Raw genomic sequence first — 71,007 nt, 5'->3', positions numbered from 1 at the left:
TGCAAGCATGACTAATTTATGATATTTGATTAATGAGGAATGAAGCATATTTTGTTGATAGAAAGGTAGAGGATTTGCTATGTCGCAAACCGAGCATGATATTATATTCTTGAGTACTTCATGTTATTTTTATACATGGGTTAGAAGCATATTATAGAGTATTTTGGCATTTCACATATGTCATATTTCAAAAGTGCATAAAGGGCTAACGTGAGCCCATGTATTACTTTCAAAGTCATAAGCATGTGGTATATCATTCTTTGATGCATTGAGAAATAGTAGAGTTGTTGCATGCATGAGAGATATAACTATGTATTATCTATATTGGTGAGGTTTTGGAGGATACCGTTTGGACTATGTCTTCTCGGGAGATATTTATGGACATTGCGGTCCCAGTATATGTAACGCGGCATATTCTCACGTTACGAGGTTGGAAACTGCCCGCCAGGCTTGGAATCCTGGTAAGGGGTCTGCACACTGAATGTTCGATACCTGATTCCACAGCGCGAGAACCACGAGATTGGTTCCGTAGACGGTATGAGATATTGGGTCGGATTTACGCCGCTCCCAATGGGGCAATTAACGCTTCGGTGAAACCCTGAGCCGTCTACGAGCGAGAAGAAAAGAAAGTGAGTCAATAGAGACTCAAGAGAATAGAAAGTGAGTCAATAGAGACTCAAGAGAAAAGAAAGTGAGTCAATAGAGACTCAAGAGAAAAGAAAGTGAGTCAAGAGATACTCAAGAGAAAAGAAAGCAAGTCATTTATGACTTAAAGAGACCTCCACAGAACATACTCTATTTTTACAACGAGTGTACATGAGTATATATATCTATAGTATTACACGAGATTGCATATGAGTAAGAGTATAGTATTGCACAAGATTGCATATGAGTATGAAGTATAGTATTGCACAAGATTGCATATGAGTATGATGTATAGTATTGCACAAGATTGCATATGAGTATGACTATAGTATTGCACTAGATTGCATATGAGTATGATGTATAGTATTGCACAAAATTGCATATGAGTATGACTATAGTATTGCACTAGATTGCATATGAGTATGATGTATAGTATTGCACAAGATTGCATATGAGTATGACTATAGTATTGCACGAGATTGCATATGAGTATGATCATAGTATTGCACAAGATTGCATGTGATTATAGTGTTGCACAAGATTGCATTTGAGTAGAATATCGTATGTGATTGTATAATGAAAATGTTGATTTAAGATTGTACATCGAGCATGATCGTACAGTTATATTTGAAGCATTGTACATCAAGTTTATGTGATGAGAATTTGAGAGCATGAGAATACCTGTTGGTTAGTTTATTAACATGTTACTACTTGTAAGCATGAGTTGCTAGTTAAGTTTATTGTGAAGGATTCATGTTCAAGTATCTAGATTTGTAAAGTCATATGTTTTGAGGTATGTTTGTTGATATTATAGGTTGCAAGCATCTAGAAAGTATATGATAGATCTAAAGATGTTTATGAGATGAGTTTGTTGTTTACACGAGAAATCAATTGTTTTCAAAGTATATGCTATAATACTTTACAGGGTTGAGTGTGGTTATACTTAGCTCCGTGCTAACGGGTGTTTTCCTATTTGTCTATGTGTTTCTTGCAAAACCCCTTTCAGGTGGACCCAGCAGTGAGAAGTGATCGAGTTAGATTAGTCTCGTAGATTGAGATGTCTAAACTCTTGTTATGATGATGACTTAGTCATTTATGTTTTAAGACTTATGTTGTTTATTGATGATGATGATGTAGAATTTGGGGTGAACTTTTTCCCCTTTATGATATCAGTTTATATTATGGATGTTAGATATTTATTTTGTTTCTAGTTCTACCCCTTAGCCTGTGCAATCACAACGGAATGGTGGTTGTGGCAGTGACATTCCCACTAGTTATCTTAATTGTGGATTAGATTTGTGATTATGAGATAGAAAAGTGGGGTGTTATAATTACCATGGTCCGTGGTAGCCCACTGGTATTCTAGTTCTACCCCTTAGCCTGTGCAATCACTACGGAGTGGTGGTTGTGGCAGTGACATTTCCACTAGTTATCTTAATTGTGGATTAGATTTGTGATTATGAGATAGAAAAGATATAGAAAAGTGGGGTGTTATAATTACCATGGTTCGTGGTAGCCCACTGGTAAGTATACCAGTGTGGGAGATGGAGGGTTGGGTATTGATTCCCTTGGTTAACAATATTTGTTTTGGGAGATGGAGGGTTGGGTATTGATTCCCTTGGTTAACAATATTTGTTTTAAGCTTTAGTTTGATGTGTTATGCTTTGGAAAATTGTTTAAGGTAGGATTTAAACCCCTAATCCCTTGGTAAATAATTAAAATCCCTTCCACTTAAGCAACTTCAACTTTTGAGAAATTATCTTGGTTTATATTATATATTATTTGTGGTTGAAGGATTATTTATGTATAAAAGTATTTTCATAAGAAAATCATAAATATGTTGAGAAGGATTTTGAACTACCAAAAGCTATGATTTTCCAAAAAAACTCTATTTCAAGAATTATATATATGAGTATATATGTTTTGAGGAAATGTTATACTTGATTTTGAGAATATATACATATATAACTATGTATGAGGTGTATATTTGTCTATAAAGATATTTGAAGCTTATGCTATCTTTTCCCTACGAGTACTTAGTTATTAACATCGTATATTTTGGGAAATACTATGTATCCCTAGAAAGATTTTACTAAGAACTTTTGATCTATAAAGTGTATAACCCCATGGACTCCCATCTTAATTTTAGGCTCTGTGAAGCCACTGTTTTATAGGTAGAAATGAGTATAAATGATAGATTGTTGTGTGTTTGAGCTATTAGATGACTTGTTGATGTTGTATGATGTTTTGGAAGTGGAAAATTGCCTGGTTTTGCATTACAGGTGAAGAAGTAGCCACTGGTGCACCTCACAGTGCGCACCAGTCGAAGTCACGGGCCTAGCCAATGGCCCACGAGGGGAGTTGTGGCTAGACGGCCCTAGGCAAGGGTCGTGGCCCTAGGCCGCCGCTGGACGGCTCCAGGCGGCGGGACTCACCTAGCCCCACCGCTAGGACCGTTGCTGGCTACCTGTGCAGTGGCCAGGCCCTTGTGGCTCAGCTACGTGTCGTTTCGGACCAGGTGTCACGGGCCATTGTGGCTCGGTACCTTGGGGCCGTCATGACGCACGTTTGGCCTTTGATTTCGTTGAATTTTGATTAGAAATGAGCATGTTATGGTAGAATTTGTGATGAAATGCTTCACAGTAATGTTATTTGAGTTCACTGCATATGAGATTTTCTTTGTTTTATCCTCCTAGTGCTTTGTGTGTATCGAATAGAGAAGCATGATCATTTTGTGAATGAGAATTGTTAGGGAAGCATGACCAGAATGTGTTTTATGGAAATTATAGTTTCTTATAATTGTGAAAGTATACAAAGTATGATATGTTGCAAACCAAGCATGATTGTGTGTTATTGAGAGTTCACTGTGATATATAGATTTGAAGCATGTTGTACAGTAAATCGCATTCCAAGCATATCATTTTTTATTAGTGCATAAATGACCAACGTGAGCCTAAGTATTATTTTCTAAAATTCATGAGCATGTGGTATGTCATTACCTTGTTGCATTGAGAAGTTGTTGAGTTGTGACATGCATAAGTTTGGTGCATGAGAGATATACATATATTATCTACCTATATATGTGAGGTTTTGGAGGACCCATTGGGACTATGTCCTTTCGGATGATGTTGGCCGGATATTGAGATCTGATGTTTTGTAACGCGGTGTATTCCCACGTTACGAGGTTGGAAACTGCCCGCCAGGCTTGGAATCCTGGTCAGGGAGTGTGCACGCTAAAAGTTCGATACCTGATTCCATAGAGTTGAGCATAGAACCAAGAGAGTGGTTCGGTGGACGAGACGGTAATTAGGTCGGCTAGACGCCGTGCCCAGATAGGTTCGTTCACGATACGGTGAAGTTCCTACCTCGTCCATTTGTAGAGAAAGCAAGTCATGGTGACTCTAAGAAAGCGAGTCATTGCGACTCTAAGAAATGAAAGCAAGTGAGTCATTGTGGCTCTAAGAAACCTCCACGGAAAGTACTCTATTTTACAACGAGAGTATATGTATATTTAAAGTATTTCATTGCATTTGAGTATAGTGTTGCACGAGATTGCATAATGAGAATGTTTGCACTAGATTGCATATCGAGAATGATTACCCGAGTTTGTATATTGAGTTTGGTTGCCTTAGTTGCATACTGAAGTTAATATCTCTTAATTGCATGTTGAGATCTTGATTGCATGAGATTGTTAAGGAGTTGTTCTATACAGTTGAGTTTTGCTATGTTAATTATGTGTAGTATGATTATGTTGGTATGTTGTTTATTGATGAAGCATGCATGTTGATATTATAGGTTGTGAGCATATAGAAAGCTTGTAGTTTATTTTAAAGTTCGTCTATGTGTTTGAATTGCTTAATTTGAGATTGTGAACAAATGTTTTCCAAAGTATATACCGTAGTATTTTACAGGGTTGAGTGTGGTTATACTTAACTTCGTGCTAACGTGTGTTTTCTACTTGTCTACTTGTTGTTTTGCAAAACCTCTTTCAGGTGGGCCCAGCGTTTGAGAGTTGTTCGAGTTAGACTAGTGTAGTTGATCTATTAGTCTAAACTCTTGTTTTATTTTATGATATTATGGATTATGGTTGTAGAGTTATATTATTTTGTTTGGTGATAGACACCGGGGGTACTTTTCCCCAAGTTACTTTGAATTAGTAATTTCGAATGTTAGTTTGACTCGATGATTTAGTTCTATCTTTAGCCTGTGCAATCACCGTGGAAAAGTGGTTATGGCGGTGACATTCCCACTAGTTTATTAATTAAGTTTGATTTTCCGCTGCTTAGTTTATCTTAAATTGGTTTTAGATCTGTAATTAAGTTTAAGAAAAGTGGGGTGTTACATATACTACCGTTACTACTTTTTTACCTTTGATGGCATCAACGGCATCCCGACCAAGAATTAGTAGGCGTTATTCTCTTGGTTTTTATGGCAAACGAGATTATGTGAGACGAATTGTATATGACAATGATGAGGCATGCATTTCACTACTTAGGATGAATAGAGAAGCCTTTTTCAAATTATGTGGAATGCTAGAAAGTATAGGAGGACTTAAACCAACAAAAAACATGCTTGTTGATGAACAAGTAGCAATATTTTTGCATATTCTTGCTCACCATGTTAAAAATCGAGTCATTAGACAAAATTTTAGAAGATCGGGTGAGAACATTAGCCGAAGTTTTCATAAAGCTTTAAATGCACATATGCATTTACAAGGTCCCTTGTTTGCAAAACTCAAGCCTATCCCAAGTAACTCATCGGACAATCGGTGGAAGTGGTTTAAGGTATTTATAACTTTATGTAACTAGATTTTGTATATAATTAGGTGTATTTTTTTTTTGTTTTTAATTAAGTGTTTTTTGTTTGGATGGAATTAGCAACAGAAATGTTCAATGAATGGCAAGCATCTAGGAAACATTAGATTTTATTATGACTTCTAATATTTGTAGTAAAACATTGTTTGATTTGGTATTGTGAACTCTTTGCTATGATGTAATTCATGATTTTATTTGTAACTGTGAACTCTTTGCTAAGATATAATGAATGAATTTAATAACTTTCATGTTTGTTATAGATAACTCTCCTGCTATTTTAATGTCTTTATTAACTTTTTGTTACTGTAAAGAATTATGGCGACTAGTGACACAGGCAGTTCAAAAAACAAGTCACGGAGGTGGACCCATGAAGAAGATGTTGCCTTAGTTTGTTGTATGGTTAACCTCCATAATTTAGGAACAAAGAATGCTGATACTAGATTCAAAGGTGGGTATTTGAATGAGTTGGAGAGGATGCTAAAAGCTAAAATACCGACTTTGGACATAAAAGCTAAACCTCATATTGAGTCAAGGATAAGGACATTGAAAAAAGATTGGACCGTAGTACATGATCTTTTCACTAGTAATAACAGTGGCTTTGGATGGGATGAAGAAAGAAAGATGGTCACGATTGAAGACTATGTGCGGGATTCTTAATTATATAAGTGTAAGTATTTATATTTCATTCTAATTATGTGAAAATTTTAATTTACTTTATACTTATATGAAAACTTCATTTATTTAGACACACAGAGAAGCTGCTCAGTTCAGAAGGAAAAGTTTTCCTTTCTATCATGAATTTAGTTCTATCTATGCAAAAGATCGTGCAACATGGAGGGATGCACAAACTGGAGAAGATATTATTGAAGAAATGACTAATGAGGAAGGCATTGGTGGGATCAATCTAGCTAGTGAAGATGAAGATGTTGGTGATGAAGATATGCCAAATAGTAATATCAGATTTACCCAAGCTCACTCTTCATAAGGTAATATCATTATACTTATATGAATACTTTATTCTAATTATGTGAAAACTTTAATTTACTTTATAACCAATCTCAATCTTCATTAGGTAATAGGGCACGAAGTGAAGCAAATTCAGAATCATTGTCTAGTGGTGCAAGAAGAAAGAGGAAGAATAGTGATAGAGATGAACCAATTACTTCACAATCCTTTCACAGTACTGCAATGATGTTGAATGAAACATTGTTGATGGTTGGTGATAAACTAACTAAGAGCATTGGAACTCAATTAATTCTTCAAGAAAAAGTGCAACAGTTAGACGAAGAGTTAATTCAACTTGATGGATTATCAAACGAAGAATATTTGATGACTTTGATCAAACTTCCTGACCATCCAAATCAGATGCTTGTGTTTTTTAGCCTTCCACCAGATCGAAGATTGGGATGGGTGAGAGCTTTTCTTGCTACACATTGACTTTGTTGGTTGATGTGGATGTTGTACTATTAGTTAGTATCTTATGATGGTTTTTGTAAGTAAGTTTTTGATAAGCTTAACATTTTATTATGCGTGTGGTGTTGTAATATTTGTAATGTTTTTTGAATGTAAGCTTTTAATAAGCTTAACATTTTATTAAGTGTATGTTATTGTAATATTTGTAATATTTTGGATGTAAGCTTTTAATAAACTTAACATTTTATTAAACTTGTTATATTGTAAAATTAGTATTTGAAGATGTTTTGAATTTTACTTTTGAGAAACTTAACATTGTGTTACATTTGGTGTTGAGCTTGTTTAAGTAGGTTGTGTATTTTATTATTATTATTATTATTATTATTATTATTATTATTATTATTATTATTATTATTATTATTATTATTATTATTATTATTATTATTATTATTATTATTATTATTATTATTATTATTATTATTATTATTATTATTATTATTATTATTACTATTAGGACTCTATGTATCTGAGTCTGTTTAGAACTTCTTATCCTTGTCACACTGTGACTCTCTACTTCTTATCCTTGTCACACTGTGACTCTCTATTGTATATATTCACATCATCTGATCTCATTATAATTATGTTCAGTTAATACAATACAATCAGTTCTCATCTGGTATCCGTTAGCTAGGGTTTACAATCATTACAAATCCTATACAATCATTACTGAGCCGTCTCGTTTTGAGTAGATCGTTGGCTAGTTTTGAGCAGGAGTTAGGCTCGGTGTGAAGTTAGCTTTCCTTTCCGGTAAATCTTTTATCTATCACCTTATCTTTCTTTCTTGTCTTACCTTTGTGAACCCTCAATCTATCTCTAAGCCTTGTCTCTCGTTTTGTCAACCGACGGTTTTGGTGTTGAACTTCGTTGTGACCAAACCTATCTATCTCACCACTTTAATTTGAACCCATGTTTCCCCTAACTTTGGTTAGTGGCGAACACTTTTGTTGCTTAAAACCTCGTTTGCAACCCATCTCTTAAGCTTTGTCATCCGTTTTGCAAGCCGACCATTTCCGTTGTGGAACCTTGTTGCGTCCCTTGCTTGTTTTGTTAGTAGGTTCGTTGGTAGTTGTTTGCTCAGTTGTGCGTTTAGTCATTCTCTCTTGTTTGCCGTGGTTGTTAGCTTGTAGTTTGAGTAGTTGGTTTAGTTGCTATGCTTTTATGAAGACGCCGTCCGTCGCAGTTAACCAAAGGTTGGACCAGCTTGAGGCCAGTTCTAGCCGAGGAAGAGCCGACGAAGAGTCTGATGTAGACACCGAGGAGTCTGAGAGCGAGTCGTTCTAGCGCGGTGTTGTGGTAACCCCTGTCCTCCTTTCCTTAGTTTGCTGTTATCTTTCCAGTTGTTGTGACCGCTCGTGAGTTGCTTGTTGTTTGCCTTGTGTGCTTGTTCTTGTTTGTTTAGTTGGGTAGTTAGCTTTGTTGGTTGATGCTTTGAGCTAGTTGTTAGTTCTTGGTTGTTGGTTAGAAGTTAGTAGTCGTGTTCGGTCTAGAGTTTGTTATGCTCAATATACCCCCGTTGGTTTCATTCTTTCAATCTTGGTGTTGATATACCTTCTTGCTGCTTTGATGTCTTGTGAATCCTTTGGGTTTGACCCAAAAGAGATTGTTCTTGACACTCTTGTCACATTATTGTTCCTTTTACCGTTTGTTTTAATTCGTCGTACCCAAGCTTCGGGGACGAAGCTTCTTTGAAGGGGGAGAGGATGTGACACCCCGTAATCCAAATTAAATTAAGGGATTAATTAAGTAATTAATCCTAAGCCAATTGGTAAATTAATTCCTTAAATTCCTGAAAATTCAATAGTCGGGGACTAGTAATTGACTAGTCAACCCAAAGTCAAGGTTGTATCTTAAGCTTTGTGAGTAGTTCCCTTGTTCCCTTACACCTCTTCATTTTAGTAAGGGTATTCATGACATTTCACCTTGTGTTAGTAATGCAAGCTAACCTAGTAGACACTCCTCATTCTTTCTCCTTACACTTTCCAAACTTTAGCTCTACCTTCTCTCTAAAAGTTATATAGCTTTTCTTCCAAGCCAAGTTGAAGCTTTGTCAAATCTTCAAGGGTTGTCTCCAAGATTCTACCTTTCATACATTTGAGCATCTAGGAGGGTAAGATCTATGTTCATCTTGTGTCTTTAGTGTTTTCTAAGGTGTCTTTTCTTAAAGATAGAATCTTTATGATCTTTTGGTGTGTTCTTGAAGTGGGTTTGGAAGGTGAGCCTTATTAGGAGCTTGTGTTGAAAATCCCTGAAGGGATTATGTTGGTACAGGTACGTACCCGTGGGAGGAACAGCGGGTAGGCGTCCACCCGCCGCCCACCCGCGGGGTACATGTGGTCGTGGGTGTGTACCCGCGGGCGGAACCACGGGTGGGGGTCTACCCGTGGGTCCACCCGCGGGGAACATCATGGTTGATGTTCGGGATTTGTTCCCCGTGATTCCTTTGACTCGGTATTTGGTCTTTTGACTTCCCGATGTTCTTTTGTGGAACTATTTGAGTGTCTTCTTGATGTTTCGCATGTCTAGAACTATATGGTAGGATTCCATGTAGGTTTTGGTGTCTTGAATCATGCTAAGTGTTCAACATTGTGATTCGTTAAACCGTGATGAGTCTTGTGTGTTCCTCGGAACTACGTTTGGTTTACCCGTTTGATAAGCATGCTAGTTCGGTGTTTAAATGCTAGCGTGTGTGTTGTTTGTACCTTCTTATTGGTTGATGATAACTTGTGTTATTCATCTTTGTTGTTGGACTGTGATCCATTCCTTGATTGAGTATGGTTTCATATCTTCGTTGTGATCCGTTGATTGATTCCTGTTGAGGTGTGGTGTGTGTGGCTGTACCTGCACTACTATAGAAAACGGTTTTAACGTCGGTTAAAATACCCCATTTAACGTCGGTTATCTTTCGACGTCGACTTTAGAGACGTCGTAAGTAAATGATACGACGTCGGTTAAAAAACCGACGTCGTATGTTTTTTTTTTAAAAAAAATAATTAACATACGGCGTCGGCTTTTAGGTAAAAGCCGACGCCGTATATATTTATTATTTGTTTTAAAAAAAATAATTAACATACGGCATCGGCTTTTAGGTAAAAGCCGACGCCGTATATATTTATTTATTTTTTTAAAAAAAATAATTAACATACGGCGTCGGCTTTTAGGTATAAGCCGACGCCGTATATATTTATTATTTTTTTTAAAAAAAAATAATTAACATACGGCATCGATTTTTTGGTAAAATCCGACGCCGTATATATTTATTATTTAAAAAAAAAAATAATTAACATACGGCGTCGGCTTTTAGGTAAAAGCCGACGCCGTATATATTTATTATTTTTTTAAAAAAATAATTAACATACGACGTCGGCTTTTAACCTAATAGCCGACGTCGTATGTTAATTAATTAAATTTTTAAAAACTATACAACGTCAGCTTTATCCTAAAAGCCGACGTCGTATGTGTTTTTTTTTTAATAGTATATTCGTTTTATGGTTCTACCCAACCTGTATCAATTTTCAAATCCTGCGCAGCTAGCAATTTAACATTCAACATTCAACATCAACTAATTTATTAAACTAATTCAAACTATTAAACATGAAACTAATATAAAGAACACAATTCATTAAGCTAATTCAAGCTACTAAACATAAAACTAATATAAGTACCACAATTCAACAAAACTACTAAACATTAAGCCAATAAACATAAACTAATTTTAAACGTAAAGTATCAACTAAGAAGCGTTTTATTAACCCATTCATCAATAAGAAACTTAGACCATTTGTCTCTAACTTCATCAATCTCTTGTTTGTTGTAGGGCAATCTTCCTTGTCTTTCCAAAGCCTACAAAGTTCAAAAGAAATAAAATTAATAAATAAGCAAGTATTTTTAAACATTTGAAGAAAAAAGATATATTATGAAATTACTTGTCTTATCCATTTCTTTTCTTAGGTTGTTGAAAACAATTTCCAACATGAACTTCATCACATAATAACCACATTCGGTGGTTCCTTTTTGTATAGCACACTACATTGAATTACAATAAAATTAAAATAAATTAATAAAAAAACAATAAGTTTGCATGTTTTACAAAGTGAATGAAGTACTTACCGAACATATAGTCCATTTTGGTGGACGATTTTGTTTCTTTCAACTCATCATTTTGTTGCAGTCATAAGTGAAAAACATTGCCTTTATAGCCTATGTCTAAATCCAGTCGTGGCCTACAAAAAAAATTGAAGTCAACAAATTTAGCTAGAAATACTTCACTGATTTTAATTAAAATAAAAAATTTTCAAAACTGGGTGAGAAAAATTACCACAGAAACCTATGTCATTTTTCCAGTGATGGCCTACAAACAAATTAAATTAAACAAATTTAGATACAAATACTGAAATGATTTAAATTTCAAAAAAGCAAGGGCCAACAGGAAAACAAAGATGCTGATGATGCTAGCAAAGATGAGGAGAAAACTTCGGCAGTGAAAACTGAAAGTAGTGTTAAAGATGGCAGCAAAGGCAAGGTAAATCGGGAAGGTCAACCAGAGGACATTTCTAGCAATGTTAAGGAACCTATGGTGGAGGGAAAAGGTAGCTCTGGTGGCATTGGCAGCAAAAAGAAGAAAGGACAGAGCAATAATGCAACCAAAGGGGGAGCTGAAAATGGTGGCAATAGCGATGGGTCTCCTTTATCTGCTCCCCGAATGGACATACCGAGTGGAATGAAAGATCCCAGCCTGCTGTGCCAGCAAATCCACCCATATCCTCAGGTTTACAATCCAATCCCAGAGTATGGTATGAGTTACAACACGGCGTATCCTAGTACTAGTAACTCTTCATATTATGATCCCGACATGTAAGCTTATCCTTATTCCCATTACTATGCACCACCTCCCCCACCGTCTGATTAAAGGAGGAAATGGTTTTTCTTTTTAGAAAGGCAACTCTCTCCTTGGCTGAGAAAGCCTAAAAACCACCATGAATGAAGCTTTTACCCACTTTTATGTCAGAATGATGTACAAACACACACATATCTATATACACATACACAAACAAGTTCTAGAGAATTCAGTGTTTTTTATTTTTCTCTGTGCCACTTTTGAAGGTTTGCCTTTGGGTCAAAGAAACATCAATCATAGGCTCACAAGTTAACATCAGCATCTTAAATTTTTTAACATGATACATATATACAAAAATAAATTATCAAACTTGTAGTAAACACATTTACCGGATTATTAGAAAGGGTTGGATTGGATTAAAAATCTTTTTACTTAATATCCAAACAAATATACACACACATGACAGCAATAGATATCTTTATCTGATCTGATGCATACATTGCATCTGGACAAAAACTAATTAAATAATAAATATATATATATATATATATATATATATATATATATATATATATATATATTACGTACCAGTGATGAGGCCGAGCAGCTTTGGCGGCGTCCGGCGGAGTCCGTGGGGAGAGCAGGGTGGCGGCGGCATCCCGATCTGTGGCGGCGAGGCGAACGGTGCGGTGAAGATGAAGATCTGTGGAGGAGGCGCGGCTGAAGATGAAGATCTGGTGCGGTGAAGATGAAGATGAAGATGTGGTGCGGTGGCTGAAGATCTGTGGCGGCGAGACACGAGCCCCGTCGGAGGAGGTGGCGCGGTGAAGATGAAGATGAAGATGTGGTGCGGTAGGGCGAAGGCGGTGGCGCGGCGTGGCGGTGTAGCGGTGAGGCGCGGCTGAAATGGGTGTATAAGAAATGCGCGGTGAAGATGAAGATGAAGAAGTATCTCGAATATTAAATAAAGAAACGAACATACGGCGTCGGCTTTTTGTTATAGCCGACGCCGTACATTAATTATATATTTTTATTTTTTTTATATAAAGTATATACGGCGTCGGCTTTTTAAAACGCCGACGCCGTAAGTTAATTATTTTTATTTTTTTTTAGAATAAGTATATACGGCATCGGCTATTTAAAAAGCCGATACCGTAAATAAATTATTATTACTTTTTTTTAAATTGAGTATACGGCGTCGGCTAAGTAACTAGCCGACGCCGTATGTATTATAAATACATTTTGTTTTTTTTATTATTTAAATAGAATACGGCGTCGGCTAATTAACTAGCCGACGCCGTATCTTATTTTAATTTTTTTTTATTTAAATGGCATACAACGTCTCTAACTAATTAACCGACGTCGTATGTTATTTAAATTTTATTTATTTATTTTTAATTGGATTACGACTTCGGCCAATAATGTCGGCCGACGTCGTAAATATTTTACTCTTTTTTTTTTAATTTCGAATATGTACGACATCGGTTATTTGATATAACCGACGTCTTATGTATTTTTAAAAAAATAATAAATAATTTTAAATATTTAACGTCGAATTTTATAAAATCCGACGTTAAAATGGTGACGTTAAAACTGTTTTCTGTAGTAGTGCTGGATTGCACGATTAGTGGTATGGTACACTAGTCACCAAGGTACGGCAGTGGTCCTCGTGGTGGCCATGACGCGATTATGGAGTTTGTGACCTGTGTGTCGGGTTCACGTATTTCTTGGGAGGCGTGTGTCGCCGTGTGTGTGATCGGTACCTTGTGTACTATGAATTGGTGGTCTTGTTGGTGGTTTGTTGGTGGGGGACGACGGTCCCAGGAGGGAAAAGGTTGGACTAAGAAGTACAGGGGTCCTGGAGGTAATGGTTGGAACTAGACATAAGGTTGAGGGTAGCCATAATGTTGGAACCGGGCATAAGGAAGGCATATCAATTCGTGATGGGTGATGTCACGAAGGCTTGTGTAGCCGTTGTTGTGAGTTCTCTTCTTGTGACGTGTGTAGTCACAAAGGCATGTGTTGCCATTGGTTGTGTCCTTATTCTCTTGTGTTATGCATGTCGGGTGTTAATCTACTGTGTAATGGTAAATTATGCCTTGAGCCGTTCTTGTGAGTCGTTATTATATCTTGTGTCTTGGGATGTGTTCCCGTATTGTTGATTGTGAGTGCTTAGAGTCTTGTGTTGACTTCTGCTCTCGGTTTTGGAACTTATATATACATATTCCGTTTCGCAAATGATTTTACAAATGTATATCTTATCTATGTATGATATTTCACATGTATTGGTGGGTTACCAGCATTATTCGCTTACCGGACGTCGTCCCATCTTTTATGTGTTTCTTTCAGGTGATGTTTAGACGTGAGCGCGGTCTAGAGCCTGCTAGTGTAGCTCCCATCTTGTGTTGTTATGGCCTGCGTGCCAAGGATAGATTTTAGTACTTTGGACATGTATGGTTTTTAGCTTATGAATTATGCAGATATTAGCCTATGCGTTCACCTCTGGGTGAGCGTGGCATATCACCCCTTTCGTTTCCAGTTTATATAATCTTTTTTCAGTCTTCCGCTGTGTTTGATGTTTTGTCTAGATATCTGCATGTTTAATGCTTTAATTAGCATGGAAATTAGGGGGTGTTACATCCTACGTGGTAGTAGTTCGGGTGGGCTATACACTTTTCCTGTTTCAAGTTCGTCCCCTTCAGTGTTTCTTTCCGCTCGTGTCTCGGCTTCCACTTGGCACAATCGTCTGGGTCATCCCCATAGCCGTGTTCTTAGCCATATACTTCGGTCTTGTTTAGTTAGTGGATCTCGTGATATTATTCGTTGTAATAATTCTTTATGCAATGCATGTCAATTGGGTAAATCTGCCTGTCCCCCCCCCCCCCCCCTCCCCTCCCGTGTTGCTTCCTCTAGTTCTCATGTGCTAGATCTTATTTACACAGACATTTGGGGCCTGCGCCTATTTTATCTACTTCTGGCTTTCGTTACTTTGTAATCTTTGTGGATGACTATTCCCGTTATACATGGTTGTTTCCTATGAAATTAAAGTCTGACCTTTATGTCATCTTTGATAAATTTCGTACTCTTGTTGAAAGGTCCTTTAATTGCAAAATAAAATCCATTCAGTCTGATTTAGGTGCTGAATACAAAAAAAATCATTCCTCGTTTGTTCAGTTAGGAATTCAACATAGACAATCATGTACCTATTCACGTGAACAGAATGGTCGTGTTGAACGAAAACATCGTCACATTGTTGAAATTGGTCTGGCTCTTCTAGCTCATGCCTCTATTCCTTTGAAATTTTGGGATTTTGCCTTTGAGACTGCTGTTTATTTAATTAACAGAATGCCATCTTCGGTATTAAATAACTCCAGTCCCCATCTCCTATTACATAAATCCCCTCCTTCCTATCTTTTTCTTCGTGTCTTTGGGTGCTTATGCTACCCTCATTTTCGACCATATAATCGTCATAAGATGTCATACAGGTCTTCTCCATGTGTCTTCCTAGGTTATCCTGAGTCCTTTAGGGGGTACAGATGCATGGACTTACATACTAATAAGATTTACACATGCAGGCATGTCAGATTTGATGAAAAAGTTTTCCCCTTTGCTACTAAAACTTCTTTGCAAGATCTATCTACTCCGTTTTCTGGACCTTGGGCAGAATCTGTTCACAGTCACAGCACACATATTCCTGCCATGTCCAATGATGAGCCGCCAGAACTGCCGCTACCAGCTTCATTCGAACCAGCCGTGGATCCCAGACAGGCTGCCTCGTCGGGTGATCCTGTGGAGCCCGTTGCTCGCCGGCGAGGCCGTCCACGTGAGCAGTCCATCAGGCCCAATGTCCGTACTCACTCTATGGCCACTCGCAGCAACACAGATGCTCCTCTTTTTGCTCTAGCAGCTCAGGTGCATCCCACAGAACCCACATGTCACTCTCAAGCTGTCAAATATCCTGAGTGGCGTGAAGCCATAGACCAAGAATTCAATGCTCTCCTGCATAACCACACATGGTCCACCCACTGCAGGTATGAATATTATTGGCTGTAAATGGGTGTTTCGTACGAAAAGAAAGGTTGATGGTGCTATTGAAAGGCATAAAGGCAAGCTGGTTGCGAAAGGTTTTACTCAGGTTCCAGGCCAGGATTTCTTCGACACATTTAGTCCAGTGGTAAAGCCTACGACTGTAAGACTCCTTATATCTCTAGCTTTATCATCTGGGTGGTCTATCAAACAGCTAGATGTTCATAATGCTTTTCTAAATGGTAATCTGGCTGAAACAGTTTATATGAAGCAACTCCCTGGTTATATTGATGCTAACTTCCCGAATCATGTTTGTTTGTTAAAAATATCTTTGTATGGGTTAAAACAAGCTCCCAGAGCCTGGTTTAATCGACTACATACGTTCTTACTGTCAGTTGGCTTTCAAGTATCCAAGACAGATGTCTCTCTGTTCTATTACTCTAAAGACTCTGCTTTGGTTTATCTATTGGTGTACGTGGATGACATTCTTGTAATGGGAAGTGATCACGGTATTATGTCTCAGCTCTTGTCCAAACTATCTGCTACATTCAAAATCAGAGATCTTGGTGAATCGAATTTCTTTCTGGGTATTGAAACAGTTAAGAGTGACAATGGGATTATTTTATCTCAACAACGGTATATGAATGATATTTTAAAACGGGTCGGAATGTCTGAATGCAAACCCCTTTCTACACCTATAGCTGTCTCGAAAACTGTCCCCTCCAATTCAGATCTATATGATGATCCCACACAGTACATGAGTCTAGCTGGAGCACTGCAATATCTCACTGTCACACGACCTGACCTATCCTTTACAGTTAATAAGTTATGTCAACATATGCATGCTCCCACCATGTCACACTAGGAGCAGCTCAAACGAGTACTCAGGTATGTTAAGGGAACAGTTGATCATGGTTTACGCATACGACGGTGCTCATCTAGAGATATTCATGCCTTCTCTGATTTTGATTGGGTTGGTTGTCCTGAGGATCGAAAATCCACGAGTGGTTTTGCTGTTTTCTTGGGGAGTAATCTTATATCCTGAGTTTGCAAGAAACATAGAACTGTTGCCAGGTCATCCACTGAGGCTGAATAAAAAGCTCTTGCAGATGTTTGTGCTGAGGTTCTATGGATTATGTCATTACTGCGTGAGATACAGATTTCGGGTATTTCCATTCCAAAATTATGGTGTGATAATCTAGGAGCTACATATATGAGTGCCAACCCAATCTTTCATGTGCGCCAAGCATGTGGAGATTGATTATCATTTTGTTCGTGATCGAGTAGCTTCGGGCGATATCCAAGTCAACTTCATCTCCACAAAGGATCAACTTGCTGATATCTTCACCAAAGCTCTGCCTGGACCTAGATTTTCTTTCTAAAGGACAAGCTACAGGTTACTAGTATACACTGTGCTTGAGGGGGAGTATTAGGACTCTACGTATCTGAGTCTGTTTAGAACTTCTTATCCTTATCACACTGTGACTCTCTACTTCTTATCTTTGTCACACTGTGACTCTCTATTGTATGTATTCACATCATCTGATCTCATTGTAATTAGGTTCTGTTAATACAATACAATCAGTTCTCATCATTACATAAGGGTATTTCAGTCATTGTATCACTTATTCCCTCTCAATTCCCTGCCTTATTCCTGCATACCAAACACTGTAATTTGAATTCCTACTTTATTCCCACCTACATACCAAACACTATAATTTGAATTTATATTTTATTCGCACCTTATTTTTTTTCCATCGAATTACAATTCTTTTCCCCTAATTCCTTCCTTCCAATGGTACAACCAAACAGCCCGTCAATATAAGTTTTAAGAGTCCTGTATGATATATTGGGTCAAATTTTGAACTTAAGTAGTTGGTTACACGGCGCCGCTCCAAAGCACCAGTCCTGTATAACTGTATCTTGCTCCTCCCAAATGTTTGTACAAGCACACAGTCCATCAATGCCTTCCTTTCCCTCGCAAATCGCAATCTCATTTCCAACTGCAATGGCACTGTCTCAGTCATCATTAAGTGTCACAACCCTTGGGTTTAGGCAGCAAAAACAGAAAGGAAATAGCATAAGGAAATAGATGAAGAAGAAGAATAGAAAACTTTAGATAAAGAGGAATTAGGGTTCTGTAACTTCAAACCAAAAACAACATAAAAAACATCTCCAAAAAACAATAATTTAAAGTTGGGATTCATCCCAAAATATCCTAACAAACTCCGATTTTCTCGCTGGGAACAATCCAGCTCAGGCGTGGTGATACGGCGTCGTCTGTGACCAGCCTTCAACTCCCATCTTCATACGTCGTCGTTTGGATTAGCTGGCCAACCACCTCATTCCAGCCGCTTCATACGACACCGTTTGGATTAGTAATAACCGCCGCGTAACTACTCGTCTTCAAACGGCAACGTTTTGGTCCCTGACTTCCCGTACTTAACATTTTTGCAGCCTTCTCTTCTAATCCGAGACTCCTCCCATTCTCTTCTCCTTCTCCAGCTCTTAGGGCCATGACATTGCCCTCTCCTTCAGTGGATCCTTGTCCCCAAGGATCGAAATTTGGGAACTGCCTTGTGATGTGATGGTAGTTCTCCCATGTAGCTACTTCCTTGGGCAAGTTTGCCCATTGCACTAAATTTCCACTTCTGCCTTATTATTCTTCTTAATTAATCTCTTTCCCAGAGCTGCCAAGGGTTGTGTCAGGACCATCCCATCTTGATCAGTAAGAGGTAAGGTGGCTTGTGAACTCAATCCTTCTCCCACTCTTCTCTTCAATTGTGACACATGAAACACTGGGTGAATGGTAGTTCCAGGGGGTAACTGCAGCTTGTAGGCTACTTTTCCCACCTTGGCTGTGACCATATAGGGTCCATAGAACCTGGCAGTGAGTTTAACATTGGACCTAATGGCTAATGACACTTGCTTGTAGGGTTGTATCTTCAAATATACCCAATCCCCAACTTCAAAGCTTCTTTCACTTCTATTTTTGTCAGCTTGCTGCTTCATTCTTGCCTGAGCCTGCTGTAAATTTTCTTTAAGGATGGCCACCATGGTGGCCCTTTCCTTAAACCACTCATTACCTTCTCCTTCTGTTACCACATCAAAGGTTATAGCTGGGGGTAAATACCCATATAGAGCCTGGAAAGGATAGCATTGTAGAGAAGTGTGGTAGTTAGTGTTGTACCAATGCTCTGCTAGGTGAAGCCACTTACTCCATGCTTTTGGCTTATGAAAAACCATACACCTTAGATAAGTTTCCAGACATCTATTGACTCTTTCTGTTTGACCATCAGATTGAGGATGATAAGTTGTTGACATGCTCAGTTTCACCTGCAGTTGTTTGAATAAGGATTGCCAAAACTTGCTTAGGAAGACTTTGTCTCTATCACTCACAATATCCTGGGGAATTCCATGAAGTTTGTAGATGTTTTCCATGAAAATCTCAGCCACCTTTTCAGCTGTGCAAGGGTGTGAGAGAGCTATGAAGTGTCCATACTTGGTAAATCTATCCACTACCACCATTATTACCTCCTTACCATTTGACATGGGAAGTCCCTCAACAAAGTCCATTGATATACTTTGCCAAGCCTGTTCTGGAATTTTGAGGGGTTGTAAAAGTCCAGGATAGGCCACATTTTCCTCTTTGCACTGCTGACACACCTCACATGTCTTGACTGCTGTTATGACTTCATTCTTCATTCCCCTCCAATAAAACAATTGTTTCAACCTGTGGTATGTTACTTGCTGGCCTGAGTGACCCCCAATAGGAGACTTATGCATCTGAGCTAACAACCTGCTTCTCAAATCTCCTGAAACCCCAACATAAAGTCTTCCCTTGTACTTGATCAAACCCTCAGTAACAGTGAATTTTGATCCTGCTTCTGGTACCACTAACTATTCAGTCAACACCTTGGTAGCTAATTCATCCCCTTCATAGCTTTTGAGCACCTCCTCAATCCATAATGGCCTGACAATGGTAATGGCCATTAGCTCAGCTTGTGCCACATCTCTTTTCCTAGATAAGGCATCAGCCACACAGTTCTCTCTTCCCTTTTTATACTGAATTTCATAGCTGAGCCCAAGCAATTTGGTAAGGCCCTTCTGCTGCATTGCAGTAGTGATCTTCTGCTCTAACAAGAATTGAAGACTCTGATGATCAGTTCTGATAATGAAATGCCCCCCACAAAGATATGGCCTCCATTTATCTATGGCATTAATGATGGATAGATATTCTTTTTCATAAATAGAAAGCCCCAAGTGTTTAGGACCAAACCCCTTACTAAAGTAAGCTACTGGTTTTCCCTCTTGCATCAAGACTGCCCCCATTCCTTTGTGGCAAGCATCAGCTTCTACCACAAACTCCTTACTAAAATCAGGAAGTGACAATACTGGTGCTGAACATAAAGCCTGTTTAAGCTGATCAAAAGCATATTCAGACTCTGAACTCCACTGGAATGCATCTTTCTTTAGCATGTCAGTTAAGGGTCTACTTATGGTGCCATATGACTTGATGAATCTCCTGTAGTACCCTGTTAGACCAAGGAATCCCCTTAACTCCCTGATATTAGCTGGTTTTGGCCAAGCCCTCACAGCAATTAACTTCTCTGGATCAGTCTGCAAGCCTTTTTCAAAGATGATATGTCCCAAATACTCCACTTCTTTTTTAGCAAATGAGCATTTGCTCAACTTAGCCAGCAACTGATTGCACTTCATTATCCTTAGAACTTCCCTCAGATGCTCCCAATGACTTTCAAATGAAGGGCTATAGACAAGGATGTCATCAAAAAAGACAAGGACTGTTTTTCTGATTAAGGGTTGAAACACATGATTCATAAGGGCCTGAAAAGTAACTGGGGCATTTGTCAACCCAAATGGCATGACTTTAAACTCATACGGTCCTTGGTGTGTCCTAAATGTTGTCTTGTATTCTTCCCCTTGTTTCATCCTTACTTGGTGATAGCCAGCTCTTAGATCTAATTTAGAAAACACCTTAGCCTTGGCCAATTCTGAAAACAGATCTTCTATGAGTGGGATAGGAAATTTGTTCTTTATGGTTATGCCATTCAAGGCTCTGTAGTCCACACAAAACCTCCATGAGTTGTCCTTCTTAGGCACTAATAAAACAGGAGAGGCAAAAGGAGAGGTGCTATGTGCAATAATTCCAGCTGTCAGCATTTCCCCTACCATTTTCTCAATGGTGTTCTTTTGTAAAAAAGAATATCTGTAGGGCTTTGAATTTACTGGTTTGGATCCTGGTAGCAAGGGTATCATATGATCAAATGGTCTTTTAGGAGGTAGAGTTTTTGGTTCCTCAAACAACTGCTGGTATTCTTGCAGAATCTCATATAGTTCTGGAGGGTGAGATTCTGCTAGTTCTTTGGTTCTGATCTCTTGGAGTAACCCTTGTAACATATATCCTTGTATTCCTTCTTTCACCCATTTCCTGACCTCTTTCTTGGTAGCTTGCTGTAACACAATGTCCTTAGTCAAGCCTTTTAACAACACTTTTCTTCCTTCCTTGTGGAAGGATATGCCTGGAGGTCTAGTATGCAACTAGATTGATGCAAAGAAGTCAATCCAGTCCATTCCCAAGACTATATCACAACCCCCTAACTTAAGAACTCTCAGATCCTTCTCAAAATCTTCTTTCTGTATCTGCCATCTGAACCCCTTACACACTAGATCACAAACCATCTGTTCCCCATTGGCCATTGTAACCTGTAGTGTCTCAGCCTTGTCAGGAACAATCCTCAGTTGATCAAGCACCCTGGGGTCCACAAAGCTATGTGTGCTCCCACTATCCACCAGTATGGTAACCTGCTGCCTATTAATGATGCCTAGCAACTTAATAGTGTTTAGGCCTTCCCATCCAATCACTGCATTCATAGTAATCTCCACTTCTTCTGTTTCTGGTTCTACTAAGGATTCCACATTCTCATCTTGGTCCCCACTCATTCCCTCTGCATTTTCTTGAAAATCAGCCCCTTCAATGATATTAAAAGTGGGACTTTTACATCTATGACCAGGGTTCCAAGGCTCAAAACATCTGAAACATCTGTTTTGCTCCTTAAGTTGATCTCTGAACTTACTGATTTCAGGTGATCTAGCATTGGAGTGGAGATTGTTTGAGGCTGTAGATCTGGTGATATTCTGGCTGTTTTGGGTTTTTGCTGGTTCATTTTGTCTAGGGTTATAGGTTCTGTTGGGTGGCTGTGTTCATAGGATGGTTTTTGGGTAGGTTGGGAACTGGTCTTCTGTGAATCATTCACCTTCAAACCCTTCTCAAATTGCCTGTCCAACCAAATGGCATCCTCCAAGCTATTAGGCTTAGATGTTCTCACAAAACATCTAAGTTGTTGCTTTAACCTCACCACAAAGCTATCCAGGAAATATTGATCAGTCAAGTAGGGGTAGATCTGCACTAATAAGCCTTTGTACTCCTCAAACTTATCAGAAAAGTCCACTACATTACCCCCACTGTTTAAAATTAGAAAACTCCTCCATTACATCAATATTACTCCCACAGAATCTCTTTACAACTGCATTTGCAAAATTAGGCCATTGAAACCCTTCCCTTAATCCATTTAAGTATGCCTCATACCACATAGCCACCTTGCCAGTTAAGTTTACACATAAAACATGCATGGTTTCATCCCTGGGGATTCTGGCTAACATAAAAAACCTCTCGCACCTAACTACCCACCGTCTTGGATTCTCATAATCAAAAGAGGGAAATTCATGTTTATACCTCATTCCTTGCTCACCCCCTGGGTTGTTTTGGCCAGCTCTTGCCCCAAAGTGTACTCTCCTAGCCAGTCCTTGCCTAGCTGCATTCCCAGGAAATCCATGGTAACCAAAAGGGTGTTCTGGCAAGCCATCATCTCCATCAGAGACTTCTTCCACCTCCACTTGTTCTCCATCAACAGGCTCTTTTCCCGGTCTTCTTCTTAGATCTACACTGCCTTCTCCTGGACTCTGCTGAGGAGGTGGGGGTTGTCCATGGACTGAGGGTTGGTCCATGGAAGGTGGGGGTGGTCTGTTCAACCTTAACAGCTCAATAATCTCGTCTTTCCACTCCACCATGTGAGCTCTAAGCTCCAGGATAGAGTCCTCTATTCTCTGTTGCCCAGCAGTGATCGTTGTATTCTGCTCAAGATTACTTGCTTCCAACCTTGCCTCAAACTCAGCTTGCTTCTCTTGCAAGGCCCTAAATCTTTCTTCATTATTCACCATTGTAGCCCAGCAAAGGAGCTCTGAGACCAGCCTTCAACTCCCATCTTCATACGTCGTCGTTTGGATTAGCTGGCCAACCACCTTATTCCAGCCGCTTCATACGACACCGTTTGAATTAGCAATAACCGCCGCGTAACTGCTCGTCTTCAAACGACAACGTTTTGGTCCGTGACTTCCTATACTTAACATTTTTGCAGCCTTCTCTTCTGATCCGAGACTCCTCCCATTCTCTTCTCCTTCTCCAGCTCTCAGGGCCATGACATTAAGTTCAGTCCCAGTCTGAACCCTAACCCTCACGCACGACTCTTCTTGAATTTCGAGAGGTTTAGAGTTTAGTTATACTTCAACCCACAATCTGTATGCATTTTTATACCGGAAGATGAAGCTTTCCCTTCGGCCGCGCCGGCCCTTATTGAATTTGGGACCCGAAAGGAAGTTCATTTCAATTGTACGCTCCAACTGTACCTTCAAGAATGCAGAGCGTAACCACATTGACGATGACGAAACTTTCATAGGAACCCTAAACGGCATTGTTAGGGGAAGGCAGAGTTGGAATATTGCCCTCAATGATCCCTTCTTTTCGACCCGACTCAAACCCCGTCACATCGAGCGGGTGCTTCTTCATACCCTAGACGACTCCAGGTTAGCTCTGCGCTTCTTCAATTTTCTGGGGCTTCATAAGAACTTTCATCATTCCACTGCGTCGTTTTGCATTCTGGTTCATGCCTTAGTACAGTCCAATCATTTCTGGCCTGCTTGTTCGCTCTTGCAGACCCTTCTTCAAAGAGGATTGAATCCCAGATTAGTTTTTGAGGAATTATTGAATTCGTATAAACGATTTAATTTTGTTTCGAGTTTGGGTTTCGATTTGCTGATTCAGAGCTATGTTCAGAATAGGAAAGTATTGGATGCTGTGTTGATTCTGAGGCTTATGGGAGAATGTAGACTAATGGCTGAGTTTAGGACTTTAGGTGCTGTTTTTGGTGGACTGATTCGAATAAGGCGATACAATATAGCTCTCAGTTTGTTTGATGAGGTAGTGGGTTGGGGTGTCCAGCCTGACTGTTACATGTCCACAGCTGTGGTTAAGAGTTGGTGTGAGCTGAAGGACTTTGACAAAGCTGAGGAAATGGTGAAGTGGGTTGAAAGGAGTGGCTGTGAATTGAATGTCAACATGTATAATGTATTGATTCATGGGCTTTGCAAGGGTGGGAGAGTACAGGAGGCTGTTGAGGTGAAAAATTTGTTGGGTTGCAAGGGGTTGAATGCTGATGTTGTCACATACCAAACTCTGGTTTTGGGGCTCTGTAGAGTGGATCAATTTGGTGTTGCTCGAAAATTGATGGATGAGATGTTGGATTTGGGCTTTATTCCAAGCAATGGTGTTCTGTCTACTGTGGTTGATGGGCTAAGGAGATTTGGGGATATTATGGCTGCATTTTCCTTGGTTGATCAGGTGATGAAGGTTGGGGCAGTGCCAAGTTTAATTGTTTATACTAATTTAATGAACTCGTTGTCTAAAGATGGGAAGTTGGAGGAGGCAGTGTTTCTTTGGGAGAGAATGAGAGTGAATGGGCTGTTACCAAATGGTATAACTTACTCCGTTATCATTGACACTTTGTGCAAAAGTGGGAAATTGAACGCAGCAGTTGATGTCTTCAATGATATGCTTGGTTCTGGGGCGGAACCATCTGTCTATCCCTATAACTCGTTGATCAACGGTTATTGCAAGGCAGGAAAACCTAATGCAGGACACTTTGTGCTCAACAAGATGTTTGATAAAGGAATGACTCCAACTGTTGTGACATATACATCATTGATAGATGGATACTGCAAAGAAGGGGAAGTTCACATGGCATTTAGACTTTATCATGAGATGACAGGCAAAGGAATTTCACCAAATACGTACACCTTCACTGCACTTATCTCCGGTCTTTGCCATGCAAACTTGCTGGATGATGCAAGGGAACTGTTTGATGAGATGGTGAGAGTAAATGTCACTCCAAATGAAGTTACCTATAATGTCATGATTGAAGGATACTGTAAAGGGGGAAACACGACTAAGGCCTTTGAATTGTTCAATGAGATGGTGGAGAGGGGTCTTGTCCCTGATACATACACCTATAGGTCTCTGATAGCTGGTCTTTGCTCTGTAGGTAGAACATCTGAGGCGGAAAAGTTTGTGGATGACCTTCAAAAAGAAAATCATAAACTAAATGAGATGTGCTTCTCTGCCCTTCTTTATGGTCTTTGCAAGGAGGGAAGACTAAAAGATGCATTAAGTGCTAGTAATGAGATGGCAGGAAGAGGAATGAACTTGGACCTCGTATGTTATGGTATACTTATTTATGGAGCTCTAAAACATGATAAGAAACAGGTAATAAATATATTGAAGAAGATGCATGACCATGGTCTGAGGCCTGACAATGTAATATATACCAGTATGGTCGATGCATATGGGAAAGATGGTGATCTTAAAATGGCATTAGGCTGTTGGGATATAATGATGGGTGAAGGGAGCATTCCTAATGTTCTGACATACACAGTGATGATAAATAGTTTGTGTAAGGCTGGGTTAGCTGATAGAGCAGAGATCTTGTGCAAAGAGTTGCTAGCTACTGGTTTGATGCCAAACCAGTTTACTTATGCTTGCTTCCTTGACCACCTAACAAGAGAAGGATACATGGAGAAGGCTATGCAGCTGCATAATGCAATGCTTAAAGGCTTTCTTGCAAATGCTGTCACTTATAATATACTTATTCGCGGCTTCTGTAAATTGGGTGAAATTCATAAAGCTACTGACACATTAGTTGAAATGAGAGATAACGGCATCTCCCCAGATTGTATTAGTTTCTCGACAGTTATTTATGAATTTTGTAGGAGAGGTGATTTGCCTGGAGCAATGAGGATTTGGGATTCCATGATCAGCAGTGGTTTGAAGCCTGATACGGTGGCTTATAATCTTTTGATATATGGTTGTTGCATTGCTGGAGAACTGGACAAAGCTTTTGAATTGCGTAATGACATGGTGAGAAGAGGTCTAAATCCCAACAAGAGAACACAGACTTTACTAGTCCATTGAACTTTTCTAATGAGTTATAAGTCAGGTCCAACAGTGTGCTTCATAGATAATCACTCCTTGGAGTTTGAAATGATCTTCAGTGAAGAGTTTAGATCTGCAGCTGCACACCATTGGTTCAATGCCTTTTCTTTTTTCTCAAAGGACTGTGAACCAAGATTTAAGCATCATCAAATGGTAGATAGTGGACGTTCTTTTCTCTCTATTGCTCATTCAATCTTACTGTGTAATATAGAAATCTCTCAGTATACTATAAAAGTATAGAGGGCTAAGGTGGCAATGTGTTTGGCTTTCTTGGGAATTAGAAAACATTTTTAAAATCATTGTTTGTATCGCAAATTTCAGAACTGTCCCCCACAGCAATTCAGTAGCTTATTCCTTCATCAGTTTAGCAGCATATTCATGTGGGTCATGTCTGCTGGAATGACTTGAAAATACTAATGTGACCCTTTTCTTCTTGTTTCTCATATATATGGAGTAGTACTTTGCAGAGGCTCAAGTCTTGGTTTCTTACTAATTTGACTGTCATCTGTACCAAAAAAAGTAGGGGAAAAAGAGCATGAAAAATAGCCCAACATTATAAACATGTTCTCTTTGGCTCACACCCAAATCCCATCACTCTCTTGTATGTCTGGTGGAGCACCCATTCTGAGGATCTGAGATATACTTGGGGAAAAATAGATCTACGAGTACAAGATAGTTGACTATTACAGAGGGTTGATGTACATGTCATGTGGGAAAAAGTTCTTGCAGCTTGCAGTGATGATATTGAGGAAGTCTATGGTTGAGGTACCACAATGTTCTTATTGATGGTTAACTAAACTTCAATATATTGATTTATCTCTGATTTAAGATTTTATCGTTTTTGTTTTTGTTGTTGTTAATGATCTTTGTTATCAAGGGTTTCTTCGCTCTCCATTATTTTCTATCTTGTTCTCAAAAACTATCCCAGTAAGCTTATTTTGTCTCAGGATGCATAGTGTAGCAATGAGAATTCCCTTTGCTCCAACATACACTGCTCAGGACCTTATATTGTAGAAATGGTGAGAACTTGTGTGGCAATGATTTCGAGAGGTTATTAAAGGAACTCTATGTACTTGTACAAATGAACTTTTGAATGATCCAGCTCTGTTTAGTTGCATTTGTAAATTTGGCCAATGATTCAAAACTCACTTTTATTCTCCAGTTGAATGCACTAATCTCCCGAAAATTAGTTTTGTGATTCAGTGTCGGTTTCTGTCCAATAAATTAGTCTTCTGTCACTGTGCCATTGGGATGACTTGTGCAAAATCTGAGAACACTTGAGAGTAATACTAGGAAATTGAATGCCCCTTTTGTTGTATGAAGAATGTCAGATTCTTCACTTATATTTCAGAACACTGCAAAATCTTGGCTACATTATTATTATTATTATTATTATTATTATTATTATTATTATTATTATTATTATTATTATTATTGTTATTGTTATTGTGTTTGTGTTTGTGTTTGACAGCATTTGCAACTGCAGTGAATCTAAAGAACTTCCCGGCTGCCCCTCCACATGATATCTTTGCTGTCGTTCTATCTGCACTTCTGATTGAAGATCTGCCCTGTGAATTCTACATGCTACAATATATGTATGTTCATACAACCTTTTCCCCCTAAGATGTTTTACTGTTTTTATCATCATACTGTTGGGGACAGGAAAAGTGGGATTCAATCCCTCTAACCAATTGTGTGGAAAGGAATGTAACTTGTAAATTGTAAATGGTAAAATACTTGTACCGGGAATCTAAAACAAAATCTCACTCATCTTATTGTTACAACGAATATATAGTTTTGACTGTTCTTTTTCTCCATACTGCACAGGTAGGTATTCACATCCCGCGAGTTGAGACTAATTCCATCAAGACCCAGTCGGATTTCTTATTTATGCACAAAGGCGGAGATTAGGATGCAACAATAGCCCTTTGATGGGGAAGTTGTGCAACTGGTTTTCTCTTACTGAACTGTTACACCCTTCAACCCAACACCATTGCCATCCACCATTCTCCACACATCCCCTCCAAACCACCATTCCTTCTCCCACATCTCTATACAAATACACTGCCCTCCCATCAATCCCTCCTACACACTTAACATTTCCCCAACTTCCATTCCCTCCCAACAATCTCATTCCCAACTCCAATGGCATTGTCTCAATCACACTCCACTTATCATCTTCCCCAAGCTCCCACACCCATACCCCTCCCCCACCCCCCACAACACTCAGCTGTCCCTTTCTTGCCACCAATAATGCTGCGAATTCAAGCCTGTCACCCATTGGTACACTCAACTGTCTCCATTTTTTAGTCTCAACTTCAAATCCCATTATGCTATAGGCCCTGGCAGAAGTGATCCAGTACAGAACTCCATTACTATGCACACCCTCATTTGCAGTCCACACTGTCAGCCTCACAGCATATTCCATTGGCATTGCTCCAATCACCCTCCACTTGTCGCCACCCGATTCATATATCTCCAACGTTGGAACGTACGATGCTGCTTCCGACATCCCTCCGGCCACGTAGATTCTATAGCTTGAATTGGGGGACTCTATCACCCCAACTGCGGGGTTTGTTCTTGGGGTGTTTAGCATCGGAAGGTGGCGGAGCTGTCTGGTGAAAGGATTGCAGATGGCTAGCTGAAGGGTGGTGCTACTAGCAAGGCGTAGTAGCACAAGACCTCCACCGGTGGAAGCAACGGGGCGAAATGGATACGGGATGAAATCCAGCGGTAATGTGTGCCAGTAGTTATTGAGTGGGTTATGGGCGTAACAGACAAGCTTCTGGAAGCGTGTGGGCAAAGCAATGAACCATGGCAGCTGACTCCGCCGTGCCTCTGGCGGCAGGGGGGCGGCGGCGGCAGAGTTGGCACAGGAGCACCAGTTCTTGCAGACAGACTTGGCCCGGGCAAAAGAATCCGGGGAGAGATAAGAGAAGATGACAGACAGGGGATCAAAAGGAAGGGTGCTCCACATATCACCAGAATTGAGATACCATCAATGGTGGTGGTCTAAGGTTGTTAATTAGCAGCATAGTTTAAGTTTAAGAATTGAGAATACAACGTTGGAGTTGCTTTCTCAAAAAAAAACGTTGGAGTTGCAGTGCAACAGAATATGATTCAATCTCTTGCAGGCTGCAAGTTGACAATAATTGTTGATGGGATGAATTATGAATAATGATTTCTCCTAGGAAAATGTGACCCACATCAGCCGAAATGTAACTTACGTAACATGTGACCCTCAGATTACATTTTCAAATAAGATTCCATTTTTGTTCTGTCTGTTAAACGGTTCTTGGAACTTTGAAGACCCCAAAGGCCAAACAGATGATACAGTACGCCGTTTTCTTCTCCCTCCCAATAAATAAATAAATAAATAAATAAATAAATAAATAAATAAATAAATAAATATATATATATATATATATATATATATATATATATATATATATATATATATATATATATATATATATATATATATATATATATATATATATATGGGAAAATTGCATCTTCAGTCCCTGAGTTATAACCAAGTTTCGATTCAGTCCCTGAGTTATGGCCGTTTTCGAGTTTAGTCCCTCAGTTATGAGCAAATTGGCGAGTTTGGTCCCTAGCGTTAATATTTTGTGAAAACTTAAAAACAATTTAATAATAGAGGGTGAAATAGGAATTTCAAATTATAATCTTCTTTTTTATGTTGAAACTCGTTGCACAACAGTCATTCTTTTCTTCTTATACCTACAATCGAAGGTCTTTTTCATCCCAAGCTCTGAAATCTCCTACTTCCGTTAGATATAAGAAGAAAATAATGACGGTTGCGCAATGGGTTTCAACATAAGAAGGGGATTATAATTTGAAATTTCTATTTTAACCTTCTATTATTAAATTATTTTTAAGCTTTCCGTTAGCTGCCGATAGAATATTAAAGCTAGGGACCAAACTATGCTTGGTGACTGTACAAATCCCTCAATGCGATCAATTGGATCATCAATAATTCTTGGGATATTTTCCAAACAATGAAAAAACTCATTCCCTGTCCTAATTGGTGGAGGTATTGATTTCTCTACCCGTCGTTTGACGAAGGCATCTCGATTCTTCCTCCAAGAGTAATTCATTGAAAGGAATTAACGGTGACAATCAAACCAACATGTTTTATGACCATTTTTCAAATAAAATGATTTAGAATATAATACTGAAGACAATAAGGACATTCTAGTTTTCAGGCTGTCTGCCATCCAGATAACATACCATATGCAGGAAAGTCATTGATGGTCCATATTAACGCAGCTCGCATCATAAAATTTTGTTTCAGTGATACCGTACGCAGGAAAGTCATTGATGTTCCATATTAATGCAGCTCGCATCATAAAATTTTGTTTCAATGATGAATCATAAGTTAAGACACCTGTTTCCCATAACAATTGAAGTTCATCAATTAAAGGCTGCAAATAGACATCAATATTGGCTTTTGAGTTCTTTTTTCAATGAATAATACATGTTAAGAATGTGGATGGTGTAGTCGTACACATTGAAGGTGGGAGATTACACGGAACAACCATAACAGGCCAACAAGAATACGGCTTCGCATTGAAACCAAAAGGAAAAATCCATCAGAACATAAGCCTAATCTCATGCTTCTAGGATTTGCTGCAAAATCAGGAAACCTTATATCAAAGTGCTTCCATGCTTCACCATCTGAAGGATGACACATAATACCAGGTGACAGGATAATAGGGCTGGCACCCGACCCGGATCATAAGTGGGCATCTGACCCGGCGCCATATTTGACCCGGCACCACATGGAGACCCAACGGGCAAAACTCCAACGGACAGAATTCCAACAGGTGTCACCTTTATTGCAATTGAAGCCACCATCGATGCCACCATTGATGAGAGAGAATTAAAGGCTTGGCTCCCCATTTATGTCCCATGTTGTTACCGTTGGCACCTTTGTATAAGTAGATGCTCCCCTCAGCTTGAGGGGACATGTTCAATACTCTGGACAAAGACACACTGTATTTTCTATACTGAAACTAAGGCAATACAACTATCGTTACAATCCGTTATTCTGATATTATTATTACCGGTAACATATTTACCGTCACCAGGTTCGCGGCAATTTTCATAATGCCACCGCATGTGTGAAGCAGAGCTATGTGATGCATACAAATGTTGCAATCTATGGATGAGAGGAAGGTAATGCATTCTTTTGCATGACACCTCTTTTGCACGAGTACATCCATGTGGGCGTGGTTTAAATCTTGGCTCACCACAAAACTTACCGTGCTTGTCATTTATTTCAGACTTACAGTACAACATACAACTATTTACACAACAATAAATATTCTCATGTCAAGACCAAGCTTTATAAGTAATTTTTTTTGCATCATAATACCTGGTAGGTACTCGATTATCGGGACCCATCAAATGGTTAATATACTGAAATATATGATACATTGCTAGTGCGGTATATTAAAAGTTATTTTGATATTCATCATCCTCAATGTATATGACAGCTCTATTACTTCACTAACATTGATAAAGGTTGTCCCGCAGCATTTAACAAATCATATAAGTTTTTAGCACTACTATGTGGCTCTTCATCTTGGCCATTCTCGGCATTTAGTGGAAAAAATGATGGACCAGATACATCAAAAATCATATGTTCATACTAATTATTTTCACTAGGGCCCTCATTCATATGCGGTTGTATTGAAGGGGGAAGCTCATCGTAACACGTCCAAACCCAATAATTCGGTTCAAAATCCTTCTTATACAAATAAACACGAACATCATCTTTAGACTAGTGTACTCTATTATATTCCTGTTGGAATTTTTAGCAAAAATGGCATTTTGAGTGATTATTTTGTGGTACAAATATATGTGGGATCCACTTCCGATTTGGGTCGGGTCAAAGTGGATTCGGGTTCTTCGTAGTGAGACGAAGAATTTGATATAATGTACGCTCAAAATGGGTAATAAGTGAATGAGAAATTGATTCTCAAAGTGAACCTATTTTAGAGAAGCCGAACTCTTAAGCTAAATTGCTAATTAATTTAGCAATTCGTAATTTGGTTATCAAGCTTGATTCGTTATAAGCTTGAAAGATTAAGCTTAAGAGGGGTAATTAAGCTTGAAAGCTTAATTAACTAATGATTTGGGATTTAAGCACAGTTCGTGCTTTTGGAAATAGAGCTCCTTTCGTGTGATGAGCTCCTTTCGTGTAATGAGCTCCTTTCGTGCTCAGCAACATGAGTTGGCACGAGTCAATGCTATATGCATTGATTCGTGCTGCACCGTTTCGGTGCGTGTGAACCACCGGGTGTGATTTTCAGTCCCAATTCGTTAAACCTTCGGGTTTGTACGGACTTCTCGGTCACTCAGATATTTTGAAATGGGTCGTTGTGGTCGGTACGAATTAATCGCGTATTAAGTTCGTGACCGTTGGAATTATTACGATAATAATTACGACCGTTTCAAACGTTATTATCCAATTATTAAATCTTGGATTTATATTGGTTAATGTGCCATGATGATGCTATTAAATCCCTTCTCCTATATAACCTTGTTATGTTGGCAGAATGTTTTTTCACATGATTTTGAAAGTCTCAAAACAATTTATTTTTCTCTCAACTGTCATTCTTGGTTTCAAAGAGAAAATTGTTTGCCAACATAATTCCATAAAACATCGGAGTGCTCAACTTGTGTTCTAGTTCGCCGGGCTTTGGGTTGGAGTGCTCGAACGCCAAAGTCGTAGTCCGTTTTATCCAGGGAGACTGACGCCACAACGATCCTAGCACCCTCGGGAGGTGGCGAATCGGTTTTAAGGAGAGTGTGTGTACACAAAACTCGGGCTTCCTATGCTTCTTCTTGTTTCTTCGCGTTGGGTTGAAACCTCAGGTTAGAAACCCGTATCTTGTTTTTTTTGTTCTTGGTTTCGGACCTAGGGATAGGATTAATCTCGGATAGATTAAATCCTTGTACTAGTTTCGTACTAGTTGTGGTGGGATTAATTTCTGGAAATTAAGTCCCGTGTAACAGTTTCGTACTAGTTGTGGTGGGATTATTTTGATAAAATAAATCCCTATTTGGTTAATATATATATACGTTGTATATATATGTAATTTTGGTTTCGTACCAAAATTGGTTGGAATTAATTTTGTATAAATTAAATTCCATTTTTCGGGACAATTATATATTTTTTATATATATTTTGTGTATCGATTTATTCACCAATATCCAACAATTCCTACACTTACTACATGGACACCTAATCTCCATTGAAACCTCGTAAACATGAAGTGTGTTTGCATAATTTGTAAATTTCTCAACACTCGTTAAAAACTCATTAGTGTACCTCCTTCTTCCTGGTAACCATCGGTTGTACATCCATTTTCGATGTTCAGGTATATTAGCCATGTAAATCAACTGCAAAAGTATATATAATACAAATACAACATATATAAATAATTATATTATCAACATACTAATAAATACACAACATATAAATTAAAATTCAAAATTAAAAAATCATAAATATACAAATAATTCTAAACACACACACATAAATAAATAAATAAATTTTACACACACACACATGCACACACTTAAATAAATAAATTTAAAATGTATTCACAAAAATATATACAAAAAATTAAACCTAGATCTACAAAAAAAAAAAAAAAAATGCCATAAATAGAAATTCTAAAAATATGTATACATACATTAGCTTGATTTCAACACTATAGCTAAAAATCTCCTACAAGCAAAAAAAAAAAAAAAGTACAAAAAGGTTCAAACTAGCTAGATCTAAAAAAAAAAAAAAATGACATAAATAGAAGTTCTAAGTATATCTATACATACCTTGCTTGATTTCTACACTATTGTGAGTGGTTTAGCAAAAAACATCCAGCAAAAATGAAGAAATATGTAGAAAGGGGTAAAAGAAAAAGTATGAAAATTGGACAGAAAGTCTATTGCGCAGGGGTAAATATAAAGGCATTTCTGACCACCACCTGTTGGTGGTCCGAAAAAAAGTCAATTTTTTAAAATAATTAACGCAGGGGCGTTCCGACCACTTCCAAAGAGTGGTTGGCAATTTCCGACAACTTGCCAAGAGAGTGGTCGGAAATTTCCAACCACAAAGGTGGTCGTAATTCTTCCGAACTCGGCTGGAAAAAAATCGTAAAAACTACCGACCACCTTTGCGTGTGGTCGGAAATTTCCGACCACTCTAGCACTTGACGAAAAAAGGAAAAAAATTCACGTTTTGCGACTATATTTTGAGGTAGTCGGAAAATCGCTGATTTCCAGCAGTGTTTTGGTTTCTAAGTTAAATTCTAGTACTCACTTTCTGTCCCTAATGTTTTGTTAGTAAAGGAACGGAAAGTGCAACTCCAATGATAGCTTAAAGACGAATAGTGAGTAAAATCAACACTTAAGGACGAATTCTACAATTATCTTATAATTTAGGACGAAAAGTGTAATTTTTTCTAAAACTAATCTATTTCAGTTGGCAAATTATTGTGTAGACCATGGTCCAAAAACATCGTCGTGAATATTATGAGTAAAAATAATGTACATTATGTATTAGAATAATGTACATTATGTGTTAGAATAATAAAACACATGGGGTAATATAATGTACATTATGTTTTACAATAATGTACATTATGCTTTAGAATAATGTACACTATGTCTTAGAATAATGTACGTTATGAATTATAAAAATGTATGTTGCAACTGGGCGCGCAAAAAATAAAATAAAATTAAACAAAACTACATCGTTTTTGGACCATAGTCTACACAGCTATGTGGACCACGGTCCATGCAATAACTATTGTTGTCGGTAGTAGTGGGTTCAACTCCCGTTAGATGAGTTTGTGAGACAATGGAGGTGTTTGGTAAATGGCTGTTAGCTAATTTGGTTAGTGAGTTTAACTAGTTGATAACATTAGCTGATTGTAGAAAAGTGTTTGGTAAATTAGTTGTTAGCTGTTAGCTGATTACATACAAATGACTTCCTTAAATAAGCTAATTGAAAAAGCTACTTTGAATAACTTTTTGAGTTTTAACATTTTAGAGCAAAAATTATTACAAAAAACTAATTAATTAAACACTCATATTAATTATTTAACAAAGTCATACAACTAATAATGGTCAAATAAATCAAAATTAATTAATAAATTAACTATTTTACCAAACCGGACCTAATTTAGTGCGTACAATAACGATTAAACTCCATTATAGGACAATGTGCCGAACAATACAGGTTCCTTAGCCTTTTTGTCTTTTTTTCAACATATATAAAGTCGTATTATTTAAATTAAGGGTAATTATAAATTTACTTTCAAAAAAAAAATACTCTCATTTTACACTCTCTATAATATGACATGATTTGATTGTTTAATTTAGTAGGGCCCATGATGTTTATTCATTCTTTTTCTTTCTTCCTTCAATCAAATTTAAACATAAATAAGAGTACAAATTGAGAGTATAATTTTAAGAATACATGCATCTAGTATTTTTGTTAAATTAATTCATTCTTCTATCTTTTTTAACGTTTTTTCTAATGAGAGAAACTCATAATCATTGTTTGAAAGTATATATATCAGATAAATCAGTATAATAATTTACAAATCATAGAACAAAGTAATTCAACTTTCTTAATGTGAAAACTATCCAAGTGAAGAAAGTTTGATTCGCTACGTAATTTTCGTGTTATTATAAATTTTCACATCCTTGCTTTCATTGCATAAGGTAATGGGGTTGCCTAAAAGTTTATACAAATTGTAAAATTCTAAGATTAATTTATGTATTTGGTATTCTAATAAATGTTTTTCATTATACATTCCTCTTTCATTGAGATAGATAGATTGATAGTACTATTTTTATTTTGACATGGCGTGGTCTTCTAAGAAACGGATAAAATTTGTATCTCATATCGCATCTCGAATTTATTTTCTTATTATTATTTTGCAGGTTCCTCTTTTCAGGTAATAATTTTTCACATTTTACCAAATAATTAAGATACTCATACTTTTTAATCTTAATTGTATTTTGCATATGTAAAACCTAAATCTATTTGACGAAATTAAGAATGTCAATGATTATACATTTTTCTTTCATTGAGATAGACAGATAGTACATTTTTCTGCCATGGCTTCATCTTCTAAGAAACAAGCAAAATTCGTCTCTCGAATCGCATCTCAAATTTATTTTCTTGTCATTATTTTGCAGGTTCCTCTTTTCAGGTAATGATTTCTCACCCTTTTACCATATAATTAAGATACTCATATTCTTTAATCTTCTTAGTTAATCTTAATTGTATCTTGCATATGTTATACCACTCTCCAATTATGTAAATCTAATCTATTTGATGAAATTAGGGACGCTAATGGGTCAGATAAATCAGATACCCAACTCTCCTTAATAGGAAATCAAAATACTCACTAAACAGTATGCGTATATATATATATATATAATATTTCATATATTATTTATAGCTTGAAATAGTTTCAATGGATTTCTAGTACGTATTTGAATTAACTGTTTTGAAAGTTTGAGGTTTTGATGTTGCAGATTCCGATGCAAAATTGGCACATGCAAAACACCTATAGAAGTCACATTATATCAACTATTTGGCAGTGAAATCCTCCCTGCAGCTATGGTAAAGCCACTTCTCTATCCAGGAGCCATGGCAAAAGCTCTTGTCAACAAGAAGCCCATCCCAAGCTATGACAACTTTCTCCATATCCATAACTTCATCAACTCCAAACAAACCCTTCCAACATTGGGCCTCAATCATCTAGAGGTGCGTCTACTTCTTTAACTCTCGCGCATAACATTTAGTTATCTTGCTACTGACTTAACAGTTAATTATGTCAAACAAAATGTAACTCTCACGCATCATGTTTAGTTATCGACTGACTTAACAGCTGACAAAATGTAACTCTCACACATCACGTTTAGTTATCAGCTGACTTAAGAGCTAATTATGTCGACAGAATGTAACCTTAAAAGTAATTGTGTTTGTGGTGTTTTGTTCGAACCAGATTTTGGCAGGGAGTTACTTGTGTGTTGCTGGGGCAGTCTTGGGTGTGATTAAGAAGTCAGGGAGGCTTAGCCTCTTTGGGTTGCTGCTTATCATTTGGGGTGTCAAGAAACAAGCAATCTTTGGCAAAGATGCTTCAACAAGTGTGTTAATATTCCCAGCAATGTTTGTTGCTTTGGTTTCTGCTTTCTTTTCAATCAGAAAGGATGTGAGAAAGCTCTTCCTCACACTTGGAATCTTTAGTAAAAGAAAGCACAAATACACTTGATCTTACTTTTTTTTAAAAAAAACACTTGATCTTTAAATGTAACATTGTAACTTTAAAACAATTAGTTTGTCCTGCTGCTATTAGCTCAATTTTAATAAACAAATCAATATTCTCATTTGGTATCATACCATTCTACTCCAGTTTACCGAGTACAATCTTATATGTTATTTGATCTACATCAAATACTTTCTACCACTTATCCTCACAGTATCCAGCCGCATCACCAAGGATGACTATATCCGGTATAAATTGACATAGCGCTACTTGGCGCATTAGAATGCATTGTAATTGTTTTTTTTTTTTTTTTTTTGATGATGATGGAAACTTGAAGTCTCTACTCGAAGTTGTATATTGGGTAAAGCTTGCCTTGTGACGATAGTCAGCAAAGAACTACAATGAGGTAAACGTACCTGAATTACACATAGCTGACCGACTCAACCTAAGAAGGCCAATAGGCTGCTCCCATAGAGAGTCAAACTTGGAACCAAGGTTGGGCTAATTTTAGTTGGGTTTGAACACAAGTTGGCCATACTAGGCTGTGGAAACCAAGGGCCCACAAATGATGTCCCAAGTCCAACAATAAAACATGCACACCATGCTGAGAAGCAGTGGTAGTGAAGAACAAGTGACGAAGGATCTTCACAAAGGAACAAAGATTTTTGTCTTCTAGTTACTTGTTACAGAAAGTAGTCCTTTCTGTACCGACTGATTAAACGTGGCAAAGAGATTCCTTTTTACACCAACTCTCCCCCAGTAATGATCTCCTGTAATTGGCTGTTGCATTTTTGGAGCCCACCCCCCACTTGCTTTTCCATAATTTCTTCTTCTGATCTTTATCTTTCATTTTTAAGTGATTATTGTTATTTTGGCTATGGAACCTTCTTGAATCAGTACATACAGATACTGGGTTTTCAGTGTTTTACTTTGTTACTGTGGTGGATTTTCCTTGTTTCTAGTTTTTGCAACAAAGTCTGCAGTTTTTGAGGTGTACCCTCTGCTTCTACTGCCCCACAATTGTGAAATTTAGGGTTTATACTTGGGATTTGAGTTGAAATTTGGGAATCTTGAACGAACACCTCTGGTGTTTGCATCTTCCAAGGAGCATCTTCAAGGAGGTAATTGAAATTGAAATTGGAATTGGTTTTCTTGCACAGAGAAGTTTTATCTGTCATATTTGGGAATTAGGTTTAGTTGTGAGTTTTATATATTTGAGCATGGCAATGTCTTTCCATTCACTGAACTACCCATCACATATGGTGGGTTGCAAGAGTGTTCAAAGGAGTGAGGTTAGAACAAGGAGATGGCAAGTTCTTGCCATGTCCCCTTTTTCAATTATGCCCAAAACTGAACAAAGTGGTAATATAAACAACTCCAGGAAGAGTTTTCCCTCAGATGCAGATTGTAGTGGCGGTGAGGCGTCAGGCGTTTCTCTGCTCACTCAACAAAATGCTGTAGGGATCATTGGAGGAGTGTCTGTGGATTCAACTCTGAATTTTGTTAAGAAGCTTGTGAAATACGGGTTAAAGGATAGGGAAAATGGTTTCCCTTTTGTCCTCTGCTCTGATCCACTGCTGAGCAAGGAGATCTTATCCTATGAAAGGAGTTCACTCCCTTTCCTTACCGGTAGTGGTAGAAGTAGGCAACCTAAGAGGGATCACAGCTCAATCGTGGACAGTTTGAGGCGTAAAAGGATGTTTCTTGAGAGGTCTGGAGCGCAGTGCATTGTTATGCCGTGCCACATTGCACATTCATGGTACGAGGATGTTGCAGATGGATCCTCGGTTTGTTTTCTGCATATGGGTGAGTGTGTAGCCAAGGAGCTCAAGGAAGCTAAACTGAGGCCTCTTGAAGCAGGAAGCCCTCTGCGCATTGGCGTCCTGGCTACCAATACTGATCTCACCGCTGCTTTTTACCAGCAAAAGCTTCAAAGTGAGGTAGCAAGCCCATTATTTGCACTGTTTTAGACTATAATATTGATCACTCAATAATGATGAATACTTCTTTCTCATATGCAGCAACATTTGATCGAGAATTTATAGTAATCGTTGACAAAATTTTGTTTAGTTCTTCTGCTAACTATAATCACTGTTTTTGAACAAGTTATGATCTAGTCTAGGTATAATTGTTGAAGGGTTCCTGAAATTTTTTAGTAATCCTGTAGGGTTTTGAGGTTGTAGTACCAGATAAGGCAACCATAGAACACACAATTATCCCTGCAGTGGAAGCCCTAACCAGAAAGGACATAGAAGGGGCACAAAACCTGTTCAGAATCGCGTTACAGGTGCTCTTGGTGAGAGCTGTCAACACTGTGATAATCGCCTCAGATGACATGTGCGAAGTTTTGCCTCCGGATGATCCCCTGCTCAAGAAATGCATCGACCCACTGGATGCATTGGCACGGTCAACTGTTAAGTACGCGCTGTCTGCTGAAAGATGTAAAGAACCCTAGTGTGCACAGATGATAATAGTTTTGGAGCAATTGTGGAGGGGTATGAGTGGAGTGGGTGTAAAGTAATGTTCTTTATTTCAAATGTAAGATATTGAAACAAACTGTTAATAGCATCAGTCAGTCAAGCCCATAGAGCTAAAGTTGTGTCAGACAAAGTGAACACTTTGTTAATTGTCAAAGATGAGACAGTAAATATACCATGGCTCCTGTCAACAACTCAAGAAGCAAAAACTATTTTCATTTATATGAATTCCCCTTCAAGTATTGCTGTTTAGGTTTATCCCCCAATTATATACAGATTCTATGCAACAAGGAAAACAGCATATGTCAAAACTTGAAGCAGCTTCCTAATGTGAAAAGACAAAAATGCAGTGCAGGCAAAGACATATGTTCCTACTACCTAAAAAATAAAAACAGTGTTTCCATTTGCATACTTAATAATCTCAGTTAGTTACCATCTCCATCTTTGCCTGATGCATCATCATCATCATCTATCCAATCAGCATAGACTTGGCTGACCTTCCTGACATCTGTCCATTTGAACAAGAACTGCTTGCCATGCTGCACAGTCCCAGATTCTGTATTCTTTGATGCAGTATCGACGTCATGGCCTCTTGAAGAGTCCAGTGGATTTGGGTAATCAATATTGCGCAGTTCTATCCAGATTAACAGGCAGTCAGGCACCAAAGGTTCAGAAACTCTTCAACTGAACAAAGATTAAGGCTATTATAACAGAGAATTAAGTGTCAACCCCACCCAAGTTGTAACCACAGGAGTGACTTATTGACCTAATGCACACTCTCCTCGGATAGTGGTTGGGGGTTTCTAGATAGAGGGAACAACTCCAATCCCAACCATGTTGGTCAGGTTGTTAACTTTCGACTCTCACTGGAATCGACTCGCTTATTGACTTAATGCAATCTCCCTCGGATAGTGATTGGAGGTTTACAGGAACAATTCCAACCTCAGTCATATTAGTCAAGCTGTTTGACCTAGCAGCCAAGTTTTGACTCTTGGTAGAAATCCCTATTGATCTAATACAAACTCTTGGATAATATCGGCCAGTTTTTCAATAGCTCCAAAGAAACAAAAACAATTATAAAGATGTTACCAGATACCTGCATTTCCATGAGCATAGGTGCAGGTGGAACCATACCAGCAGCTGCCCATTTTCTCCCACATTAAACAAAGCTTTGTCTTCGCCCAGACCGGATTGGGATTCTGACGCACATTAAGTCTCTTCGATCTGCGTTCATCGTTGTTAGTTGCAATGCATATTGCAGAGCTCTCCCTGAACTCGCTGCACATGCTCGAGTCACCCTGGTTTCCGCTAGCTTCATGGAGAAAACGGCACTTGCTACCGTACGGACATGGCAGACCACCAAGGAAAAACTGACAGAAATTCACCCTTTCGGTTCTCCTCTGACTCATTGCCCAATGGCCTCTCTCGCCTTCAGTTCCCCTGACATTCCCGATAACGTGCGCGTAACGGCATAGTTCACCCTTTGCACATTGGCCCCTGCTAAAGCGACGGCATGCTTCTTGTGCATCGAAACGCATGCCCCCATCCGAAGTATGAACTGGAAGACGATGATGCATTTCAGAGGATCTGGATTTTTGGCGAGACCTAGATTCATCATCATCATCAGGATAATCTCCCATTTCTTCGCCAGACGAAAGTTCAAAATTCTTGACCTAATGATTTCCCGCGCCTGAAACTTCAAATCGCCAGGAGAGGTGAGCACCAAATGTTCGACGAAATGCGCCAGATGACTTGACTTTTACAAAGGGCGTCAATCCATGTGAAAGTCCGTCAACAATGTACACTATATATAGAGCTGCTCTGTACACTGCGGTTTTTTTTTGAGTTGTAATAATTCTCAAAGAGTTAATTTCATTTTTTGTCCTAATTTATAGGTAATAGGTGGTAGTCCAATTTTAGTCTTTTTTTTTTTTTTATTATTAAAATATCTATTTTTAGTCCTAGTATTATTATGACATGATCAATTTTAATCCTTTATAAAAAAAACTTTTATAAAAAAAAATCATTGAAATTTCGTTAAATACAATGACATTTTGCTCTTCAATTATGATTTTTTTTTTAAAAAAAAATTAACATAAAAATATAACGGGTCAACGCACTTTTGTATTAAACGATCAAAATGTCCTTCTATTTAACGAAATTTTAACAATTTGATTGGTAGAGGACCAAAATTGGTCATGTCACAATAATACTAGGACCAAAAATGAATGTTCAGATAAAAAAAAAAAGACTAAAAGTAGACCGTCACCTATAAATTTAAGACAAAAATGAAATTAACTCAATTCTCAAATAAATCACTGAATTATATACACACAAAAAAAATGTAATTGTGAGGGTTATCTCTATTACAAAATTATTTTATATTTATTTAAATAATTGTAAATTTTAAATAAAATTTAAAAACAAGAAAAAACCTACACCCCCATCTTTTGCAAAAAATTATTCTGTGAACCTAGGTCCACCTTCTAGTAACATGAGCACAACTTACTCGGTGGACCTGAATTCACCTTGCAAGAAGAATAACACCTTGACAACCACACTGTAAGAGTTAACACTTAGGGTGTGTTTGGTTGGTGGGTTTTGCCCATAGGAATGGGTATGAAAGTGATTGTTGTTGTTTGGTTGATAGGTTTTTAGAATACTACTATGGGTTTCGAATACCCCATCAATTGGAAAATCCATACCCAAATACAATAAGGGTTTCATTCCCTTATTCATTTTCAAGCACTACTATTAGTAACCATTCCCATTCCACCCTACTACCAAACATGTTAAATACGTTCATCAAAACCCATTACCATTACCAAGTATTTGATACCCATTCCGATTCCGATTCCTATGTGCGAACCAAACACACCCTTAATGTGATGGACTCTTTATCAACATTAGAACTCATCCTCTCCCTCAATATGATACTGAGTCACCATAATTTACCTATTCAAGCATTTATCATCTTATTACACCTGGATGTGGGAATCAAAGGACAAAAAAAAAAAAAAAAAATTCGTCTTTTGTAAATAAGAAACTAAGGTAATTTTTTAAAGTTAGATGCTCCAATTACATTTTCGCATGCAATTCAAGGACCTATTTGAACACTATTATTATTATTGGTGCTTAGCATAAAATCCCAAGCCATTGGAGACTACCTAACTCGTCCTAAGGGATCAAACAGTTATATAGCTTAACAACGCTGTTAAATCAAACATAAAATATCAAAAATAATGAGGAAACTAATAAACTCTGCAGTTGGATTATAAACCAAAATGAGTTAATGAGAAGCCTCAAAATAATACAATGCATGTCATAGGCAGCATTTGTTATGTCATAATCTGCAAAACAGTGATCTCATAATCCATATGGGAAAAAACCGCTTTTTACAACGCCAGAAAACTTTGATCTCCATGCCTGAACTCACTTCATCTGCGGAGGCTTTTAAATTTTAATGCCAGGGAAAGAAGGAAGAATTGAGATTATAGGATCACCGTATCCAACTGGAGCTGTTCAATCAAAAGAAGTAACATCACATCACAAAGCAACGGGGTATACGAGTATTATTATGAAACGACTAAGAAGCATACCTCCATCATCTACCAATACTTTGATGACCTCCCCGGATACTTCAGACTGGAAGAAATTTCGAGGCATAAAAGAAACGAGTGAATTAGTAGTAAGGCATGATTATTTACTACTGAAAAGAAAAGGGAATAGATAACATTGTATTATCTCGACATAATCCAACTCAATAGTCAAATCATGTTTAAATAAAAGTCCAACCTCAACAGGGAGCTCCCCGCCAAGTTGTTCAATGTAGCAGATTACTTGGCCTTCCTTCACTTGTTGCTTCTGTTAATAAGTGGTAATAAAGGTTATAGAGTTTATGTCCAGAACAGAGAACTCGAGACTTGAGAGGGTCATACAGTCATACACTTGAGAGTGTATATCATGCAATGCTTCTTCAAGCAGAGATTACAGAAAGGAGGACAAGAAAAAGAGATAGTCGAGATGTTGTTTAAGCTGGAATGGATTTTAAGAAACCGGTCGCCAAAGTTCAATAAGTAATATTTCAAAGATTTCACTATCCAAGAACACCGGGCATTGTATTAGCTCCCTATATATGCAAGGAAAAATTAAAATACGAAGGCGGATACCTCTTTACAAGATGGAGGTGCACGCTTTCCCTTTATAGTCCTAGATCTCCTGAAAAAGCCAACCTGTCATTCCACAAAAACTTTTAGTGCCAGGAACATACGGGTACCATTTGCAGAAAAATATTCATAGCGAACTCTCACCCTAGGGGATCGAATTATCACTAAACCTTCATCTGCAGCTTTATCAAGCAATGTCCCAATCCCATCTGATGATGCTAATTTCGTGATGGCTAGAGATGGTGCAGGAGCAGGGCCATTTGAACTAGGCATCTCGAAGTTTTGGGCGGAACTAACGGGAACAGAAATTGGAGGATGCGAAGTTGTAATGTGACCATTTAAGTTCCTCATCACATATAACTGGAAATCACCAAGCTGAAAAATACAAAATAAAGGTGTATTGGAAGTAGATAACAAAAGAAACTAGCTTCATAGGTTTAAACCCTAAACCTGAGGGCTCCTCACCCCCCTAACCCTGGGGATTGTGAGAGGAGGTAAATCGGGGGATGTGCCTCAATGAGGCAGGGTTTGAGTGCTTGCTTTTTGCCCCAAGGCTGAGATCCTCCCCCATTGAGGATTCGAACCCGGGTATTTGCTGGGTCACTACAGCCACACTCAACCTTTCGACCATTGAGCTATGCCCCGGGGGCAAGAAACTAGCTTCATCCCTTCATACAAGATGAATATGAATAAACATTAGGAACTACAAATAAGCATAGACGAGAATGAGGAAATCTTTAGTAAAGTATGATTAAACAAGATTTAGACAGGCATACTTTTAGTTCAATTTCTGCAATTGAGGTTGTATCACATAATTCTGCCAGGAATGATTCAACCTGTAAAACAAAAACACATGAAAATTAAACAAATTGTGTGTGCAAATATGGCAATGTGTAGATAAGTAAAGGTTCTTTATGTGGTGACGATTGCAAATTGTATATTATTTGCTTGAAGTTGAGTGCATCACCAGTTAAACTTATTGAAGATCCCAACTGCATAAAAATTGCAGAATAGCATAGACTGAGATATAAACTGAATATCAAAAGTTGCAAAACCTTGAATGAAGTACCAGGATTAGAATAAAGAGGGGAATTCATTAACTAAGATCCATATACAAAGTACTACAAATGAACGAAGGAGGGGAAGAAAACCACTCCTTAAAACCGTCATAGAACTGGACTCCCGAGCTATCATGTGGGCTGTCCGGTTCACAGTTCGTTTAACAAAAGAAAGAAATGCATGGGAAAAGTGATTCAACATTTCTTTAACATCATGATTCAAGAACAACTAAATCAAAAGAAGAGTCTCCCCCTTCAGAGTTGAGAACTTGAAGCAGCAGGAAAGAGTCGGTTTCCACGTGAATGAAGGATTATAAAAGGTAATTACAGAGGTGGTACTGTTTCTCTTTGATTTTCAGGTAGTCAGTTACAATTTTATGAGTGAAGGAATTGTAAGATATGCAAATTTCTCTCCTCAAAAAATTTGGTAGTATATTATTAAAGGCTTCCAACAAAGACTGGCAACTGTACCCCATAAGAGTACGGGTAGCAATACAACAAGCTTACATCATTTGAATTTGGAACCAGTGGGATAGCTCCATCAGAAGAAATGGCCTTCTCGAGACTTTCATCTGAACTTGAACTAGCTGTATTTGAACAGAAACAAAATCAGATTTCTTGCATTTTCATTCATCATTCTTAGTATAATACACTTGCAATCTGTAGTATTCATTCATAACAAGTGGTGAGGAAAAATGGCTAAGATAAACAAAGGCTAGAAACTGTTATTGGACACAGTAAACTCAAACTGCGTACTAAAATGTATATGAGCAGTATGAACATGAAAGCATGTGTTTCCAAAGTTTAATGTCTATGTTGTATGTTAACCAGTAGGAGTCACCTCCCAACTGAACATTTAGTAAATTTCCTGATGGTTGGTGCAGTAATGAAATACGATTATAATGTATGCCAATGGAAAAAGAAAGCAGTGTGAAACAGGCATTTGAAATAATGTCTGAGAACTTCGCACAAGTCTGAACAGCAGAAAGCATAAGAAATTCCATGTTTGCATTCGGTCACTGCATTAACAAAACATAATTAACATTTATTTCTTGGATTGGGATGTTGATGTGTTGTGACTAAACGTATTTGTATGCTCTAAAAATGTAATCAGATGACAAGTGAAAATTGCATAATTATGTCAGAGCAGTCGTTGCAGTAAACTAGTGATGAGTGCAATAACTCATGGATAAATCTTGTTAAAAGTTCATTTCGTTTTAGAATGCAGCAGAAAGTATTAGACAAAGCTTGACAAGTAACCCTCATTCAAATGGTGAAGGGGGCAAACCCAGCCAATTTGGTCAAGCTGTTGACTTGGTATCCACAAGGTTACAAATTCGACTCCCAATGGGAGCAGCCTATTGGCCTTCTTGGTTTGAGTCGTCCAGCTATGGACAACCTAGCCTGGTTTATCTTCTTGTGATCCTTTGCTTACTAGGGTCATAGAGTGGGGTTTACCCAGTACACAACCTCAGGTAGTGGCCACAAGTTTCCCTTGTTACTCAAAAATGATGAGACTGAGACTGGGCTACCCATAGAGAGAATGAACACACTTACACCATTCAAATTTTAAGAACAGAGAATACAAGATTCAATGCAACCTTCAAACCATTCAAAAAGCAGCATTGCATGCAGCCAAATAAAAATAGTGATCAAAACCAAAAATTACTCACATTGAACTTCAGAGCCCAAACACCGCCGCCTAATAAATGGTTTCTTTGTATTGGGGGATATGACCAGACCATTATACCCAACCAAAGACCTTGGTTTTACACCAGACGATCTAGTCACTTTGGGTCCACCATAACCCAAATTTAGATTTCTTATCTTAAAACTTGAAGCCCCTAAACTGCCTGGCGGAAAGAAAAAGGTTCCAAAATCAGCAAAATTCAAGATTTAATTACAGAGGAATTATCAAAAGAACATTGAATTACTACCCACCGGAACTCTGAACAAAAAATTAAACTTATTCGTTAAGACAAGGCAATATATAATCTAGCATTGTATTTAAATGAGATTAAATTAGATATTCAAAATTTAAATTTGCAACAGCAAAAATAAGTGTTAGCTGCAACGGAGAGCGTGTGATAACTTACATGCAGCCATTGGAGAGTTTGTGCTGCAAATTTTCTGGTAAAGTTTGAAGCTCTGCTCACAGACGACGAGAGCGGAAATGCTAGACACGATAAAGGTGCACTGTTTCGAATTTCTTCTTTTATTGCTATTTATATTTCTTTATTATTATTATTATTATTATTATTATTATTATTATTATTATTATTATTATGATTATGATTATGATTATTATTATTATTATGATTATTATTATTATTATTATTATTATTATTATTATTATTATTATTATTATTATTATTATTATTATTATTATTATTATTATTATTATAGTGCAATGTCATCTTGGGTACTGTCAGGGACGGAGCGAAATTGGATTGAGGGGGGCGAAGAAGTAAGACGGATTCAGAAATTTTTTTTCAGTAAAAGCGAAACATTAAAACAAAAGAGATCATTTTAAAAAAATAAATAAATTACCTAAGAATTTTTTTTTTTTTTTTTTAACCATTACTTAAGAAATATAGTTGTAAATATTGTTGGATATGTGCGAAAAATGAAATACATCGAAACTTTATAAAAATATTCATAACAAAATATAAAACATAATTAATTTGATAAAATAATTTGAATAGAAAACACATTATAAATATTAAAAAAGTGACTGTGTTGAAGCCATAGAAGAAGGATTCAAAAATATGTAAAACTATGTTAATGCAAGGAGTTAAACCCAAGACTTTTCCTATTAATTAACAAACACGTGTCTTACCAACTAATCTAACTCCTTACTTATTAATGTTTACTAGTTTTTTTATACTAATACTAAAACCTATACTATATATACATATATACATACAAAAATTATATATGGGGTGGGGGTGGGGTGAGGGGGGCAGCTGACCCCCCTGCCCCCCCTTTGGCTCCGTCCCTGGGTACTGTCCTTAGTGGGAATCGATGGTTTCTCGTTATGGATAGCAAAGTTCAAGTCCTTCCACCATAAATTGAGAAGTAGGGATGGCAATATGCCCCGTCCCCGTCGGGGATCCCCGGCTCCGTAGGAGATGGGGACGGAGACGGGAAAAAATTTCGGGGATCGGGGACGGGGATGGGGAACGTTTGAAATTTCCCGGCGGGGATACCACTCCCCGCCCCGCCCCGTCCCCGTCCCCGAATAATTATTATAACTAAAATAATATATATATATATATATATATATATATATATATATATATATATATATATATATATATATATATATATATATATATATATAAATTAAGACTTAAGTTTTAATTTTTTAAAATTAAAAATTTCATTAATTTTAGATTTTGACTAAGAGTTGATCGGGGACGGGGAATCCCCGTCCCCGCTAACTTCCCCGCGGGGGTGGGGATGGGGACTATTTTTATTTTCCCGCCGGGGATGGGAACGGGGACGGGGACCGGGTCGGGGTTTCGGGGACGGGGACGGGGTGTATACTCCCCGCCCCCGCCCCCGCCCCGCCCCGTTGCCATCCCTATTGAGAAGAATCCTTTCTTTCCAAATTTTGTAGTTGTCACCCCTAAATTCTGAAACTTCGATGTTCAAGTCAGTATGAGTAACGGATTGAGATGTTGTAAAGGTAAAAGGTTGGATTAGAATTTTGAGGCATGGAAAGAACTGAATTGCATACATTACCCATGTAAATGATGCATGTCAAAGATCCAAATGCCATAAAAATTACCTGTGGACTAAATTTTTACGCAAAAGGGACCTTAGATAATTTTAGAATATAAATGAGATGGGTAGATGATTGAATTTCTATTCTCAATGATAAAACTACCAAAGACTATATGTTGATACATAATTGCCTGTGCGCTAAATTATGATCATAGTTTATATTTTTATCTTGATTAATCATACAAATATAACAAAATTGCATGTAGGCTAAATTTCATTATATTACATATAATTAATCACAATTTATGCCTAAACTTTATGTGATTTGAAAAAACTTGATATACAATTTTAATTAAATTAAAGATGTTGTGGCTACTCCTTAATTAACTAAATTTGTATTATCACATCGGCATAGATTTATGAAAAACAAAACAAACTATGCACTCAACATGATAAGCAATTACCAAGTATACTCCCAAGAAAGTTGGTCGAGATGAAACTCGGTTAAATACCAACTCCTTAGACAAAGTAGGATTCCCAGGGAACTAGTAGCATAGTTGCTATTTTAGTTTTCTTCTCAAAAACTTTCCCCGGTTCATTCATTCTCATATCATAGCATAACTGTTTTGAAGGGTTTATTCAAAACTTTGATGTTCACAGTCTAGAAATGGCTTTAAGGATATGTGAACTTTTGAACTTAATGTGCTAATCTTCATGCACTACCGTAAATGTACTAAACCGTATGTACTACCGTAACCGCAATATGCTAAAGTCCAACTTCTAAGGAATTTAAATAATTCCTAAAATATGAATTTCTTAGGCATAATCTAAATCGCATAATTAAAATAAACTAAAATTATGCTAATTGGACATACCATGCAAATTACAAATTTATAAACTCATATTAAACAAATAAATTGCACGAACATTATAACAATTTAAAACATATGAACATACTAAATAATAAAATTCAAATTCAAATTACAATTTAAATAAAAATTTGATTATAAGGACAATATAAACAATCCAAATTTCAGTCCCAAAACAATTTATATACATATATACATCATAAACAAATATTAATGAAAACAAACATAGGGCCCATAATTTTATTTTATTAATAGAAAGGGTCAGGCCCAAAATCTATACCCGACCCATCTATCCCCTTATCAGTATGAACCAAACTTTTAATCCAACCATAACCCTAGCCGCTGCAGATCAGAAAAAGATGGGAGAAACCCTCGGATCGCCAAAGCTGCGGCATATAGCGGGAGAGAGAACGAAGCACCGCTGCTCGCCACCGTCACCCGAGACCAGCACCACCATCCCTCCACCGTCTCCTACAGATGCACCAACTGACCGCGGCTAATAAGCAGTAGGAGTACGATGGAGACAGCGTCGCCGCCCACAGTCTGCCATCCTCGCCGTTCGCCGGAAAGGGCAGCGATAACGCCACCGCCGTGAACCCTGCTTCGCCGTCGCCATCCTAGCCCCGTCGCCGGCCGTTGCCTGAAGAAGAAAGGGAAGTAGCGACATCGCCGGGAACCAGCTTCGCCGCCACCGCCTGTCCTCTACGCCAGTAACGCCACACCGACGACCATCTGGAACCGTTACACGGTCGTCAACCGGAGATCAGAAACAGCGAACCGAATGTGAAAAGAAGCATGTTCAATTTTTTAAGCATTTGTATTTCGAAAATAGAAATTATAGAATACGGAGCAATATGTATACAGAACAATATGTATATATTTACACGCATACGGTACATTGAATTTTCGATTCATATATAAAACAAAAATTCATATCAAATCAATATATTCCATTATTCAAATTGCATATATACAAGATTTATTCTATTTTTCAGAATAGATTATTCTAAACTTAAGCAATTTGAACAACTAGGCAGAGATTAACTGGCTCTGATACCAAATATAAGCAAATATAAACACATATACAGTTACACATGCATTGTATATGTAGTAATAGGGACCAACCTCCAGCCATAGTTGAATTAATTTTGATTTGCCTTGAAGTTGCTGTAGAATTCCTAGTTGTTTGCTGCAGTGATTTGGGTAGAGTGTCTCCCACTGGTCTCAGGTTCAACAAGATGGTGTATAATTTTGTCAGAATGATAGTAACCTGAGTAATGGGGAGACCTAGCTTATATAGCTGTTGGTTTTCACAGCCTCGATGGCCGCTCAGCAGGCCAACACTACTGAAAGATGTGCTTGCGAGATGATGAAAACAAGAGATAAAGTATTTAAAGATAGAGAGAATAATGGAGTATTATTTCTCTAGGGTTTTGCCCTTAAAAGTGCCAATCCAATACACGGTGATCCCGGAGGGGGGAGGGGGGGGGGGGGGGGGGGATATTTATACATGAGTATGGGGCTTGTATATGGTAAGTAGGGTTGACATAAGGTCAAGCCTAGAGACGGGGTAAGGCTGACGTAAGGCTGATGCGGTCGCCTACTCATTACCATAAGCCGTCTAGACTAATTAATGAAGCTACTTAAATGAGCAGAGATTGCTTCCGTAGAATCTGCTGATATCCGTTTCTAGGTACGCGCCTGGTCAGGAATGCCCCGGCCACCATGGGAGTATCTTCTGGGGCCATTGTATCCAGGCGAGAACGCTCCATGATTAGGGCTAAGAGGTAACCCATGTCTTACAAAACCTATTTTCCTTGCTATATTTTGATTATTGGTTCCTTTGATGTGTGATTCTGTGATTGATTCTTGATAGAGCTTTGCTTAGGATTTATATTGTGTTTATTTGACAATCTTGGTGATCTTGATGATTGTGATTGATTATATGTGTAATCTTGTATTTTAATTACATCTAGAGCTTTTCCCTAGGGTTTATATTGTGAATCTCGTTGTTGTGACGTTCTTGGTATATTTGGGTGGGATTATGCATGATCGGGTGTTGAGTCTAGCCTAAGATCTATCTTTAGGGCTTTGCATATAGATTTATTGATGTTCTTGAGGTTCCTGGTGCTCCTAAACTGTTATGTGATTGGTGTCGGGTCTTGGCATGTTTAGGAATCGTGTTAGAACTTATTTGGAACGATTCTTGGTTTAGTCTTCCTTAATTGAATTCATGATATTGTTGTTACGTGTTGGAACGTGTTTGGACATGGTTTTGGTTTTCCCGAACGAACCCCGGGTCTGAATTGTACCTTAGTACCAGTGGGGGGGTAGGTGGGGGGACTAATCCCCACCACCTACCCGCTGCCCGAGACTGCCCAGTTCCAGCGGGCAGCCGGCGGGCAGGCGACTGCCCACCGGGCACCCGCTGGAAACCAAAGCCGGCGGTGGCGGGTGGAGGCTTGCTGGAAATTAGTGGTGGGTCATGATGTTTTTCCCCGTTTGATGTTTTCCCATGTCCAGTTGTGTCCCGTTGCACCCCGTTCGTCGTGTATGAGTTTCGTATGATGTTTTGAATACTGTTATAGGAATTTATGTGTTGTGCGTGTCGTTGTTGTTATGTCTTGATTGTTATTGATTGATCATGTGTTGATTGATTGAATGATGATGAGTATCATGGTCATTGCGCAATGATCGGTGTGACTGATGATGATGAGATTGTGATTGGTGGAAATGAATTGTTGGCGGAAAGCACTACGAGTGCTCGGTTATCATGCTAAAGGCACGGACCACCCCTTAGACTAGCTGGCTAAAGGCCTGGGTCAGGGTATAAGCGTCACGATGTCATGTTAGAGCTATATGCGCTAACCCCTTGGTACTGGTACTAGAGGTACGGACAATGCGAATGACGCTTCGGTGCTACCATGTTGGTGGACTTGTTGGTGGTTACAGAGTGGGGCAAGTTGTAACACCCCGTTTTACGACCCCTAAGATCAATTAAATCATTTTGTAACACCCCGTGTTACGGCCTTCAATCCCGGATTAATTATTTAATTAATCCCGTTAATAATAATTAAATATGATTTAATTATGTTAGGTTGACCTTTAATTAATTAGTAAGGTCCACCATGAACCGTGGACCCTTGCCCGAATAAGAATCTTAAGCCTGTTAGGAATAAAGGAAGTAGACCTTTTACTATTCAGATTATGATTAGGATCCTCTTTAATTAATATGGTCCACTATGGACCATGGACCCTTATCCCTAAAACAAGCCCTAGCCCTATAAGGAATAGAATTAGTAAACCCATACCATTCAGGCCCTAACTAGGAGTCTTAAATATATAAATAGGGAACTTAGGAGGCACCTAGAATCCCCACCACAATAATCTCTCACCACCCAAAGAGTTCCAAGAATCCCCTTAGGAGAAATCAAGAAATCAAGAAAGCTTAAAGAAAGATCCTTCATAGCCAAGGAATTAATTAAGGCTAAGAGGTAACCCATGTCTCAACAAAACCTATTTTCATAGTTATGATTCCCCCTTAGGGTTTCCCCCATATTATTGTGAATGGCGAGATCTGTTGATTATTATTGATGCTTGACGTGATGATCCCATGAGGGATCTTGATAATCTTGATATTGGGAGATTCTTGATAATTATGGTGTTCTTGATGATTATATGGAATTCTTGATGATTATGTGTTGTTCTTGATAATTGTGTGATGTTCTTGATGCTTATGTGTTATCCTTACCGAATCTTGCAATTAGAAGGCGAATCGTATTCTTGTTGATGTAAAAGTGATTAGAACCCTAGGTTGTGTCGTATGATATTATTCTTGGATTATCGAGTGGGGAAATCGCATGTTTGGGTGTTGATTATGTTTAGAAAAGCATGATAGGTTATGTGCCATTCGTTTCTCGTATTTGATCCGTTAATTGTCTACGTGTTGTCGTTAATTGCGTTGTAAAGTGTCTAAGCATGGTTTCGGGTTTCACAACGGTTCCCGGGGCGTATAAGTGATGAAAAGAGTCAGTGGGGGGTAGGTGGGGGGTAGGGGACCCGCCACCTACCCACGGCCGAGAAACACTGCCCGGCAGCGGGTAGCCGGCGGGCGGGCAGCTGCCCGCCGGCGACCCGCTGCCCGGAATAGTAATTCCGGCGGGTGGCCCCCCCACCCTCCGGCTACCCGCTGGAAATTCCCCCATCTTGGGTTCCCGGCTTCCCCGTTTGATGTTCCCCCGATCCCCGTGGTGTCCCAACGGACTCCGTTCATCGTGCCTATGTCTAGTTTGATACTTCGGGTGCCGTTCGTAGGTTTACGAGTCTATTATATTGCATGCTAGTTGAATTGGTATCCCGTTGACCTAGGTGGTAGAAGTATGAACCCCTTAGGACTATTCTTAGTATGTGATGGATCACGCATAGGTTTTGTTATACGTTTTCTCCCCCTTTCTAATGTGTAATGTGGGTTGCATGTGCTTGCTATGTGTTATGTGTGTGTGTTACCCCAATTCGGTTGTGATCGGATTGGTTATCCTGAGCTGCGGTTCAGAAGCTGGCTGCGGTCAGATTGATACTCTTGGGTTGCGGTCCACCGTTTGGTTGCGATCAAACATTTCTATATGAGCTGCGGTTCATCCTTTTCCTGGCTGCGGTCAGATGACATTCTCTTGGGCTGCGGTCCACTGTTTGGTTGCGATCAAACACTATGATGAGCTGCGGTTCATCGGTCGGTTGCGATCGACCCCTCCGTGTTGCGATACGGGGCAGGGTGCTGCGGGGCCGTGTCAGAGCTATATGCGCTGACCCTCATGTATGGGCATGCGATTGGTCCTGTGGCGCCAACAAAGTGTGTTATGTGTTGTGATGTGGATGAGTTGTGATTAATGAGTGTCTTGAAGGTTGTGACTACGGGTTTTATGTTGGGGACTGTTTACGTTGGGTTGTGGTTATTGTTTATGCGTTGCCCTATCTGCCTTATCTATTGTGAACTGCATATGCTCGTTATAACTGTTGCTTGTGTCTGGCCTTACCTGTCGAGTCATTCCCGGTTTTAAAGCTAGAGTTCGTAGGATATATCTTCATGCTCAAAATGGTTTTCGTATATCTATATATATCTCTATATGTATTGTATTTCAACGCGTTGGAGTGGGTTACCAACATCTCTCGCTGAACAGATATATTTGGCTTTCAGGCACAGAATATTAAGTCACTGGAGTGAGCTAGAACTTAGAAGTAGATAGTTTCCCTTTTGGCCTGCGTGCCACGTTTACGTATTTACGCTTTGAGGATATTAGTTAGTTAGCCTGTGCACTTGGGTTCTCTAGCCCAGGTGTGGCATAGCACCCCGAACGCTTGTATTTATATCTTGGGATTTAATAAGATTCTACCTTTATTATAAGTTTTAAATGTCTTGAAAATCTGGGGTGTTACACATTTAATCAATTACCCAAAAGAAAGAATTAAATCACAATAATTAATTAGGAAGGCCCACCATAGTCCACGGGCCCTTACCCCTAAACCCAATCCTTAGTTCCAAAAGAAATAGAATTAGCAAGCCCATAATATTAGTTCCTAACTAGGACTCCGAAATATATAAATAGGGGACTTAAGGGGCACCTAGAAACCCCCCCACCACAAGAATAACGCCCACCACCCCAAAGAGCTCCAAGAATCCCCCTAGAAGAAATCAAGAAAGCTTAAAGAAAGGCCCTTCATAGCCGAGGAATTAATTAAGGCTAAGAGGTAACCCATGTCTCAACAAAACCTATTTTCATAGTTATGATTCCCCCTTAGGATCCCCCATATTATTGTATGTTGATGATTCGTTATATTGATAATTGGTGTTATGATTCCATTGATGTTCTTGATGATCTTGACGATGATGGGTTCTTGATATTTAGGGCGTTCTTGATGATTAAAATGACGTTCTTGATAATTACATGGTGATCTTGATGTTCTTAATGATTATATGAGGCTCTTGATAGTTATGTGATGTTCCTACTGAATCTCGATTCGGGAAGATGAATTGTGTTCTTGTTGATTAAAAATAATTAGAACCCTAGGTTATATCATGGAATTCGTATGGTATTATTCTTGTTATATTGGGTGGGATTTCGCATGATTGGGTGTTTATTATGTTTAGAAAAGCATGATAGGTTATGTGCCGTTTGTTTCTTGATGATTGATCCGTTAATTGTCTACGTGTGTTATCAATGGCGTTTGAAAGTGTCTAAGCATGGTTCCGGGTTCCTCGAAGGCTCCCGGGGCGTTTTGTGATGAAAAGAGTCAGTGGGGGGTAGGTGGGGGTAGGGGACCCGCCACCTACCCGCGGCCTATTTGGGCATCACCGGCAGCGGGCAGCCAGCGGGCGGGCAGCTGCCCGCCGGGCACCCGCTGCCCGGAACAGTTGCCGCCGGCGGGTGAACCCTCACCCACCGGCTACCCGCTGGTTTACGCCCTACCTCGGGATTCCGGCTTCCCCGTTTGATGTTTCCCCGACCCCCGTGGTGTCCCAACGGACTCCGTCTATCGTGCCTATGTCTAGTTTGATATTTCGGGTACCGTTCGTAGGTTGTATGAGTCTTATATATTGCATGATAGTCGAATTGGTATCCCGTTGACCTAGGTATAAGAAGTATGAACCCCTTAGGAGTATTCCTAGTTGTGGATGACCACGCATAGGTTTCGTTATACGTTTTCCCCCTTCCCAATGTGTTAATATGGGTTGCATGTGCTTGCTATGTGTTATGTGTGCATGTTACCCCGATTGGTTGAGATCAATCGGGCTATACGGGCAGTCGGATGGGCTGAGAACCATACCGGCTGTTAACCAGGCTGGTAAAGACCGGTCAGGTATATAAATATTATATAGGACTAAGTTCCACTATACGGGCAGTCGGATGGGCTGAGAACCATACCGGCTGTTAACCAGGCTGGTAAAGACCGGTCAGGTATATAAATATTATATAGGACAAAGGTCCACTATACAGGCAGTTGAATGGGCTGAGAACCATCCCAACTGTTAACCAGGCTGGTAAAGACCGGTCAGGTATATAAATATTATATAGAACTGCGGTTCATTAGTCGGTTGCGATCGGCTCCTCCGTAATGTGAAACGGGGCAGGGTGCTGCGGGGCCGTGTCAGAGCTATATGCGCTGACCCTCATGTATGGGCATGCGATTGGTCCTGTGGCGCCAACAAAGTGTGCTATGTGATGAGATGAGAAGAATTGATGGTGTGACTGTTGTGGAAACGTGACCATAGGACTCTTACTAGTAATGCTTAATTGTGATCGTTGGTGGTGCTTGTCTATAACTGTTCCCTATGTGAGAATTGTTTATGCTTGATTATGACTATTGATTGCGTGTACCCCTACCTGTCGAGTCGGTTCCCTGATTTGAAAACTAGAGTCTCGTAGGATATATCTTCATGCTGCAAAATGACTTTTCATATAACTATGTATATATGTATATATATGTATTGTATTTCAACGGGTTGGAGTGGGTTACCAGCATCTCTCGCTGAACAGATATATTTGGCTTTCAGGCATAGAAGAATAAGTCACTGGAGCGCGCTAGAGCTTGGAACGTAGAAGTAGTTAGTTTCCCTTTCGGCCTGTGTGCCATATTTATGCATTTACACTATTAAGACATTAGTTAGTTAGCCTGTGCACCCGAGTTCTCTAGCTCAGGTGTGGCATAACACCCCGTACTCTCGTACTCTGTTTGGGATTTAATGAGATTTCACCTTTATTTTATAAGTTTTAAATATCTTGAAAATCTGGGGTGTTACACATGTAGTTGCTCCGGAGGAATAAGGAGGAGTTATAAGGGTGGCCTAGAGGTACAGGTTGGAACTGAAATAAGGATGGAGTGGAGTGAAAAGGTTGGAACTTGGTATAAGGTTGGAAGATGGATTGTGTGACTTGATGATTAATTGCTAATTGACTGTCTGGAATCCTTTTGTTGTCTCTATTTGCTATTTATAAGCTTATCTGTCTATTACGTTTTGTATCGTGTCAAGTCTGTTGTTGTGTCTTGAGTCTTGATCTTGGTTTAAAGCTAGAGTTGCTCTGGTTATATATGTATTCTCAGTTTCAAAATGATTTTCTATATCTACTTATATTGTACTTAACGCGTTGGAGTGGTTTACCAGCATTATTCGCTGAAGGTTGCTACGATATGTTTTTCAGGTGATAATCATTAGCTGAGGAGAGCGCTAGATGGACTCGTAGTCTTAGTCTAGCTAGCCCTAGATACAGTAGCCGGCCTGCGTGCCCTGGATTGTGTTTTGTTTATCAACTTATGGATTACACCTGCCTGTATAGTCTTAGCCTGTGGATCTAGGTTCTCAAACCTAGGTATGACATAACACCCCGACAATTATGTTTAGTTCATGCTCTGTTTGGATAATTATTATTAGTTTGCCTTTACTTTATAAGTCTTTAAATGATTTAAAAATTAGGGGTGTTACAGTTGGTATCAGAGCCTAAGTTCGACCCTAGGATAAGATCCCTAAGACAAGACTTTAGGACTGTGACACCCCAAAAATCCACATTTCAACCCATTAATTAATTGAGTAATTAATTCTATTTCTTTTGAGGAATTGATTCCTAAAATCCCGATTTTTAATACTCAAGGACTAGTATTTGACTAGTCAACCTTTAAGTTGTGTTGTACCTTGTGCTTTGAGGGGAGTTCCCTTGTTCCTTACACTTTCTAAAGCTTAGTAAGGGTATTATTGTCTTTTCACCAAGAGTTAGTATTGTAACCTAACCTAGAAGACTTCTTCATTTCAATCCTTACAATTCTTAGAAATTAGCTCTACCTTCTCTCTAGAAAAGAAGTGTAGCTTATTCTCCAAGCCAAGTTGAGACCCTTGTCAAGATTCCAAGTTTTGCTTCCAAGATTCAACCTTTCACCTATTTGGGCATCTAGGAGGGTAAGATCTAAGTTTATCTAGTCTTTTTGGTTCCATCTTAGTTGTCTTTTTCTTAAAGGTAGGATCTTTATGATCTTTTGGTTTGATCTTGAAGTGGGTTTGAGAAGTAAGCCTTGTGGGGAGCTTGTGGTGGTGTTAAGTGAAGTCTTTTGGTCTACAAGAGGTAACCCATGCTCTACAAAACCTATTTTGCATACCTATATGTGATTTCTTGGATTCTACTTGTGCTTTGCTATGAAATGTGAGGGTTTATGCATTTATCTTGTGATATTACATATCTAGAGCTTGTGTTTAGGGTTCCTTTGTGCCATTGCTTGGCATCTTCCATGGTTCAAGTCATTTTGTTGTATTTGGTGAGATTTGGCATGTTTTGGACTTGAATTTGTGTTTGGAGAAGAAAATCCCCGAAGGGATTTATTGTGGAACAGGAATGTTCCCGCGGGCGGAACGGCGGGCGGGGCACCACCCGCCGGACTACCCGCGGGTACAGGCCTCGTGGGATGATGTTCCCGCAGGCGGAACCACGGGTGGGGCACTACCCATGGGTCCACCCGCGGGTACACGGTGGTGTTTGGTTCGGGATTTGTTCTCCGTGATTCGTTGTCTCGGTATTTGATCTTTTGACTTCCCGTTGTTCTTTTATGGAACTATTTGAGCGTCTTCTTGATGTTTCGTAGGTCTAGAACTATATGGTAGGTATCCATGTAGGACTTTGGTGTCTTGAATCGTGTTAAGTGTTCAACATTGTGTTTCGTTGGACCAAGAGGTGTCTTGTGAGTTCCTCGGAACTATATTGAGTTTCTCCGTTGTTAAGCATGCTAGATTATTGTCTTAATGCTAGCGTGTGTGTTGTTCGTACCTTCCGTGTGGTTGATGTTAACTTGTGTTATACATCGTTGTTGTCGTTGGGTGGTGACCCATTCCTTGATTGAGTATGGTTTCATACCTTCGTTGTAATCCGTTGCTTGACTCGTGTGAGTGGTGGTGCGTGTGTGGCTTTACCTGGATTGCACGATTAGTGGTATGGGACGCTAGTCACCAAGGTATTGCAGCGGTCCCCGTGGTGGCCGTGACGTGATTATGGAGATGTGTTCCTTCGAGAAAGGTTCACGTGATTGGGGGATAACATGTGTTATCCGGGCATGTGTTCCGCCATGTACGGTACCTTGTGTACTATGAAATTGGTGGTCTTGTAGGCGGGTTGTTGGTGGGGGACGACGGTCCCAGGAGGGAAAAGGTTGGACTAAGAAGTACAGGGGTCCTGGAGGTAATGGTTGGCATGAAGGTACAAGGTTGGGGGTAGCCATAAGGTTGGAACAAGGCATAAGGAAGGCATATCAACTCGTGATGGGTGATGTCACGAGGGCTTGTGTAGCCGTTGTGGTGAGTTCTCTTTCTTGTGACGTGTGTAGTCACAAGGGCATGTGTTGCCATCGGTGAGTCTTATTCCTTTTGTGTTGTGGTTAACCTTTGTGGTTTGGGATGTGTTCCCGGTGTTATCTTTGAGAGTGATGAGTCTTGTGTTGTCTACTGATCTTGGCTTTTGACTTATATACTTATGTATTCCGTTTCGAAAATGGTTTTATGACTTATATCTACCTATATATGATACTTAACGGTATTGGTGGGTTACCAGCATTATCGCTGACCGGGCGTCGTCCCAATGTTTATCTTTGTATCTTTCAGGTGATGTTTAGACGAGCGCGATGTCTAGAGCTTGGTAGCTTAGCACCTTTATCTTTGTTTTTGTGGCCTGTGCGCCAATGTAGTTAGACTGATGTTTTGGGTTAGATGTTTACACTTGCAGATTGTTCGCCTTAGCGTTTACCGGGTTCGGTAGACGTGGCATAACACCCCATGACTTGGATTTTCTTTTATCCAGTTTCTGTTTTATCTTCCGTTGTGCTAGTTTGTTGTATAATCTGCATGTGTTAGGGCTTTCTTGTGGGCCTTGTTTGGGGGGGGGGGGGGGGGGGCGGGGGGGGGGGGTGTTACAAGGACATTAAGCTCGGACTCTAGGTACTTAAGTACATAGGATCTAGGAGGCTTAGGACACGCAGTGAGGCTTTGAGTTTATCTATCATTATCTGCTTAACTCCTCCCTAATCTATTCTGTGTTTAGCTTAAAAGTTTCCCCTAAATTATAGCATCAAGGTAAGGGTGTGAGTCCCTAACTTACTATTACGATTGACATTGACCCTGTAGACACCGGGATGGCGCCAACGAGACGTCTGTCAAGGACCCCTGAGCCTTCTGCCCAAGATTCGTTAACCCAGAACTTACAACAATTGACTCAGCTCGCCGAGTCGCTGAGCAACGCCATCCTCCATAACAACAACCGACCACCACCACCAAGCGGGAACCCAGACGTAGCTCGCCAGATCTTGAGCCATCGCCCACCCATCTTCGCCGGGGAAGAATATCCCACAACCCTTGAAGAATGGATCCGAACATTCGACAAGATCTTCGAGGTAGTGGAATGACCAGAGGGACGCCGTGTGGAACTAGCCTCGTTTTATTTCGGACATGAGGCTGATCTTTGGTGGGTTCACGAGGGACCTGCATGTAGGCAAGAACCAGGATTCAACTGGGATCCTTGAAGGCACGATTACGGGGACGGTTCTACCCCGCACACATGAGGGTGGCCATGTACGAAGAATTTCTCCACCTGAAAGAGGGAATGACCACAGTGATGGAATACCACAAACGATTCCTTGAGCTAGCTCGTTTTGCACCTGAATTGGTGCCTACAGAGGCGACTAAAATAGAGAAGTTTGTGGCAGGTCTCAACTTCGAAACTCGAAAGGCTATAACCGTAAGCAAGCCCAGGACCTTAGCACTGCTGACCTTTACCGGATCCAACTTCTACAATGGGGAATTCAAGAACAAATCCGGAAAAGGAATACCGGGAGTGGGGGACCGACTGTAAATAGGACAAGGAACGACTCTAATACGAGGACGGTTAACCCACCAAACCAAGGACCGCCTATAAGATACAACGAAACCAACTTAAGACAACTCCTTTGCAGAAGGTGTAATAAGGACCATAGGGGCAAGGATTGCTTCGGAAACGCCTTACGGTGCTTCAACTGAGGAGCAGAAGGACACAAGGCCTTCCAGTGCACCCAACCCCCAAGTGCAAAGCTTACGGTCGCGGCCCAAAAGGGAAATGCGAACAATCGAGGGAACTGCGGGGCACCTAGAAAGGTGTTCGTCATCAGTCGCACCCAAGCCGTGTGTTAATGGTACTGCTGTAACACCCCGAAATTTTGGAACTTTTAGAACTTATATAATAAAGATAAATCCTCGTTAAATCCCGAAATATAACATAAAAGTATGGGGTGCTATGCCACACCTGAGCTAGAGAACCCAGGTGCACAGGCTAACTAACTAAAATCCTCAATGATGTTAATACATAAGTAAGGCACGCAGGCTGAAAGGGAAACTAGCTACTCTATGCTCCAAATCTCTAGCGCGCTCCAGTGTCTACTCATATGTGCCTGAAAGCCAAATATATCTGTTCAGCGAGAGATGCTGGTAACCCACTCCAACGCGTTGAAATACAATATAGGTATATATATAATTATAGATATAGGAAAACCATTTTGAAGCAAGAAGATATATATGCTTAGGAGACTCTAGCTTTTTAAAACCGGGAATAGACTCAACAAGTAGGGATAAGCACATCAAACAGTAATAGATAGTTAAGTAGAGATAACATCATAGGGAGTACGCATCAAAGGTCACAGTTCACTTTTCAATTCCATCATATCATCATTCAATCATCATTCATAGCACATAATCGTTGATGGCGCCACGGGACCAATCGCATGCCCCGAACATGAGGATTAACGCTTATAGCATTAACACGGCCCCGCAGCACCCTACCTCAGTACCGCGGTATGAGGGGAGTTGATTGCAACCAACCCTTTTAGAACCGCTGACGAACTCAATGTCGGACCACGATCCGACACACCGCTGACGCACCCAGTCGGTGGACCGCGATCCCCTTTACAAGGGGGGACTTACGACCCTACACACCGCCGATGGGTACATCCGGTGGACCATAGCGGATCAAGCCCAACACACCGCGGATCTATACTCAGTCGGTGGGCGAAGATCCTCGGAGACTATGGCCCTACACACCGCCGTCCCATCACCTGGTGGGTCGCAGCCAGCCGTAGCCCTACACACCGCCCGATTACTCGGATCGGTGGACTACAGTCTTCCTCGGCTTATTGGCCCTACACATCGTCCTGGCGCGTTCAGGTCCGGTGGGTCATAGCACCGAGGCCCATGTGGACCGCAGCCCAAGAAGTGAATCACTGACCGCAGCCAGGAGAATGAACCGCAGCTCATATGTAGCCAAACAGTGGACCGCAGCCCTATATAATATTTATATACCTGACCGATCGCAACCGGCCTGGTTAACAGTTGGTATGGTTCTCAACCCATCCAACTGCCCGTTTAGCCAATTTGATCGCAACCAAATTGGGGAATCATGCATCACATAACACATTATAGCACATAATAGCACATTGGGAAGGGGGAGACATATAAATAAGCTTACGTGTGATCATTCACATACTAAGAATAGTCCTAAGGGGTTCATACGACTTCCTCCTAGGTCAACGGGTTACCAATTTAACTAGCACGCAATTCCTAAGACTCTTTTATCCTACGAATGGTACCCGAAACATCACACTAGACTCAAGTACGACTAACAGGGAGCGGGGAACATCAAACGGGGAAGCCGAAGACCCGGGGTGGGGTACGGGCCAGCGGGTAGCCGGTGGGTGGAGGACCACCCGCCGGCTGCCTGCCTGAGAATACTGTTCCGGGCAGCGGGTCGCCGACGGGCAGGCGGCTGCCCGCTGCCGGGCGGTGTTTTTTGGGCAGCGGGTAGGTGGCGGGTTCCCCTACCCCCACCTACCCCCACTGACTCTTTACTCATATATTCGTCCCAGGAACCTTTGTGGAACCCGAAACCATGCTTAGACACTTTTAAACGCAATTAACGACACCACGTAGTCAATTAATGGATCAAAAGCAATATTCATGTATAACTCATCCTATTACGACTTCTAAACATAAACAACACCCGAACATGTGAATTCCCACCCAAATATATATCAAGAACATTATAACGCAAATTTCCAATCCAACCTAGGGCTCTAATCCCACCCGAATCATCAAAATCATATTTTATTTTTAACATCAAGAAATATCAAGAATTGTCAAGTATCATCACATCAATATCAAGAACCCCTTTTCAACATCAAGATCATCAAGATTATCAAGATCACACATAAACCATCTCATCAATCATCAAGAATATACCACAATTAGCATAGAGGAATTAATCAAGACACAAGCATATAGAAGGAGGCCAAGGAAGGAGATTATAGCGAAGAAAATAGGTTTTTTGAGACATGGGTTACCTCTTAGCCTTAATTAATTTCCTTGGCTGTGAAGGGTCTTTCTTTAAGCTTTCTTCTTTTTTGATTTCTCCTAAGGGGATTCTTGGAACTTCTTAGTGTGGTGAGAGATTATTGTGGTGTAAGATCTAGGTGCCTCCTATAACCCTATTTATATATTTAAGAGTCCTACTTAGGGTCTAAGTGGTATGGGTTTGTTAATTCTATTTCCTATAGGACTAGGGGATTGGTTTTAGGGGTAAGGGTCCATGGCCCATAGTGGACCATATTAATTAATTCCTTTTTCCTTGTTGCCTTTTCTGTGTTGCCTTGTTTCCTTGTTGTGTGATTCTTTTGGTTTAAGTGAGAGTCTTTCGCGGAGTTAATTGTTTATCTCTAAAATGAGTCATTCTTGTGTTAATTCCGTAGCCTTGCATATGTTCCTTGTAACCCAACTTCCCTTGTGATTCATCTAAATTTAATTAAGTGTCCTTTTAATTTATAATAGACCACCCATAGAAATTCTTTCTTGTGTAGCATAAAAAAAAAAATCAAGGAAACCTTAATTTGTAACCACCAAGTTTTGAACCCAAGTGTGCAAGTTACCAACCCAACCCTTAAACCACTTAAGCTAGTTATGTTTCCTAAACCTCGTCTCATCTAAATTCCACTTAACCCATAATTGCTCACTTTACCCAAAAATCCCTAAATTAAATCTTCTTCTTTCTCAATTTCCCCCAAATTCCCAAACCCTTACTCCCTTCTTCCTTCTCCCACCCGTGAACCACCGAACCCCCCCTGCCCGTCGACTTCCCGTCCCCGTCGCGACCAAGAACTACCACCTGCCGCCATCGTCGCCACCCGAAGACGCCGTCGCCGAGAGGTGCTGTCCAACCGCCGAGAAGCCGAGAGGGAAAGAAGAGAAGGAGAAGAAAGGAGAAGAAAAGTTTTGGGTCTCCATTTGAGCTTTGGGTCATCTTGCAACCATGCCTAGGAGGACAAGCTTGGCTAGGAAAGTGGAATGGGTGGATGCCCACTATCTCGTTTTGGAAGGTAAAGCCTTTGATCTGGAATCTTTTTCTAGTTCCTTGTTAGATATGTTGAGATATCAAGGTTTGTTGGACGGGTTTCTCACCATAAGGGTCGAGACATACCCGAGTTTGGTTAAGGAATTTTACCGTCACATGGTTGTGACTAAGGATGGTGGAAAGCTAGAAGTTACCACTAAGGTGAGAGGTGTGAAGGTTGTTTTATTTGAGAAGAGACTGGCTCAACTCTTAAGTCTAACCACTACGGGAGTTTCACAGTACAGTGGTAATTCCTAGATTGGAACAGATACCATGGGGTACCGAGATTATTTGAGTTATCTATTGGGTCGGACTAGTGGTTTTACCCAAGCCACGAGATCGGAAAAGAAATGGTTGACTGCTGAGCAGAGAATCTTGGTTATGCTTGTATCGGATTGTCTGTTGCCCAATAACAACAAAAGCCGTTTGTTGGGGAAGTTAGAGTGTACTTTTGCCTTCTGTCTGAAGAATATAGTGAAGTTTAATCTGCTTGCCTTGATGTTGCAACACATGGTCTTTTGCCGAGATCATAACCGGAAGAGTCTACCGTACGGGATGGTTTTGAGTTGGATCTTTGCCAGGAAAGGTGTCAGTGTTGAAGGTTGTGTGCCGAAGCCAGTGGGCAAATTGGTGTTGGATGCCATCAACCTGCGGAGTTGCAATTTGTTTCAGTTGGATGATGGAGAGTACATCACGCTTGAGGAAGTTGCCAAGAAAACCCCCGAGGAGAGAGATGCGTTGGTTGATGAGCTTGAGATTCCTGTCGGGAAGTTGAACCTTGCCGTTCAGAGTTTGGGAGGTGACGCGGGGGATGATGAAGAAGAAGACCAAGAGGAGGATGCGACCGTTGGAGAAGCTGCTGAAGTGGAGGAGAGTGACTCGGAAAGCGAGGAGAACCGGAGAAGGCGGGAAGCCAGGACAAAGAGGGAACACGACACCATGACACACGAGGAGTGTGTGGTCACCCTCCTACGCCGACAAAACAGGATGATAAAAGAGGGTTTTGCCTTTATGAAGACGCAGTTCGTTGCAGTTAACTAGAGGTTAGATCAGATAGAGGCCAACTCTAGCTGAAGAGAAGAGGATGAGGAGTCCAATGAAGGCACCGAAGAGTCGGAGAGCGAGTCCTTCTAGCGTGGAGCTGTGGTAATCTCGTTTCCCTTTCCTCATTTGGTGTGTAGCTCGTTGGTTGTTTGTTGTTGCCTTGTGTGATCTTTCTTGTTGCTAGTTTTGTTGAGTAGTTAGCTTTATGAGTTGTACTAGGAGCTAGTTGTTTAGATCTTTGGTGTTGGTTAGAAAGTTGGTTGTTTGTGTTTGGTTTTAGTGTTCATTATGCTCAAAGAACTTCGTTGGCTATTTCTTTCAACCTTGTAATGTTATGACTTCTTGATCATTTTGTGTCTCTTTGAAATCTTATAGTCTTGATCAAAAGGATGTTCTTGATTCTCTTTTTACATTGTTGTTTCATGTTGCCGTTTGTTTGAATTCGTCGTACCCAAGCTTCGGGGACGAAGCTTCTTTTAAGGGGGAGAGGATGTGACACCCTGTAAATCCGAATTCCATTTAAGGATTAATTAAGTAATTAATCCTAGCTTAATTGATAGTTTAATTCCTAAAAATCCTGAAAATGCAATAGTCGGGGACTAGAAATTGACTAGTCAACCCAAGTCGAGGAGTTGTACTCTAAGCATAAAGAATTGTTCCCTTGTCTCCTTACACTTTTTCATTTTAGTAAGGGTAAAGAAGACTTTTCACTTTATGATTGTATTCCAAGCTAACCTAGAGTCATCTTTCATTCTTTTTCCTAACACCCTAAAAAGAAAAGCTCCTCCTTCTCTCTAGATTTTAGCTAGCTTCTTCTTCAAACCAAGTTTGGGCATTCCAAGACTCTTCAAGTTGGTCTCCAAGATTCAACCTTTCTTACTCTTGAGCATATAGGAGGGTAAGATCTTTGGTCCTTTAGTGTTTTTAGTACCTTTTAAGGTGTCTTTTTCTAAAGATAGAATCTTTGTTGCCTTTTGGTGTGTTTGTGAAGTAGAAGTTGAAGGAGAGCCTTGATAGAAGCTTGTAAGGGTGTGATAAGTGAAGTTGTAGGGTACAAGAGGTAACCCATGCTTTACAAAATCTATTTTCTTACCTATATGATGATTTCTTGACTTCTACATGTGATTTTTGCTATGAAATGTGAGATTTGATGCATTGTCTTGTGAGAATGCATATCTAGAGCTTGTTATTAGGTTTCTTGTATGCCATTGCTTGGCTATTCCTTTGATTCAAGTCATATTGTTGTATTTTGTGAGATTTTGGGTGTTTTGGACTTGAATTTGAGCTTGGTGTTGAATTTTGGTACAGTTGTGTACCCGCGGGCGGAACGGCGGGTAGGGCACCACCCGCCACCCCACCCCCGGGGTACGTGTGGTTGTGGGAGTGGTTCCCGCGGGCGGAACCACGGGTGGAGGTCCACCCGTGGCCCCACCCGCGGGGAACACACAATGGTGATGTTTTGGGATTTGTTCCCCATGATTCTTTTGACTCGGTAATTGATGTTTTGACTTCCCGATGTTGTTTTGTCGGACTATTTGAGTGTTTTCTTGATGTTTCGTATGTCTAGAACAGTATGTTAGGAATCTATGTAGGATTTGGTGTCTTGAATCGTGCTAAGCGTTCAACCTTGTGATTCGTTGAACCATGATGAATCTTGTACATTCTTCGGAACTATGTTTGGTTTACCCTTTTGATAAGCATGCTAGTTTGATGTTGAAATGCTAGTGTGTGTGGTTTGTTCTTTCCTATTGTGGGTAGCAACTTGTGTTGACTATCGTTGGTGTTGGATTGTAGTCCTTCTTTGATTGAGTATGGTTTCATATCTTCGTTGTGATCCGTTGATTGATTCCTATGATGAATGTGTGTGTTGGTTGTACCTGGATTGCAAGATTAATGGTATGGAACATTAATCACCAAGGTATAGATGTGGTCCTCGTGGTGGCCATGAATTGAGTTTGGTGGTTTGTTATCGTGAGTACAGCTCTCAAGGTTTGTCAGTTTTGTGATATGATCTTGCAATGTACCCTCGTGTACTGTGCGTTCGGCGGTTTTGTTTGGCGGTTGTTGGAGGGGGAACGACGGTTCCCGGAGGCAAAAGGTTGGACTTGGAAGTATAGGGTGGCACTCGGAGGTAAAGGTTGGAATCGTAATAAGGCCGGGGGTAGCCATAAGGTTGGAACATGGCATAAGGTTGAAACTTGGAACTATGATCTTGTGACATGAAGTGTCACTGTGGCAAGAAGTGCCAATGTGTTGATGTCTATCCTTTTCTGTTGAGCATGTCGAGTGGTGTTCTACTTTGTGATTAGTAGAATTCACCTCGAGTTGTACTTGTTATTATTGTTGTCTTTGCCTTGATGTTTTCTGCTTTGTGATCAGTAGATTATATCTCGTGCGGTGTTGAGTTGTTCTGTTGTCGTTCTCGTCTTGAAGTTGTCTTGGGATGTGATTCCCCGTTCTTTTGAGAGTGAAATAGAGTCTTTGCAGTTGACTTCTCTCTTTACGGTTTTGAACTGATATATACTGTATTCCATTTTGAAAATGATTTTGTATTAAACTATCTATACATATGCTATTGAACGCATATCGATGGGTTACCAGCAATATTCGCTGACCGGGCGTCGTCCCCTTTCTTTATGTGCTTTACAGGTCCCGAGTAGATGGCGAGAGCGTTAGTCATGGATAGATTAGACTCCTTGAACAGTTTAGATTGTGTTTTGGGCCTGTGTGCCTTTGATGTTGACATATTAGATTGATGGTTTTTGTTTTTGCCTGTGCGTTCACGTTGGAGTGAACGTGGCATAACACTCCTTGGTTTTCTCGGTTTTATGTTTAGACTTCCGCTGTGTTTATGTTTATGTTATGATGGTTAGTTTGCCTTGCATACTTAAGCTTTAAATTGGCATGAAAATCGGGGGTGTTACAATTACAGTTGGTATCACAGCCTAAGTTCGACCCTATCTCAATGACTTTAGGACAAAAAATGTAGGACGTTAAGCTTGGACTCTATGCATTTAGGAACTTAGGACTCAGGAATTCTAGATTGTGAGTTTATTTATCGTTTTCTGCTCAGTTTACCTTTGACTTGCTCCTCGTTTAGTTTAAATTGCTTATAGTTAAGGCAACCAGGTAAGTGTGCAAACCCGCGACTTACATCTACGACGAATGTTAACCCTGTAGAAACAAGAATGTCACCATCAAGGAACCAGGTAAGGACCTCCGAACCCCCTGCACACGAACAGATAACCCCGAACTTACAACAGTTAACTCAGATCATCCAAACCCTAAGCAGCGCCATCCTTAACAACAATAATTGATCACCCTCAAACGGGAGCCATAATGTGGCTCGGCAAGTGTCGAACCATCGCCCACCCATCTTCGCAGGGGAAAAAGACCCTACAACACTCGAAGAATGGATCCGAACGTTCGACAAGATCTTTGAAGTAGTAGGATGCCCAGAAGAATGCCGCGTCGAATTGGCTTCATTCTACTTCGGACATGAGGCCGACCTATGGTGGGTCCATGAAGGTCCTACCTGTAGACAGGAGACGAATTTCAACTGGGAAACCTTAAAGACTAAGTTGCGGGAACGCTTCTACCCTGCTCGCATAAGGGCAGCCATGTACGAAGAGTTCCTTCACCTCAAGCGGGGAATCACTACGGTAATGGATTACCAGAAAAGATTCTTAGAACCGGCACGTTTCGCACGCGAGTTGGTGCCCACGAAAACAACTAAAGTAGAGGCAAGGAAAGCCTTGACAGTGAACAAACCAAGGACTCTCAACAAAGCTTATGCCAGCGCCACCGACCTCAATCGAATACAACTGTTACAACGTGGGCCTCAGGAACTAGTAAGGAGAAGGAATGACGGAAGTGGGGGCCCCAACTTCGAGAGAGCAAAAAGTAATTCCAACGTGAGGGCGGCTAATCAACAAACCCAAGGGCCACCGAAAAGGAGCATCGAGACAAGCGGAGGACAATTCCTTTGTCGGAAGTGCGGCAAGGATCATCGGGGCAAGGATTGCCAAGGGAATGCCTTGCGGTGCTTCAATTGCGGGGAAAGCGGCCACAAAGCCTTCCAGTGCCAACGACCCGCAAGCACAAAACCGCCATTCGGAGGGCAACCAGGCAACCCGAATAACCAAGGGAACTATGGAGCGCCCGTAAAGGTGTTTGTCATGAGTCGCACCCAAGCTAACATCGAAGCCGAAGCTGAAACTGGGATCGGAAACGAGGACATACCTTTGGAAGACGGGGACCCCGTGAACCAATTGGGGGAAAACTCTGAAGAAGAATTCTGTCTAGGGTAGGACGAACGAAGCTCTTGTACACCACCCCTCCTTTTATTATTACTTAGTTCGACTACTTCAAACCCTCGTGTTTAAAATAAATAGAATTAGTTAGTTAGTTCAATCGATTTAATTCTTTTACTCCACTCCCCCGGCTCACAAGAAACTAATACATGCCCCTTGTAATCTACAAAGTCCCAGAACCAATACTTGATAAATTCAAGGATGCAACTAGAGAGCCTAAAATCAGGATTTTTCTCACCTTAAGGCAACGAATGGTAAAGAAACCTCAGGAACATAAAAGAAGTGCACCAAAAACCTTAATATCACTAATGGGATTCAAACCATTAACATCCTACTCCTAAACCCATGCCTTAACCATTGGACCATCAACCTTTCTTAAAACCCAAAGGAGGCAAGATCTTCTTAAATCCCTTTCTAAATCCCTAAAATCCAAAAATCCCCAAATAAAAAACCCTTATTCTTCCCTTC

At 39.7% G+C, this 71,007-nt stretch overlaps 6 protein-coding genes and 2 long non-coding RNA genes across 9 annotated transcripts; 4 read left to right on the top strand and 4 right to left on the bottom strand.

The window, feature by feature from the left end:
• The first annotated feature begins 5,774 nt into the window (after positions 1-5,774).
• On the top strand, positions 5,775-7,087 carry LOC109146911. Its single transcript, XR_002048528.1, has 3 exons — positions 5,775-6,126; positions 6,205-6,445; positions 6,532-7,087. It is a non-coding gene; the product is annotated as an uncharacterized LOC109146911 (long non-coding RNA).
• A 10,593-nt stretch (positions 7,088-17,680) lies between these two features.
• LOC109146945 (putative pentatricopeptide repeat-containing protein At5g59900) lies at positions 17,681-26,505 on the top strand. The gene is made up of 2 exons (XM_019294593.1): positions 17,681-17,820; positions 23,293-26,505. The coding sequence occupies exon 2, from the start codon at positions 23,411-23,413 to the stop codon at positions 26,111-26,113; it is 2,703 nt and encodes a 900-aa protein (XP_019150138.1). The 5' UTR covers positions 17,681-17,820; positions 23,293-23,410; the 3' UTR covers positions 26,114-26,505.
• Positions 26,506-27,709: 1,204 nt separating this feature from the next.
• Positions 27,710-29,203, bottom strand: LOC109146946 (protein UNUSUAL FLORAL ORGANS-like). Its single transcript, XM_019294594.1, has one exon. The coding sequence runs from the start codon at positions 29,109-29,111 to the stop codon at positions 28,023-28,025; it is 1,089 nt and encodes a 362-aa protein (XP_019150139.1). The 5' UTR covers positions 29,112-29,203; the 3' UTR covers positions 27,710-28,022.
• Positions 29,204-33,528: 4,325 nt separating this feature from the next.
• On the bottom strand, positions 33,529-34,094 carry LOC109146952. The gene is made up of 3 exons (XR_002048533.1): positions 34,004-34,094; positions 33,865-33,899; positions 33,529-33,568 (listed from the first exon to the last, which is right to left on the bottom strand). It is a non-coding gene; the product is annotated as an uncharacterized LOC109146952 (long non-coding RNA).
• Positions 34,095-36,001: 1,907 nt separating this feature from the next.
• LOC109146951 lies at positions 36,002-37,493 on the top strand. 2 transcript variants are annotated; one of them, XM_019294600.1, is made up of 3 exons: positions 36,002-36,135; positions 36,722-36,953; positions 37,195-37,493. In XM_019294600.1, exons 1-3 carry the CDS (start codon positions 36,041-36,043, stop codon positions 37,459-37,461), a joined length of 594 nt encoding a protein of 197 aa, XP_019150145.1. In that variant the 5' UTR covers positions 36,002-36,040; the 3' UTR covers positions 37,462-37,493. The 2 variants fall into 2 exon arrangements, with proteins under 2 accessions (XP_019150145.1, XP_019150144.1); XM_019294599.1 differs by lacking the exon at positions 36,002-36,135 and adding an exon at positions 36,285-36,393.
• A 689-nt stretch (positions 37,494-38,182) lies between these two features.
• LOC109146948 (probable amino-acid racemase) lies at positions 38,183-40,127 on the top strand. Its single transcript, XM_019294595.1, has 2 exons — positions 38,183-39,395; positions 39,623-40,127. The coding sequence occupies exons 1-2, from the start codon at positions 38,676-38,678 to the stop codon at positions 39,908-39,910; spliced, it is 1,008 nt and encodes a 335-aa protein (XP_019150140.1). The 5' UTR covers positions 38,183-38,675; the 3' UTR covers positions 39,911-40,127.
• Positions 39,961-41,758, bottom strand: LOC109146950 (zinc finger CCCH domain-containing protein 39-like). The gene is made up of 2 exons (XM_019294597.1): positions 41,029-41,758; positions 39,961-40,566 (listed from the first exon to the last, which is right to left on the bottom strand). Exons 1-2 carry the CDS (start codon positions 41,570-41,572, stop codon positions 40,358-40,360), a joined length of 753 nt encoding a protein of 250 aa, XP_019150142.1. The 5' UTR covers positions 41,573-41,758; the 3' UTR covers positions 39,961-40,357.
• Positions 41,759-43,165: 1,407 nt separating this feature from the next.
• LOC109146949 (biotin carboxyl carrier protein of acetyl-CoA carboxylase-like) lies at positions 43,166-47,360 on the bottom strand. Its single transcript, XM_019294596.1, has 9 exons — positions 47,253-47,360; positions 46,830-47,009; positions 45,664-45,743; positions 44,875-44,934; positions 44,243-44,473; positions 44,102-44,164; positions 43,728-43,796; positions 43,532-43,577; positions 43,166-43,450 (listed from the first exon to the last, which is right to left on the bottom strand). Exons 1-9 carry the CDS (start codon positions 47,260-47,262, stop codon positions 43,386-43,388), a joined length of 804 nt encoding a protein of 267 aa, XP_019150141.1. The 5' UTR covers positions 47,263-47,360; the 3' UTR covers positions 43,166-43,385.
• Positions 47,361-71,007: the final 23,647 nt, after the last annotated feature.

Source organism: Ipomoea nil, unplaced genomic scaffold (genome assembly GCF_001879475.1).
Source record: "Ipomoea nil cultivar Tokyo-kokei standard unplaced genomic scaffold, Asagao_1.1 scaffold1952, whole genome shotgun sequence".
NCBI lineage: Eukaryota > Viridiplantae > Streptophyta > Magnoliopsida > Solanales > Convolvulaceae > Ipomoea > Ipomoea nil.
Note: the sequence above shows the minus strand (reverse complement) of the source record. Positions and strands in the feature narration are given on the sequence as shown.

What these genes read in the sequence shown, in the direction of transcription:
- LOC109146950 (XM_019294597.1), bottom strand. Translation starts at nt 41,572, where the DNA reads ATGGGAGATTATCCTGATGATGATGATGAATCTAGGTCTCGCCAAAAA. An exon ending in CTATGCTCATGGAAATGCAG is followed by an intron (nt 40,567 to 41,028) that starts GTATCTGGTAAC and finishes TAATCTGGATAG; the next exon opens with AACTGCGCAATATTGATTAC.
- LOC109146949 (XM_019294596.1), bottom strand. An exon ending in TTTGGGCTCTGAAGTTCAAT is followed by an intron (nt 45,744 to 46,829) that starts GTGAGTAATTTT and finishes GTTCAAATACAG; the next exon opens with CTAGTTCAAGTTCAGATGAA. An exon ending in CACCTCCATCTTGTAAAGAG is followed by an intron (nt 43,797 to 44,101) that starts GTATCCGCCTTC and finishes ACTTATTAACAG; the next exon opens with AAGCAACAAGTGAAGGAAGG.
- LOC109146948 (XM_019294595.1), top strand. Translation starts at nt 38,676, where the DNA reads ATGGCAATGTCTTTCCATTCACTGAACTACCCATCACATATGGTGGGT. An exon ending in AGCAAAAGCTTCAAAGTGAG is followed by an intron (nt 39,396 to 39,622) that starts GTAGCAAGCCCA and finishes GTAATCCTGTAG; the next exon opens with GGTTTTGAGGTTGTAGTACC.
- LOC109146945 (XM_019294593.1), top strand. Translation starts at nt 23,411, where the DNA reads ATGAAGCTTTCCCTTCGGCCGCGCCGGCCCTTATTGAATTTGGGACCC.
- LOC109146946 (XM_019294594.1), bottom strand. Translation starts at nt 29,111, where the DNA reads ATGTGGAGCACCCTTCCTTTTGATCCCCTGTCTGTCATCTTCTCTTAT.
- LOC109146951 (XM_019294600.1), top strand. Translation starts at nt 36,041, where the DNA reads ATGGCGTGGTCTTCTAAGAAACGGATAAAATTTGTATCTCATATCGCA. An exon ending in TTGCAGGTTCCTCTTTTCAG is followed by an intron (nt 36,136 to 36,721) that starts GTAATAATTTTT and finishes TTGATGTTGCAG; the next exon opens with ATTCCGATGCAAAATTGGCA. An exon ending in TGGGCCTCAATCATCTAGAG is followed by an intron (nt 36,954 to 37,194) that starts GTGCGTCTACTT and finishes TGTTCGAACCAG; the next exon opens with ATTTTGGCAGGGAGTTACTT.